The following is a 72,089-nucleotide window of genomic DNA, read 5'->3' on the forward strand; positions in this document are numbered from 1 at the left end:
GAAGTAAGTTATCTGCTAAGTATAAATGTTTCAGTAGTTTGATTGGTAAACTACTTAGGTACTGGGTGCCGGACGAAATCCCGAAAGCCGAAATCCCGAATACCGAAATCCCGAACGCTGAAATCCCGAAGGCCGAAATCCCGAAAATTAAAAAAAATACAAACATCAATAATTGCGCAATTTTTGCAAGAGACACTAAACCCATTTTTTGTGGAAATATAAAAAAAATGTAAATTACAAACATCAATAATTGCGCATTCGTGAATTGCGCAGTTTTTGCGAGAGACACAAAATTCATTCGTTCTACAAAATGGTCTCTCCTGTCAAAAATTGCGCAATCGGAAAAACCCATTTTCCGCAAAAATGGGATTTGTCTCTCTTACAAAAATTGCGCACACGATTGCGCAATTATTGATGGTTTTATTTTACATTTTTTTATATTTCCACAAAAAATGGGTTTTTGTTTGTATTTTTTTATTTTTCGGGATTTCGGCCATTCTGGATTTTAGCATTTGGGATTTCGGCCTTTGGGATTTCGTCCGGCACCCAGTAACTAAGTAGTTTATCAATCAAACTACTGAAACATTTATACTTAGCAGATAACTTACCTAATATTTTGTTTGTAATTTCATACTATCTTAAAATAAGCATTTATGCATAATAATATACATGTTTAAGCTTTATTATAATATTAAGTTGATAAAACGCTGAAATATAATGTAATTTTCATTCTAACATCTAACATTATTTTTAATATTTGTTGTAAATATAAATAAGTACCCATGTATAGACAATAAATTAATTGATTATGCACATCTTTAAGTTTTAGCGAGGCAAGAATTATTTTATTTTAATAAACATCATAATTCATAATAATTATTCTTAATCTATATTAAAAATGTGTCAAGCGCAAAATGTATAAGGTACAACTACTGAGAAGATAGAAGCATATTAAACTGACTTGCTTATTTACTCCAACAAATCGTAACGTACGTCTATTCCTTTGCGCATTTAATTCAACTGTGCGGCGTTCAATCCTCCCGGAAGCCAATTGGGTCGGCGTCGAATTGGGTCGGCGTCCAATTGGGCCGGCGTCCGATTGTACCGGCGGCCAATTACCGGAGGCCAATCGGCGGAGGCCAGTTCGCGGTGCCAAATCGTCCCATTCCCTATATATTATTATAATATAATACACAAATATTTACTTATCTACAAATCTCTACGTAGATAGTATAATATATAAGATACCTATGTAATGTATTTATCAACACCATCCCTATTATGAGTAAAAGTCACCGAACGTCACTGTTATTATAGTTAGATGATGAAACAAGATTAAAAACATCTTTAAGATACTATGTATTTTATATTTTTAAATTTTGTCTGGAGTCAGGTATGGACCTAATAGGTTGAGCAATTGGCTAACATCCATTTCTCGTACAGAACAAAAATATGTTACTACAAACCTCTACTCCATTGAAAACCATTTAATCCTATTAGGATCGTACATGGACAAAAGCAAAAAATATAACAAATACGTGTTAAAATGTTCAAGAATCCGTAAAAATACTATTAAAAACTAAAGCATTTTTATCAAAAATATTTTTTTAATACAAGTCTATTTACTGAAAGTCATGCGGGCACAGTGGCAATTTTCATTGTCGATTTTGGTGAGATTAATTAACTTAAGAATGATAACCTAACCTAATAAATAATCCAGTACTTATATAAGCTGTTTTCAAAATGTGTTTGCCACTGGCTTCCATTAAATAGACAAAAACTATTTTTTCAATATATTTGCGGCTTTTCGTAGTCCCATTATCAATCAATCGAAAATAATGTATACAATCATTTTTTGTTATTATTCCATTTTATTTTCAACGTATCACAGACAAAAATAAAATAAATAAATATAAAACACTTTTCACAGTAGGTAAGGTATGATAATTAATACATTATTGATACTAAGGTACTCAACTACCAATTTTTAATACTATGGTAGTAATTAATAGTATCATTAATTAGTATAAGTAATAAAAGTTGACTGCTATTAATTAAGGACCTAACTATCAGTAATAAATAATTCATTGCGAGATTGCAAAATCTATCCCAGTTTGACGATGCCCTTGGCTTCTGCCTCCAAGAACATTACGATAATGGAGTCCATTACTTCCAAAGCGTTAGGGATGATCTGGCTTGGTGGAAGGATGAATCCATAGGCACCAGTATCTCTCAGTTCATAGACGTATACGAGTGGAGTCTTGAACATCTTCTTCACCCAATCGAGGCTTCCGCCGCTAGCGGGGTCTATGAAAAAAATATAATTGTTTTTAATATATAACATAATAGCATTGCAAAGGAATGTCATGTTATGTGATATCGCTTACAACAGAGATATCGCTTATTAACAATTAAATAAGTTAGAGCAAGATGAAATTGACTGGATTTCATGATATACACTGTCAAAATAATATCAGTGATTGACTTATAAGTGATGAGGCAATCAGTGCATTGTGTTTTTTTTTTTAATTATTTCACGTAAATTCTGTGCTATTATAAATGTCTACATTTTATATAGACATTGCTATCGGATTAAAATATGTATATCGGACAGTTTACGACTTATGCGTCAATTACATTGAGCTACTTTACGAGCTGCTTGTTGGCGAATTTACAATCTGTCTATAAAGTCGCCTAGTGTCATCATCGAACAAGCTAACAAGCAGATTATAATCAATCTACCGAAAAAGTTGAAAGCCGGTCAACTTTACACTCTACAAGCCGGCGTGTGGGCCTACTGTGTCTGCGCAGTAGAGCGTAGTAGCGACCTCCCAGTAAAAAACGAAATACGTTCTGTCAAAATAGTCACCAGCTTGTTGGCTTCTCAGCGAATGGAAAGCGTTGTGTGTCATCACCACAATCGCAGTAGCTGAATCGCCCGCTTTTAAATTCGCCAACAAACATCTCGTAAAGTAGCTCAATGTAATTGACGCATTAGAGCGAAGCCACACAGACGCTGCGTCGCGAGACCGCTGTATTCCGACTGCGAGTGGGAGTGAGGACGCATCAAACGCATCGCCCGTGTGGCTTCCTTCGCTCTTGCATCATACTAATTCGTGGGCTTTATTCAAAAAAATATTCTAGAGAATACTACTACTTACGAAAAACTTTACAACTTGTACCCAATAATTGACATGACATGTTAAATTCATTTATAATGCTAAGTATGAGTGTTCCATGACAAAATAAATAAAATTGGCTGGTAATTAGATATTTTATTTACTCACAAATCGTTTCAGCAATATTTCCAACCGTGTATCTGGTTCCGTATCTCTTGGCGAGGGCGGTAACCATTTTTTTACCAATAGCGAACTAAAAAATAAAATAAAAGGTTGTCAAAAAATTGTCAGGTCAGCAAAAAAGAAAATAAACAAAATTAATTTCTTCTATATAGTGCGAATTGCAAACCACAGTATAAAATAAAAATATATTTTTCAATACACATGCCTACATGACGATAGTGGATAAAATTGAAGCAAGGATAATTAATTATAATGAAAATTGAATGAAATCAAATTTTTCATAAACGACATTGTTAAAAATAAACTAATACGAACAGAAAACATAAAACTCGGGCTTTAAACCGGAACTGAACCTAAAACAGGTATAAGTAACCGTTATTTTTGTCGGAAAGAAAATAGGAACGGAACCGGAAAAAATATCGGTTTATTTCGGTTCAGTACATGTTTAAACACGTATGTTACCGTGCAATTACAATTGCGCTGCTAGTTGATGTTAGTCATTCACGGAAACACCAATTCGATAAGCTTAATATTATGTAGGTATACGAAATAAATATGCTCTTGTTTTTCATTTGAAATATTAAATTTGTGTCAAATTCAAGGCGCAAAGAAATCGTTCACGATCGTGTGACGCATCTCGACATAATTTTCATAATTTATAATCTATAATTTATAATCAAAAACGACATTGTTAAAAAGAAACTAATATGACATAAAACATAAAAACCAGGGCTTCAAACTGAAACTAAACCGGAAACTGGAAAAACCGTTATTTTTGACGGAACGAATACTGGAATTTTATTATTGTATTATTTACTCATATTAATTACCCTGTATTTTTATTTGAAAATTGTTAACACTTACTTTATGTCATGTCGTGAACGTGGTGAATTTATAATTTGCCATGTTCATTATATGTAAAATAAATAAATTTGATTTGATTTTGAAATTTGATTTTTAAAGTTGTTGATTATGTGCAGAGAAAAATGGTGAAAAATCCATCGGTAGATTATGTTAGTAAAAACACAAAGAAATTAAATAAATTACCGTGTCATCATAGTTTTCCAAATGCTGTGTGGTATATCCATATGGAATCATCAACATCTGTCCATAGCTATGGAAGTCAAGGTATACATCAAGGGTTGATCCGATGGTGCTTATGTAGTCGGCTAAAGTGGACGTGCATTTTTCGGAGAAAACTTTTGGGCCACAATAATTTTCTGCGCATTGGTTGTTGCTTGTTCCTTGTTCTGATAAAGAAAAATATAAATTTAATAATATAGTTAGAATTTTAAAAAGTGTGTAGTGCATCTAGAAATTAATTTTATTTTTAAATCTTACTTACTAGGGATACTTACAATATAATGGAATAAAATAAAATGCAATACCTATAATAATGATTTCAAAAATTTTGTTTAGACAGATCATAATGAATTTTAAAAAACTAACCAACATAATCTGTAATAATATGTATTCTTAATTCAACGACAACAAAAAGTTTGACTGAAAAAATGTACACTATTTTTGTTGGATCGTCCATAGTATACCTAAACTATTCTGGTTTGGTTTAGGCAGGGTTAAATTTAATTTGAAAACTAACCAAAATTGTATTCGTAGTTCAATGAAAACAAATGAGTATAACAAACTGACAAAGTATAGTGTGCACTATTTATATCGAATCTTACTAGCCTACCTTAACCCTTCGCCACGGTATGTTTATAATATTTAACAAGGAAATTTATTATTCGATCATCCAAAACAAAACAACCACAAGTGCCGAAATCGCGATTTTTTTGTTTTAAATGTTAAAATGGAGCGATTTTTAATGATTGTACTGTAACAATATCACATCTATAAGTCGTAAAATGCAATCTCCATGTTAGATAAGTTGGTTTGTTTTTTTAATTAATTCAAAATATTTTAAAATATAAAATCAACATACGTCCTAGTGCACTTGCAGCGATAGTGCACAATAATCACATTTTCCGAGGTGTTACTTATAACGTCTCTGAATGTATTCTGCCTGATGTACACAATGCTACAAATTTTATTGCTTCAAATCTAACACTTCAGGTACCTAATTAATAAGATTCTTATCCTCTACAGTTTCCACTCTACACCACATCTGAACTAATGTGTATCAAGATCATAATTATTGTTTGTGTGTTTTATTGTAATATAAAAATGATAATCATTATTAATTCGTGTTATAGTTTGACGATTCTGAAATGAATCACGGAGTCACTGGAGATTTCTCACCAGATGCTACTGATGATGAATATGTTTATAACGAGGAATCTGACGAAACTGAGACCGAGTCGGAAATGGAATTGATACAACTGCAACATCCATTGATACAACGGAATCGGAATATACTCCCCAATGCTATGCTTGAACCATGGCCCCCACATTCTGAAGCGGGCCTCCAGGCCAGGACATTTGTCGGCCCCTCTACCTACTGCTAGGGTTAAAAGGAGTGTGACACTCTACAAAAATGTTTGCCGAATCGTATTCCAGGTAAAATTATGAGTATTCAGTGTATTTTTAGCGATTTTTTTGTATTTTACCACGTTTTTATTAGCTAGTATTCTTGTTTGTCCATGATTTTTAACTAACTTCTCGACTAGATAGAGATTTGAAACTTTTAGAATATATCAGAACACAATGAAAATGGATTATTTTAATACTTTTGGCCATCTTTAAGCAGAATTGAATTCATTTTCAGTTAATTGTGTTTTGTATATTTTGGAAAAAATCGTTAAAAGTAGTTAAAACTCACTATTATTGGTTGCTAAGTGGGTCCTAGAAACTAAATTATTAATAAATACGTGCGTTACTATGAAAATCAATATCAATGTCAAAATGACATTTCTGTATTCTATAATATTTATTCAGTATTTCTATCAAGTACAATAAAAAGTCTTTATTAATACATAGAAGGCCCCATCCCCCCCCCACCCCCTGTGGGGGCCGTGGCTTGAACCTACTGAATTAACACGAAAGAAGCTTAGGAAACCGCAACAGTGGAAGAGGAATCTTTCTTAAAAGAAAGTAAATTATGGCGAGGAGTATCTTACCCTTTCGAACAGAATAATTCCTGCCAAATCAGTCAAAAATTAAAGTGCAAAACTAAGTTAAGTCGTCAATGTAAACTTATAATGCATAATGAAAATGGGAGACAATGCCAGGCAGTGAAATTTTTTATTGGGCCATGTCTCTGAGGTGTTGCTTAAATACCGAAGGGTAAAGGTGGGCGAAACCAAACGCCAAACAAATTTAGCATTCAATAATTTAACTAAGGAAGGTCAAATGATAAAAGTATGTAAATTGTTATTTATGAACACTTTAGATGTTGAAGATATATTTATCGGAAACTCGCGTAGTAAGCTTAAGGGCCAAATTGGTGCCAAACTCCAAAATCACATTAGATTGCCTTCAGGTGTGAAGTGTATCATAAGAGACCGAAATATTAATTCATTTCACCCTAGGTATTCATTCACAAAAGAGGCAATACATCAAAACAATTCTTAAATGGCGGATGCAATTTTAATCATGCAAATAAATAAACCACATGCTAAAATGAGGTTCAGAACCCATATTTATCGAAATTTTTATTGAGAATAATTTGAAATGATTTATTTTTATTCGGAAAACAAAAAAAATATATCGTATTGGCAGTATTTTCTTTTTAATTAACACTTGAAAAAACTTCAAACGCGATTTTCTCGTAACTATAAAAATGCAGATGTGATTGTTTTTTAATTGGATGATTGAATGTTGGCTTACCGCTCCAGTGAGAATCCCAGTTCCTATTGGGGTCAGCTCCGAAGCAGGCTCCGTAGTGGGTCCTTGTTTTGCGCCACATTCGGCTCTATAAAAATAAAATAAAATATTGTAAGTACATCATTTTTTTTTTAAATATATTTTTTTTTACTTTTATTCACAGTCTATGATACAATTTTGATTGACCTGTTGCCATTATAATGGAAAGCATGATTTAAGGCTTACACGAGCTATGAGTAACCTAGTCTGGAAGGTATGATGGTAAACACACATATTTTAACAAACTAACTTCCCACATTGCTTTTCTGCAAACATTACAGATTACAACGTGAAATTCAGATATAAAAGTATACGCGTAAAGTATAGAAAGGTAATAGAATAAATATATACAGACAATATTTAATTTTATTTTTTTTAAATAAAATACTTAGATTCCTCTATCCACACCTCACCTCACTACTCCATCGCTGCTTTCTGACTACTTTACCTACCCGTTGTGAATTATTGCAAATTCGTTATTTTCGGGAGGTTTTATCATTACATACTTCGGATTTATCGAAATGAAAGTTAAATAAGTTTTTGCTAATAATAAATTCTGTAAGGTGTGCATTAATATTTGAATTAAAACGAAACAAATAAAAACATTCTTAATATATATTTTTAAATGTGCTATATTGTATGCCAGGTATTATGGAAAAGGTCAAAATGCTGATATTACCTAGTTAAATATTACTAAATTACAGACAAAACCAAAATTATTTTATCATTAATATAAATAGACTGTTAATATCAGTCGAGTATGTTATTTCAGAATTAAGTGTCTTGCTTGTACTAAGGAATTCCTAGTAATTCTACGTAGAAACCTCAACTTGTTTCTCTGATATAAAATTAAATTATGAAGATTTTATTTATAGGAGCATTAATAGAGTTAATCAGCAGAAAATCAAATATTTTAGAGGTGGATATAATAGATTATAAACAAATACTTACGTTGGAGTGAGTATAAGCAAATCCATCAGGGTTAGTAACTGGGAAGATATACCAGTCAAAGCTCTCAGCGATCTTCCTGAATATCGGATCAGTGCTGGTCAACAGCTCATTAGCCAGGTAAGTGACAGTAGCTGGTGAGATCCATTCACGAGCGTGGATTCCTCCTTCAATGAAAACTCCCCTCTTTCCGGTGTTGAAAGAGATCTTGATACCCTTGATGCTTCTCTTCTCGTATGTCGATCCTCCGATGACAACGGACACTTTATCGGGGTTATTGTTGGCCAAGTCTTCCAACCATGCGTTGATATCATTGAGGTTGTAATACGTATTCCAGTTCATACCAGCGCGAGCGTAGCTTCCAACGAGTTCAGCATCAATTTTTCTATTAAACAATAAAATTACATATATTCTTCAGACATTCTTTCTTATTAGGTACTTTCGATTGAATGATAGAATAACCTACCAGTACTTAGAAAACTGAGGGTGAATAATATTGTTATAATATTCTTTATGAAGATAACTAAAGATTAATACAACGGAATTTCTTAAAACCAATCAACCTATTACCACTGTAATAAGAATGTCGGTAAGACTTTGTGAACCGATGTATGATTTTAATCACGATTTATAGACCCAGTTTTATTTTTGTTAGGAATTCGCTACCTTTAGCGCACCATGTGGTTCATCACAACACAATTAGGACACAACTGTCTTAGAACTTTTTATACATGATAAACTATAGAGGATCAGTTGTCATTTGACCGTATTAGCAAGCATCTGATTCAAAATGTAATTTCCCGTAGGTTGTTTTTGGAGCATGGTATAGTGTTGTAATATCGAGCACCTTTTAATACGTAAGTTAAAAATCAATATCATAATTGTGTACCTATAACTATCATATTAAAAATGTGCTTTTTTGAATATGTAAATTAAATTGGGTTCGCAGTCGTCTATGGTGACTGGCTTTCACATTAATGATCTATTTTGTGACAGGATCACTATAGATATAATATTGGCGAGCACATCCTACTAAAATGACACATTTTTTGCTCTGCATTCTCAGATAAGCTGTAATCCACTTAATGCAGTGGTTCTCGGGAGTTCTTAGCTATGTTTTCTTTCGCCATATTCATTCAATCGTTTTATGGCTGATTTCGCCATAATTGATTTGGCGTCTAGATTTTACAACAGCACTCGGGCGTTTCACTAAAACCATGGCACTAGATTACGATTTCTGACAGTAGTGCTAGTCATTGTTCAAATTTAAATGCAATGCGGTATGTAACGTGTTTATATTAATTAATGTATTACCATTTTTTGCACTACGAAATAAGCATCAATTTCTACAAACAGTTTAGCATAATATTGCATTAGAAGTAAATAATTATAATCAATAACTAGCAAATCGATCAAAATTTACAGTTTCGTGCCTCAGCCTGACTATATAGAGAGCCTTGGATTCACAAAGCAGCACATAAAAAAGTTTTATCACTAAAACTAAATTATCTTAAACTTCATTACAGTCTATGTAGTACTTTAAGTCAAAAATAAACAATCACAAAATCTTAACTTACTCTTGAACATTTTCGATGTGAACCTTGGCTTCCATGCTGGCGGCTTCCATGGCTGCGACAAAAGCCTCCTGCTCCTGAGGCTGAACCATCACATCGACAGGATTGCCGACTGTGTTGACTCCGGCCCAGAAGTCCAGATGTTCAACAGTCTCTAGCTGCCTGAGAAGCTCATGCTGCTTCGGGGTTGTGGGGTTCATGCGGTACACTTTGAACCCATCGAACCGCTCTTTGTCGGCGGCTACTGCCGCGACGAGTAACGCCGCGATCAGAAAGAACTTCATCTGTTAGAAGAAGGTTTTTTTTAAAACAATAGTGATGCAATTAAAGGTCAAGATGGGACATAATATCAACCAGAATACTATGAAAGGTATATGAAAAGAATTTTTCGCATATTTGTATGTAAGTTACAAAAAAAAAACAGTATGCGATAGGAAAATGGGAATATGTTTCAATTAACTACTTCTCAGGATAACATGAAGAAGTTTAATTTGTTGTCAACTTTCTAATTAAACTCTTATCTACCTTTATTAATTTGCATTTTACTAATTTACTCATTCTTTTTATTATTTACTTATAAAAACATAATATATTCATTATGGTCAATATTGGACATTAAACTAATTTAAAAAAAATTGAGACTACACTAACACGAAATCTTACATTTTGATGTAAAGCATAAGCAGTTGTTTACTTCTGGGAATATCTCAGGAGCAGATATCCAAAACTAAGGTCACCACGCACCCAAGCGTGCTTTGATTGAGTTTACAGTGACTTAATTTATTAAAAAAATATTCACGGGAGAGAAGAGCATGGATAAATAACAATATAATTGACTGAATGAGTTTATTTATGTATACATAGAAAACAAAGCTAAAAAAATACGGACATACATTTATTATTTGCCTTTCTTATCGCACAACATAATTATTATATACTAAACATACTTTTACTAGTACATTCCTGATAACTATTGACGCCGCGAACAGCAAAGTTTCCCACACATTCAGATTCATAAGCTTATTAAAAATTACATACACTTTATTTTACAATATACTATAGATATCTAATACATTTGTGAATTAAATTAATTACGTCACTGAATGTTTTTTTAATCTCTTAGCAACCTTCAAATTGTACCTAGACAAATGAATGGTAAAAAATCCTGCAATTAAGATAATGAACTTTACCAACCGTCAATAATTGTTGTCGGTGGTGATCAATTTTCAATCAAGAAATCCAGGTCGCAAAAAACGACTTAAATGAAATAGTAGAAAACTTAAATCCATTAGAATTTAAATTCAAATTTCATCAAGTACTCGTACCTATTAATATTATATTTTTATAAAATTAAAGGATGAATGAAACTTTTTTATGTTACCATTATTGATTTGAATTTGTTGAGTTCATTTATCTATGCAATTAATGGTAAGTATTTAAAAATATATATATAATAATTATTATGAGTTTGTGATCCGCACACACAAAAGAAAAATTGAAGAGAACATTGCTAGTACGTACATTTTTTTGATATTAATAATTAACTTAACCGATTTTATTAAAATCGTTTTTTAAAACTATGCATGTTAAATTAAATTTTAAATTAAAGTTAGATTCATTAATTATAATAATATGAGGTCTTCTTACCTTGCCAGTGACTCCTGTTCTATTGAATAATTGCAATCTACGTACTATTTATATGTTTTTAGATTTTAGAGATAAGAACCTGTAATCGATAAAAATTATTAACATTTTATATCTCTACTAAAAATAGCATATGACGTATGGATGGGTTAAAACATTCATCATATTAATATTGACCAGGGTCCGGAATGTGTATTGAAACACTAAAGTAGATTCCGGGTAGTTAAATCAGTATTACAATAGATTTTTGAAATAACAAACGCTTTATAAATGTGTCATTGAATTAAAAACTTATTACAAAGGTACCTAACAATTGTTAATTAGCTGATATTATGACTTACAATCTTGTAAACTATGATAGATGTTTTTACTTTTCTTAACCATTGTATTTCCCTGACAACTTGTACTACTTGAATTTTTAAAACTAGCGGACACTATCTACAGTAGGTAAATCGGTTACATGTAAGTTGTACGTATGCAGTTAATCGTGGAACACTTATTCGTGCGCTGCAGTACGTAAAACATGAGTACGTATAACATTTTATCAAATGATGAGTTCTTCGTTGAGCATTTCACCGTGGAATACATTTGTACGTAAATGCGGCGATAGTTTGCAAATAGTACTGTTCCAATTAGATTAACCCTAAACTAATCTAACCAAACCTAACCTAACCTAGTCAAGACATCTCCACATACGAACAAATATACTCCACGGTGAAATTTTCAACGAAGAACTCGTTATTTGATTAAATGTTACACGAACTCATGTTTCACGTACTGCGGCGTACGAATGCGGTGAACTGTTTACGTACAAATATCCGGATACGAGGTAGGTACATTATTGTCTTAGTTTACTAAAAATTAGTTCAATGAAGATTGGTGTACACTATTTATTCGGATATTAACAGAGTACCTTCGCCCTTCACCACTGGTATTTATTACGTTTAATACGTTGCCCCTCATTTAATCACTAATCAAAACTGTCATCAAAGTCTTGGTAGGTATAGTGTGAATAATTACTTTCGCATTTATATCTTATTAATCTGATATGTGACTAAACAGTAAATTATGTGTAAATGCACTCATATTATGTAACAAGCGTTGATTCTCTTATACTTCGAAATGCAGCTTGTACATACCCAAGGTATTCATATTATGTGATATTAACGTATTTTCCGACTGATTTATTCTATATTTTTATGTAAACGTAATGCATAGTAGGTACATAGTATAAAATAATAATTTACATTATTAGTGATGGTAAAAATATAAATTTTATTGAGTATTTATATTGAACAAACAAAATTGTTCTAAATCACTTGCCATCTCATTATTTAATCATATGATATCAAAAATAAATTATTTTATTATTAGGAATTTTGACTATTCCATGAGGATGGTAATGTGTGAACTACGTGGATCGTCAATCACAGTGTATATTTAAGTCATCATCAAAGTTTGTTTAAGTACCGTAGAACATAATATGTTACTTTGTAACAAAGCTAGTTGTTAGGTATGTCTTTTAATATTAGTTACAAATCATTGTCAACAGCACGCTCTGCTGTCAGTAAACCCAGTAAGCAGATCGCCTTGACGATGATTTCATAATAACATACAACATTTTTCTTGCTAATTCAACTGTTTATAATAATTCGGAATGCGAACATGATAATATCAAATCATTGTTATTGCACGAAAAATACTTGTCCGATCGTAGTAGAATGCATTTCTTGAAACTTTGTATAATAAAATGTATTATTAATTATTTTATAAACGCGATTTCGAATTGCAAAAAGAGTCGTTTTCCATGAATTGTTTACCAGGGCATAAACTCTGCATCGGTCATACAGTAAACAATGACATGCATCTTCAGGTTGTTCGCCTCAAGCTAACATAGCATTTTCTTTGTCCAAAATCGGTGTTAAACCTCAGAAAGCGAGAGACCTAATAACACAAGTCGTCAAATCATTATAACATCCAGTTGAATCTACGATCTAACGATTAGTAATTTTCTCACAACGCATATCCGTAATTATTAACTGTCAAAATCACTTAAATATTATAGTACGTGTCTGTATTAAAATTGTATCATTTATTGTTAAAGGAAATCTTTAATCACGCAGAATCTTTCTATTCATTGGAATCAACCTACCCATCATCCATCCCTTAGGATAGTAATATAGAAAATTCTTTTTGTGTTTTCAGTATTATTGATAAATAAGAATAAAAATAGCATCTTGTGTTGATGGCTTGCTCTGGATACTCTCATTAAGTGGTATTTATGATAATAATGAATTGTGAATTTTATTGTAACTCGTTTCAGGACTAGTGCAAGACGTTTTATACGAAGCCTGGCAAATAAACTTCAAAGCATGAATGTAAATTTAACAACAAATAAATCTGCGACACAAATTGTTTAAATTTACTTTACCTAATCTCTGAGTATATTTTCATGCAAGAAGATTTGTAAGATTTTGATAGGATTAACTATAAAAATATTATTTTAATTCAATATGGCAGCGCCTGAATTGTCAGCATATTAAACTTCACAGTTGAATTGAGCTTTAGTGAATTCTACAAGGAATTAAATAAAATGTAATTACGTCAGAAAATTTTGAATAATTGAATAATGGTATAATAGGAATTTTTTCATAATATATCGTCAGATTTTCTTTTTGTAGCTTTTTTTAAACACAAAAATCTCTCTTTATATCGATGAAAACACTTAACGTCCCGATTATGGCTCAACCACGATCCGGAATAGGGACTTATATTCCGTAAGGATTCTTTCACGTGCCAGCAAAATTTTCGCGTATGTCATGCCATAGCTTCGCCATCGCTGAAATAGGTTATCGCTATTTACACCTCCATAACTTATCACGTGCGTCGATTGCATGTATTGTACGCAATTGTTAAATCCCGACTTTATAATTATTACGATTATATTGATTAAAAGTTAGATTGAACAGTCAGCTAATCCGTATTATAATTCAAGGTTTCCACCGTGATTATAATATACCTACTTGTTAAGATAGTTAGATACTACGTATTATCATAATATTATATCAAATCTTTGATCATGTTATTATTTTGGTACAAACCAAAACTCTATTGCGTATTTATTGTATGTAGGTAGTTAAATCAAGCCACAAATTTTTTTTACAAAATTGTGTTCTATTCAGTCAATTTTTACTTAGTGCAAATTATTTATTAATTGTGGTTATTTATTATACATATACAGTACCATTGTCGATAGCTCTCCGGCATTGTCGACATTAAAATTAGACACTTCGATGTCGATTTATGTGCCATAAAAATACCAAGTAATAAATAAATTATTTTATAAATACTCATAAATTATCAATAAATGTTTGAAATATTTGAAAAGATAACAATATTGTTGTGTTTGAAATACTTAATTTTTCTCGTGCATAATTAAAATAAATTCACAGTGAATACAGTGTGACTTGAGACAGTGAGTATATTAATTGAATGCTTTATTTCGAAAACTTTACAAGTCACAATAATTGTGTTTTAGTCAAAATAGTGAAAATAATCGTATATAAAAATAAATAGTTAAAAGCTTTTAAGTAACGTATATTATTTTATAACTGTTGTCTTAAAACAATTACAAAAAAAAATCGGTGTGTGTGCTTATGTACGCGCGTTAGAAGTTATACTTCTTAGGCGTAACAAAACAAAAACAAAACATGTGATAAACTTTGATTCTTTGACTAGCTCTTAATTATCTTGTTAAATTACTCACTCAAGAAAAAGGACCGCTTATTGGAACGCCGTTGGTTTATTTCTATACACTTTAACTTAAATAATATAATGGTTTCTCGTTGTTTTTTATGTTTAAAGTACCAACTGTCACTCTGGCGTTTATTCGTTTGTTAACGTAAGGAATTGCAAATGGCTGACAATAATAAATTCGCTGCCTAGGCAACGGAACAATTCTAAACTATTTTTAGTTCTAAATATTTCCAGGGATATCTCGCATCTACATAATATGTATTCTATAGAACGTACGCCACTGGTATTTTGAAGAGGAAATTTCTTACGATCAATTTGATGAAATTCTTTAATGTCAATAGTTTATAATCAAATAGACCAGATTGGGCAAAGCATCCTCAAAATACTTAAATATCTAAAGAAATAAATAAGTATATGACTTTTTTTATCGATATGCAGGTATTGTTGTTTAATTTAATAAAACGCATTTTTTTGTAGTACTTATTCCATTTTTAATCAATAAATTAGGATCGGTTTCGTCCGCCTCAGAGGGACATTTTCAACTGAAGGCATAAAGGCTGAACTCATTTCCCTCTGAGGCGGACGAAACCGGTCCTAATTTATTGATTAAAAGTGGTATAAGTACTACAAAAAAATTGCGTTTTATTAAATTAAACAACAATACAATGCAGTTCCATAACAAAATAAAAGATATGTAAGTACTTTTGCGATATCGGTATTGTCACTTGGTAATACTAATAGGTATCAATATGATAGTTTTAGAGCATAAAACGGGTCAGCGGACAAAATCTTTCAATATTTGTATGTATAGTTGTGTTAGGTACGCAAAAGCAATTCGATATTTAATTATGAAAAAATATATTCTACACGTATTTTATGAAAATGGTTCACCATTTGAAGACACCACCAGATGAAGAAAACCATTACTTTGGTAACATAACACTTTTAATTGCGATATGCGAATTCGAATTCTTTTATGCAACTGATTACGAACCGCACATCGCATTATAATATCGGCAAGATGATTATTTTAATTACAATAATTACCATCGCACCTAAACTGACAGCAAACAGAACTCAAATATTGCAAAAATGTCTTACCAAGGTCCAAAATTACTGAGGATATCTGATTCGTCCACCAATTTAATGTGTTTTTTTTATGGGTTGAAGGTTAAAAACGTCAACAGGCCGGTGTTTACAGTAATAATAATCTAGTACCTATATCAGCTATTTTCAAAATATGTTTACCGCTGGCTTCCATTAAACAGACAAGACCTATTTTTCAATATATTTGGGACGTTTCGTAGTTCCATTATCAATCAATCGAAAATAATGTGTACAATCATTTTTTGTTATTATTCCATTTTATTTTCAACGTATCACAGACAAAAATTAAATAAAAACATATAAAACACTTTTCACAGTAGGTAAGGTATAATAATTAATACATTATTGATACTAAGGTACTCAACTACCAATTTTTAATACTATGATAGTAATTAATGGTATCATTAATTAGTATAAGTAATAAAAGTTGACTGCTATTAATTAAAGACCGAACTATCAGTAATTAATAATTCATTGCGAGATTGCAAAATCTATCCCAGTTTGACGATGCCCTTGGCTTCTGCCTCCAAGAACATTACGATGATGGAGTCCATTACTTCCAAAGCGTTAGGGATGATCTGGCTTGGTGGAAGAATGAATCCATAGGAACCAGTATCTCTCAGTTCATAGACGTATACGAGTGGAGTCTTGAACATCTTCTTCACCCAATCGAGGCTTCCGCCGCTAGCGGGGTCTATGACAAAAATAATATTGTTTTTATTATAACAACATAATGGCAGTGCAAAAGAATGCACATAACATGACATAATATTTGAGTGCATCAGAGATATCGCTTATTAAAATTAAATGAGTTAGAGCAAGATGAAATTGACTGGAGTGTATGCATAATAAATACACTGTCAGAATATCAGTATTTGACTTATAGGTGATGAGGCAAACAGTGCATTGTGTTTTTTTTAAACATCATTTTATTGCCTTAAAATAAAATAATCATTAAAAATTATTACATATAAACACTGTGCTAATAAAAATGTCTACATTTATATAGACATTGCAATCAGGTTAAATGTAGTTCTGGCATTTTACGACTTACGTCATACCAATTTGCGGGTTTTATTAAAACATATATTAAAACTACCACTACTAACAAAAAACTTCACACCTACACCCAACAGTTGTCATTAAATATTGTATTTTTTTGTTATTCTATGTATGAGTGTTTCATGATAAAATAAATAAAATTGATTGGTAATTAGATATTATATAATATACTCACAAATCGTTTCAGCAATGTTTCCAACCTTGTATCTGGTTCCGTATCTCTTGGCGAGGGCAGTAACCATTTTTTTACCAATAGCGAACTGAAAATAGCAAAAAATAAAATGAAAGGTTGTTCAAAAATTTGGCAGGTCATCAAGGAAGAAAATAAATAAAATTAATCTCTTTTCTAGCGGATTGCAAACCACAGTATAAAATAAAAATAGAGTTTAGAGTACACATGTGGTGATGAATATAATCAGTTATAATGAAAATTAAAGAAATTTTAGGTTATAAGGAAGATTAAAAAGAAATTAATATGACAAAAAATATAAAAACCAAGGGTTCGAACCGTAACTGAACCGAAAACCGGAAAAATCCCTGTTTTTATCGGAACTAAAACTGGAACGTCATAATATATCGGTTTTTTCGGTTCGGTACATGTTCAAATACATGCGATTAAAAAATTAACGGTTCGAAGCCCTGCTTAAAACAATAGTGCACCTATGCTAAATTATAGTATTTACTACAATATTAAAATAAATTATGATACAGTTAAAACAAAATTTAATGATTAACGCATCAAAAATACATCATCGTTATGGATGAGTATTAATTGTTTGATTACCGTGTCATTTTCGACATATTAATCTATGATTTTTTTTATTTAATTCAATCTTTTATCAAGAATGACGGACCAGTTTTCGAGTTGTTGATTATGTATATAGTAAGTAGCTGAAAAATCCGTTAGCAGATTATGTTGGTAAAATTACCGTATCATCATAGTTTTCCAAATGCTGTGTGGTATATCCATATGGAATCATCAACATCTGTCCATAGCTGTGGAAGTCAAGGTATACATCAAGGGTTGATCCGATGGTACTTATGTAGTCGGCTAAAGTGGATGTACATTTTTCGGAGAAAACCTTTGGGCCACAATAATCCTCTGCGCATTGGTTGTTGCTGGTTCCTTGTTCTGATATAGAAAAAATATTTTGATTTAGTTAGATTTAAAAAAAATATGTGTTATGCATCCAGAGTTTAATTATTATTTTTAAAGCGTACCAATAAGGGATGGTAGCAATAATATAATGAATAAAATAAATTGTAATCACTATAATAATGATTTCAAAAATATTATGTTTGAAATGAAAGAAACATGTTCTTATCACTGGCCAAAAATTATCTGACAGACATATCCTATTTTCCATTTGACCATGTCCGATCCTAACAGAAATAAAATAATATTATGGGCTCCACAGAGTGGAGGTTTGTATTAACACATTTATTTTTACGAGAATTAAATGGTGGCCACTTACTCAATCTATTAGGTCCATACTCTGTGACTCCAAACACAAAATGAAAATTGTAATATAACAATTATCATCATTATTAATTCGTGTTCTAGTTTGACGATTCTGAAATGAATCACGGAGTCACTGGAGACTTCTCACCAGATGCTACTGATAATGAATATGTCTATGAAGAGGAATCTGAAGAAACTGAGACTGGGTCGGAAATGGAATTGATACTACTGCAACATTTATTGATACAACGGAATCGGAATATACCCCCCAATGCTATGCTTGAACCACGGCCCCCACATTCTGAAGCAGGCCTCCAGGCCAGGATATTTGTCGGCCCCCCTACCCATTGCTAGGGTTAAAAGGAGTTTGATGCTCTACAGAATCGTTTTCCAAATGGTATTACAGGTAAAATTGTGGGTATTTAGTGTATTTTTTAGCGATTTTCTGTATTTTTCAATAAATGCACTATGAAGTTTTTGAATATCGACACACAATCACATATATTAAAATGTTAATATTTTAAAAGAAAAATAGCGCCACAGGCGATTTTTTTAACATTAGAACAAATTTCTGATGTGTGTTTATCTCACTTATAAGGTAGTCGCGCCACGCGGGGCTCCAGGCTAGAGGCCTGTCAGCCCACCTTGTGGGGGCCGTGGCTTGAACCTACTGAATTAACACGAAATCAGCTTAGGAAACCGCAACAGTGAAAAAGGAATCTTTCTAAAAAGATAGTATATTATGGCGAGGAGTATCTTACCTTATTCGTGCCAAATCAGTCAATGGTACATGTGCAAACACTTTTAAATGAAAGTGCAAAACTAAGTTAAGTCATCAATGTCAACTTATAATTAATAATGAAAATGGGAGACAATGCCAGGCAGTGAAATTTTTTATTGGGCAATCTCTCTGAAGTGTTGCCTAAATACCGAAGTGTAAAGGTGGGCGAATCCAAACGCCAAACCAATTTAGCATACAATAATTTAACTTAGGAAGGTCAAGTGATAAAGGTACTCGTATGTAAATTGTTCCATATGATGATAGATTTAGATGTTGAAGATATATTTATTAGAAACTTGCGTAGTAATCTTTTGAGCCAGTTAGATGAATAAAACGAGATAAACACCAAAATCACATTAGATTGACTACATATGTGAAGTATAATATAAGAGACTATAATCTTAATTCATTTCCCTGTATTGATTCACACTTCACAAGAGGCAATACATCAAAGCAACTCTTAGATGGCGGATGCAATCTTAGTAATGCAAAAAGATCACATATGCTAAAATAAGGCTCTAAATCATATTTATCGAACTTTTTATTGAGAATAATTTAAAATAATTTATTTTTATACTGAGAACAAAAAAATGGTAACGTAATGCAGTATTTTCTTTTTAATTAATACTTGAAAAAACTGTAAAAATCCAGATGTGGTTATTTTTTAATTGGATTATTGAATGTTGGCTTACCGCTCCAGTGAGAATCCCAGTTCCTGTTGGGGTCAGCTCCGAAGCAGGCTCCGTAGTGGGTCCTTGTTTTGCGCCACATTCGGCTCTATAAAAATGAAAAAAAGCATTGTTATATAATTATCTGTTAAATATATATCACTTTAATTCGCCGTCTATGGTAAAATTTTGATCGACCTGTTACCACAATGATGGAAAAAAACAGATTATTTCATCACAACTTAAGGCTTACACAAACTATGAGTTACCTAGTCTTGAAGCTACATATTTCAACTAACGAACTTCCCACTTTGTTTTTCTGCAAACATTCAACGTGAAAACCCGATATAAAAGTATACGCGTAAAGTATAGAAAGGTAATGGAATAAATATATACAGACAAGATTTTATTTTAATTTTTTTTTTTATAAAATACTTAGATCCCTCTACCCATACCTCACCTCACCAATCCATCGCTGCTTTCTGACTACTTAACCTACTCGTTGTGATTTTTTGCAAATTTGTTATTTTTGGTAGGTTATATTATTACATACTTCGGATTTATCGAAATGAAAGTTAAATAAGTTTTTGCTAATAATAAAGAGTGTAAGGTGTGCATTAATATTTGAATTAAAACGAAACAAATAAATATACCTAATATATATTTTTTAAAAGTGCTATATTATATGCCAGGTATCATGAAAAAGGTCAAAATGCTGATAGTACCTTAAAAAAAAACTTAAAAATTATTTTATCATTATTATTGAAAGATTGATAATATCAGTCGAGTATGTTCTTTCAGAATTAAGTGTCTTGATTGTACTAAGGAATTCCTAATAATTCTACGTAGAAACCTCAACTTGTTTCTCTGATATAAAATTAACTTTTGAAGATTTTATTTATAGGAGCATTAATAGAGTTAATCAGCGGTAAATCAAATATTTTAGAGGTGGATATAATAGATTATAAACAAATACTTACGTTGGAGTGAGTGTAAGCAAATCCATCAGGGTTGGTAACTGGGAAGATATACCAGTCAAAGCTTTCAGCGATCTTCCTGAATATCGGATCAGTGCTGGTCAACAGCTCATTAGCCAGGTAAGTGACAGTAGCTGGTGAGATCCATTCACGAGCGTGGATTCCTCCTTCGATGAAAACTCCCCTCTTTCCGGTGTTGAAAGAGATCTTGATACCCTTGATGCTTCTCTTCTCGTATGTCGATCCTCCGATGACAACGGACACTTTATCCGGGTTGTTGTTGGCCAAGTCTTCCAACCATGCGTTGATATCATTGAGGTTGTAATACGTATTCCAGTTCATACCAGCGCGAGCGTAGCTTCCAACGAGTTCAGCATCGATTTTTCTGTTAAACAATAAAATTAAATATAGTCTTCAGACATTCTTTCGTATTAGATAATTTCGATTGAATGATAGAATAACCAACCAGTACTTAGAAAACTGAGAGCAAATAATTTTATTATAATATTCTTTGCGAAGCAATATAAAACATAATCAATCTATTACAACTGCAATAAGTATGTCGGTAAGACGAGTGAATTGATATATTATTTTAATCACGATTAATTGACCCAGTTTGATTTTTATTTAAAATTCGCGACTTTTAGTGCACCTCGTGGACCACAATTGCTTACGTCTTTTTAAACATGATATACTAATAGAGGATCAGTTATCGTTTCACCGTATTAGCAAGAATCCGATTTAAAATGTAACTTCCGGGGGTTTGTTTTTGGGACACAGTAGAGTATTGTAATATCGAGCCTCTTTTAATATACAAGTTAAAAATCAATACCATAAATTATTTATAAATATCATATTTAATATAAAAGTGCTTTGTTAAATAATATGTAAATTAAACTGGCTTCATAGCCTTGGTCTATGTATGATCTGTTTTGTGATAAGGATCATTACAGATATATTATTATTGGCGAGCACACTAACTAAAATGACATCTTTTCTCAAACAAGCGTCATCCATTTTAAGAAGTCGTTATCGGAAGTTGATAGTATGAGTATAAGAATGGTTTATTCATTCAATCGTTGTATGGCTGATTTCGCCATAATTGATTTGGCGTCTAGATTTTACAACAGCACTCGGGAGTTGTTTGTTTTAAGTACTTTTAATTTTTGTATGTTGCTATAACGGGGTTCACTAAAACCATGGCACTAAATTACGATTTCTGACAGTAGTGCTAGTCATTGTTCAAATTTAAATGCAATGCGGTATGTAACGTGTTTATATTAATTAATGTATTACCATTTTTCGCACTACGAAATAAGCATCAATTTCTACAAACAGTTTAGCATAATATTGAATTAAAAGTAAATTATTATAATCAATAACTAGCAAAACGATCGAAATTTATAGTTTCGTGCCACAGCCTGACTGTATTATAGAGAGCCTTGAATTCACAAAACAGCGCATAAAAAAGTTTTATCACTAAAACTAAATTATCTTAAACTTTATTACAGTATATATAGTACTTTAAGTCAAAAATAAACAATCACAAAATCATAACTTACTCTTGAACATTTTCGATGTGAACCTTGGCTTCCATGCTGGCGGCTTCCATGGCTGCGACGAAAGCTTCCTGCTCCTGGGGCTGAACCATCACATCGACGGGATTGCCGACTGAGTTGACTCCGGCCCAGAAGTCCAGATGTTCAACAGTCTCCAGCTGCCTGAGAAGCTCATGCTGCTTCGGGGTTGTGGGGTTCATGCGGTACACTTTGAACCCATCGAACCGCTCCTTGTCGGCGGCTACTGCCGCGACGATTAACGCCGCGATCAGAAAGAACTTCATCTGTTGGAAGAAGGTTTTTTTTTAAAACAATAGTGATGCAGTTAAAGGTCAAGATGGGACATAACATCAACCAGCATAGTATGAAGGTACATGGCAAGACTTTTTAAGCATATTTTTACTTATATAAGTTACAAAAACAAAACAGTATGCGATAATAGAATAGAAATAAGTCTCAATTTACTAGGAACTTCTCAGGATAACTTGAAGACTTTTAATTTGTTGTCAATTTTATTGTATGTGTACAATTATATTATTTTATTATATTATTACTACTCTTATAATATTTTTATTTTACAAATTTACTCATAAGTACATTATATTATATTCATTATGACATATTGGACATATAAAAATTGAGACTAACTACCTAATAGATCTTTTCAAACCTAACCGCCTCACACCGTAGGCTCCCTTAACACGAATCCTACGTTTAGATGTAAAGCATAAGCATTTGTTTACGCATGGGAATGCATCAGGAGCAGATAACCAAGGCTGAGGTCGTCACGCACTCAGTTGTGGTTTGACTTAAGTTTACAGTGACTTAAATTAGGTATTAAAAAAGTACTCGTGGGAAAGACGAGTACAAATAATTAACAATATAATTGATTGAATGAGTTTATTTATGTTTTAATAGAAAACAAAGCTAAAACAATACAGACATACATACCTATCTCCCTTTTTCTAACGCACAAAAATATTTACTTACTTTTACTAACATACATTTAAAATTTCTGATAACTATTGACCACCGTGGACAGTTTAGTTTCATAGACAGATTCACAAGCTTATAAAAAAACTATTAGATACACTTTCTTTCACAATAAATATTATACGTATGGTAGCTAATACGGATTATAATCTTTTTATACGTTAATTAAATTAGTCACGTCACTGGATTTTTAAAAATCTATTTTTGAATAATTTAACAACCATCAAGTAAACAAATTAATGGTATAAATCTTGAAAATACGATAATGAACTTCGTTTTTTGCCAACGGTCAATTGTCGATGGCGATCAATTTTATGTATTTTTGTAGATAGATAGGTATTTTGAAAAAATATTAAAATTAACAGCAAGAATCAATATTTTTTATGTTAGGTACCAATATTTATTTGCATAATATTTTCTCGATATCATTTATCTACGCAAAAAATGCTGAATGTTTTTTATGTGCAGCATTTACTGCTTACACGAGTTTGTGATCCGCACACACAATATATATTAACAGCCGCTGACAGTACGTTGCCAGCATAGACATATTCACGAGGTTATTGAAAAAACCATTAACTATTCGCTTCAAAATATTGAAGAAAAATAATGGGTCATCACTGTGACATGAAGAATTATAGAAAAAAATATTTCATCTTCATTTTATTTCAGAATTAATAACTTTAAGTGAATCTTTTTTAATTTATATTTTTATTCTAATCGATTTAAGTTTTGTACTATTCCATTTGAGTAGTTTTTTGCGACCCGGGATTCCCATTTTACTCATCTTCAGGCACTATGTATACTCACCAAAAGGTAAATGTACACTGATAATGCATACAGTTAACTCTAACTTATATAACAAATCAATACACTAAAGTAGGTAAAAATTTTATCACCTACCAATTAAGTCAATAAAAAAATGTATAACAAACAATTTGTGAATATTGAAATGTTTGTAAAAACCCCTTATCACTTATACAATCAATAGATGTGTACATCGTCAAAACCTTCATAATAGATTATTGTATTAATATAATAATAGATAATTTTTAATTTAATTAAAAATTTTAATTTAAAAAATTTATTGTATTCGTTGTAAGTACATTTGCCTTTTGGGGAGTGTACATAGTGCCTGAAGATGCCGAAAGGCGAAATCCAGGTCGCAAAAAACGACTCAAATGGAGTAGTACAAAACTTAAATCGATTAGAATTTAAATTCAAATTTCATCAAGTACTCGTACCTTCGGTCGATAGTATTAATATAATATTTTTATAAAATTAAAGAATCAATGAAACTTTTTTTTTGTTACCATTATTGATTTGAAAAATAATTTGTTGAGTTCATTGATCTATGAATATTTAAAAAATATATACCTATATAATATTTACTTCTCATATTATGAGTTTGTGATCCACACACACAATAGAAAAATTGAAGAAAACATTGCTAGTACCTACAATTTTTTGATATTAATAAATAACTTAACTGATTTTATTAAAATGGTTTTTTAAAACGACTATGCATGTTTAATTAAATTTTAAATTAAAGTTAGTTTCACTAATTATAATAATATGAGGTCTTCTTACCTTGCCAGTGACTCCTGTTCTATTGAATAATTGCAATCTACGTACTATTTATATGTTTTTAGATTTTAGAGATAAGAACCTGTAATCAATAAAATTTATGAACATTTTATATCTGTACTAAAAATAGCATGTGACGTGTGGATGGGTTAAAACATTCATCATATTAATTTTGACCAGGGTCCGGAATGTCTATTAAAACACTAAAGTAGATTTCGGGTAGTTAAATCAGTATTACAATAGATTTTTAAAATAACAAACGCTTTATAAATGTGTCATTAAATTAAAAAACATATTACGTAGGTAGCTAACAATTATAAATCAACTGTTATTATGACTTACAATCTTGTTAACTATGATAGATGTTTCTACTTTTCTTAACCAGTGTCTTTCCCTGAAAACTTGTACTAATAGTGTATACGGTTGCAGTCAAAAATAATCAAAACAGATTAACAACAATACTAGTCGGAACCAGGTATTGTAAAAAGATATATTCCTCGAGTGTGGTAAACATGTAATACAATGATGCTTTGGTGCTATGGTATGCGTTTTAGGATTTTCTAGTGTAAACGCAACGCGCATTCAATATTATATTATTATATATCTTGATTTATATATCTGCCTGTCATTCTGTCTGTAGCGCATAAACTCTCTCTCTCTCTCCGTGAACCACGTACGATTCAATATGAAATAATATGCGTCTTTGTTGCGCGATTGCATAAATATAACACCCACGTTGCATCACTCTCATGCGCGCTGCACTCATTCGTTTAATCATGCACAATGTACATGCATTTGGCTCACACGCACCTTAAGGGGGGACATGCTCGTCGAAGGTCAAAATTGAGTTTTTATTGTATTTTCAAACCATGATCCTGGACACTCCTTAAACGTTGTAGATGATCTATTTATATAATTTTGAAGCCTTATTATCCTTTATAGTTATTTTAAACATTTGATGACTGCATGAAGTATTTTTGTTACATAAAATAGTATTCTTTTAAACCTCTCGCTCTAATGTTTTAGAATATAGTCATATTTAGGTACATAACTGTGCAGTGGTGTTAAGATTTTTTACATTTATTAATTTTTAAATGCATTTATAAAACCATTAGTATAATTTATTACGAGATAATTTTTGTAAAATATTCACGATAAAAAATTATTTTGATAATCTCTGTGATCCCAAATTTGACAAGAATTAGGCATTTTATTATTCAAAAAATCGGCAAGATTAACACATTTGAAGATGATTCTAAAGATATTTATTATAAACTATGTCTTTGACCATTCAAGTGTGATAAACATCTTATGAATAATGATTGCTTTATAATAATTATTGACCTAAGAATAAGGTAGTGTTTTTTTGAAATACGCCATTTCTTTTGTCACTCCCTAGTGGTTAAGCTACAACATACGGGCGTAGCCATAAAATGACAAACTATAATTAAAGTAGGGAGTAAAATTATGTTAACGCGCGTGTTTGAACATGTACCTAACCGAATTTTTTTTAATTTTTTTTTAAACGGTACATGTTCAAACACGCGCGTTAATATCATTTTACTCCCTACTTCAATTATAGTTTGTCAATTTATGGCCACGGCCGTATGTTGTAGCTTAACTACTGGGGAATGACAAAAGAAATGGCGTATTTCAAAAAAACACTACCTTATTCTTAGGTCAATAATTATTATAAAGCAATCATTATTCATAAGATGTTTATCACACTTGAATGGTCAAAGACATAGCTTATAATAAGTATCTTTAGAATTATCTTCAAATGTGTTAATCTTGCCGATTTTTTGAATAATAAAATGCCTAATTCTTGTCAAATTTGGGATCACAGAGATTATCAATATAATTTTTTATCGTGAATATTTTACAAAAATTATCTCGTAATAAATTATGCTAATGGTTTTATAAATGCGTTTAAAAATTAATAAATGTAAAAAATCTTAACACCACTGCACAGTTATGTACCGAAATATGACTATATTCTAAAACATTAGAGCGAGAGGTTTAAAAGAATACTATTTTATGTAACAAAAATACTTCATGCAGTCATCAAATGTTTAAAATAACTATAAAGGATAATAAGGCTTCAAAATTATATAAATAGATCATCTACAACGTTTAAGGAGTGTCCAGGATCATGGTTTGAAAATACAATAAAAACTCAATTTTGACCTTCGACGAGCATGTCCCCCCTTAACACATTGACTCATGAAATACACCGGTAATATTGAATTTGATGTCTACCATTTTGTATTGGTATTCAGATTAATGCGTTTTTTATCCATGAATACTGTCACCCTATATTGCTTTGTGTATGATATTATCGGTAGCTAAATAGCATTATTTGACGCCCACGGTGCCTGAGCGGCTTACGCCTTGCACTGCCACCTTGTAATTTGTTGTAGTTTGTAATATTTGAGTACATTCAGGGGGTTCTGCATTTATCAGTGGCAAGGGGTGGAGGTAGGCTCTTAAGATTGTGCATAATAAGTGCACACTAAGTTTTGTCAGTCATACTTATTTGTTTTCATTGAACTAAGAAAACAATTTTCAGATGGTGCTGGTAAGTTTTTAAAATAACAAAACATAATAGTTTAGGTATGTTATGGACGATCCGACAAAAATAGTGCTCACTTAAATTAAGAAATTAAGAATACATATTACAAATGGTTTTGGTTCTTAGTTCAATGAAAACAATTTTCAGATGGTGCTGGTAAGTTTTTAAAATAACAAAACATAATAGTTTAGGTATGTTATGGACGATCCGACAAAAATAGTGCTCACTTAAATTAAGAAATTAAGAATACATATTACAAATGGTTTTGGTTAGTTTTTTTTAATTCATTTAGCAATGCTACTCCAAATTATAATCGATAAATATTCTTGCATACTAACAATAAAATTATTAATGGTTTAATAGGATACTTTTAGATATTTTATACATAAACGAATATTTTTTTGAATATGTTTTATTGTGACGTGGATTAGCCAGGGTTTAATTGATTTTTAAAAACTAGCATACACCATCTACATTATAGTATTGGTTCAATGAAAAACAAAAACGTTTGACTAAGAAAGTTAGTGTACACTATTTATGTCGGATCTTAACAACCTACCTCCACCCTTCGCCACTCGTATTTATTACGTTTAATACGAGTACGTTGCCCCTCATTAAATCACTAATCAAAACTGCCGTCAAAGTCTGGGTATATGGTAAATGAATTTATATCTTATTAATCTGATATATGAACAATTATGTGTAAATGCACTCATATTATGTAACAAGCGTTGATTTTCTTATACTTCGAAATGCAGCGTATACACACCCAAGGTTTTCACATTATATGATATTAACGTATTTTCCGATTGATTTATTTTTATGTATTATAATGTCAACGTAAGGCATATTAATAATAATATAAGTTATTGAAAATTTATATTGAACAAACAAATCGTCCCAAATCATTTGCTATCTCATTATTATAATAAATAATAGGTGCAGGTGACGACTTTTTATGTGCTTAAATTGGTCTGTTAATTTGAAACGGTTTCTATGATTTTCAGGTATAAATTATTTATTTAAATAACGTTTTCCGCGGTCAAATTTTTGTTCTGATTTCCTACGGAGTATCTACATTGGTACGCAACATTATCGGCCGAATATGCAAACATTTAAGAAACTTTGTATTACCTACCTATATAATATGAGGTATTTTACTTTGCAATCTTGTGCATTTAGCTGATAAAAATGTTTAAAAAATAGTCTATTAAACATAATAATTTTATTGTTTGATTTCAATAATAAATTATTATTCTAATATTTAAGAATTTTAACTATACCAAGGGACTTACGTAGAAAATTAATACTTCTTGTGTTTTCAGTATGATTGATAAATAAGAATAAAAATAGCGTCTTGTGTTTAACGGCTTGCTCTGGATACTCTCATGAAGTAATATTTATGATAATAATGAAAATTGTGAATTTTATTGTTACTCGTTTCAGCACTAATGCAAGACGTTTATACGAAGCCTGGCAAATAAACTTCAAAGCATGAATGTGAATTTTACAACAAATAAATCTGCAGCACAAATTGCTTAAATTTACTTTACCTAATCTCTGAGAATATTTTCATGGAAGAAGATTTGGGAGATTTTGATACGATTAACTATAAAAATATTATTTTAATTCAATATAGCAGCGCCTGAATTGTCAGCTTATTAAAATTCACAATTGAATTGAGCTTTAGTGAATTCTACAAGGAATTAAATAAAATGTAATTACGTCAGAAAATTTTGAATATTTTAATAATGGTATAATAGGAATTTTTTCACAATATAATATGTCGTCAGATTTTCTTTTTGTAGCTTTTCTTATAAATATAAAAATCTCTATTGAATTCAATGACATTATTTTACGTCCCAATTATGGCTCAACCACGATCCGGGATAGGGACTTATATTCCGTTAGGATTCTTTCACGTGCCAGCAGAATTTTCGCGTATGCCCTGCCATAGCTTCGCAACAGCTGAAATATATTATCGCTATTTACACCTCTTTAACTTATCACGTGCGTTGATTGCATGTATTGTACGCAATAGTGAAATCCCGACTTTATAATTAATACGATTATATTGATTAAAAATTAGATTGAACAGTCAGCTAATCCGTATTATAATTCAAGGTTTCCACCGTGATTATAATATACTTGTTAAGATAGTTAGATACTACGTATTATCAATTATTATATTATTATTTTGGTGCAAACTAAAACACTATTGCGTATTTATTGTATGTAGTTAAACTAAGTCATGATTTTTTTTACAAAATTGTGTTCTATTCAGTCAATGTTTACTTAGTGCAAATTATTTATTAATTGTGGTTATTTATTATACATACCTATAAAGTACCATTGTCGATAGCTCTCCGGCATTGTCGACATTAAAATAAGACACTTCGATGTCGATTTATGTGCCATAAAAATACCAAGTATTAAATAAACTAAATTACAATTAAAATTAAACTAATACTCATAAATTATCAATAAATGTTTGAAATATTTGAAAAGATAACAATATTGTTGTGTTTGAAATACTTAATTTTTCTCGTGCATAATTAAAATAAATTCACAGTGAATACAGTGTGACTTAAGACAGTGAGTATATTAATTGAATGCTGTATTTCAAAAATTTTACAAGTCACAATAATTGTGTTTTAGTCAAAATAGTGAAAATATCAAATATAAAAATAAATAGTTACAAGTTTTTAAGTAACGTATATTATTTTATAACTGTTGTCTCAAAATAATTTCAAAAAAAAATCGGTGTGTGTACTTATGTACGCGCGTTAGAAGTAATACTTCTTTGGCGTAACAAAACAAAAACAAATCTTGTGATAAACTTTGACTCTTTGACTAGCTCTTAATTATCTTGTTAAATTACACACTCAAGAAAAAGGACCGCTTATTGGAATGCCGTTGGTTTATTTCTATGCACTTTAACTTATATTACTAAATCATATAATGTTTTCTCGTTGTTTTTATTTTTAAAGTACCAACTGTCACTCTGGCGTTTAATCGTTTAAATCGTTTTAGACCATGCCTCAACTGAGGTATAGTCTTAACCAAATATGAGAAAATAGAGCAACAACGAAGACTAAAAAGAATTCTTGATTGAAGACATTTCAGTGGTTCGACCAATATGAGTGCCTTTTTTAGAGCAGCACTGAATTATACAGACAGTAAAATAATGGTGTAATATTAGCGTCGTGGGTCCCAGGTTCGAATCTTGAGTATGATAAGTACACGTCATATTGTTCTTCAATTTGTGTATGAGTCAGAGTATGGATCTAATAGGTTGAGCAAATGGCTGACATCCATTTCTCGTAAAAACAAAATCTGTCAATACAAACCTCCACTCTGTGGAGGCCCATGTGATCTTATTAGGATTGACGATGATAATATTAAATTCTTGCACTATTTAGTGTTGAATATATGAATTATGGAGTTACCAAGTAAACTAGAGGCAGCCTTCATTCCGCCCTGAGAGAAGCAGAAGATTGAGAAGAATTTAGAGTCTTGGTAGTTCAGAATATGACTGAATTTCATGGTGATCATGTTCCTAAGACATACGGTCTGGTCCAGATGGCGTGATTTGACTCGAGTGTAAAACTCGCACGCATTCCAGGTACATGTGTCCTCATTGAACCGTCCACATCTACTCGTGGCGTGACGTCTGTCGCGCGACAAGCGCAAACAATCGTTGGACTCTCGATAATACGGCGTTTTTATGGCCATTCTAAAATGAATTACGTTACTTAAGTTGTACAATGGCAAGAATATACACTGTCAGTTATCACGACATATAAAATCTCAAAGAAACATGTGTCATGATCGTTTTGTTGGCCCTTTCTTCTTGCACTTAGCTTGGTTTTTATGCCGATTTAAAAATGAAATACGTCACCTAGCTTGTTCACTGCTAAATGAAACGCATCATATGGGCGCAGCACACATTTGGTACCTACACGAGTGTAAAGCTCGGTGAGATACCATTGTCTGGACAATATCTAATGGAATGACCGCGAAGAAAGATGCGAATTATAAACACGTGTAAAAATGTAGTGAGTCGGGAGTCGGAAAGTGTCGTATCGGAAAAGGACGACTCGTACTCTGTTGTTCTGTTCTAGTATTTATCGATGTGGAAATTAAATCTTCCCGACTCGCCACAGTAAGTTCTTATATTTTTTCCATACTAAAATTACTTCAAACTTGAAGAATGAAAATATAATATATTTATATAGAGCTCACTTCTTGATAAACATCTTATTGATCGATAAAAATGCAACTTGACCCTGGTCCTAAAATATTCCATTTAGTAATTTAGGAATTACCCATTTTTATCTGGGCACTTCTAAAAAATTGAACTGAAAGTGTAATCAATAACATGTTATCATTTTACATAATAATTACTACAGATATTTAAAAAAAAACCTGATACATATTGGGTTTTTATTGATATTTTCATGAAGATAAGACAACAGTTAGTACTAGTAATGTACTTGGGTTAAATCAGATTAATACTTTTGAATCAAATATCAGTAATTAACGTAAAGCATATTAATAACATTCGTTATTATCGCGTGCTACTGAAATGGGATATGAAAAATGTATTTAATATCAGATTATTCTTAAGTATTAGCTTCAGATTATAATTACTTAGATTAGTAGTTATTGCTTTATAATTAATTGATTAAATAATTGTTATCGTATACATACTTTTTCCTCCACATCCACATCGCCACACCCATTATGCCGACATATATATCGTATCGTGACGAAAGTTAGACGCCCTTCAACGTTATGTTTAGAGCAGTGTCGAAAGGTGACTTTTGGAAAGGGGTACGCTGTATAGATCTGATCTTGTCAGGTATACTTACGAGAATAGTACGATATTTACAACTAATGAATAGGTACACACTAATGATAACGTCACACTAATTCAATGAAACTTCAAAAACTCATTAACGACATAAAAATGAGTGATGTGTTTAAATTACGTATTTTTCAAAACATTTATACCCATTAAAATTCATTAGATAAAATTTATTTTTATTTTTAAAAACAATCTATCCTTATTTATTTATTAATATTCGATTAAATGCCGTTGAAACTATTTTTTTAATTATCTAATTACAAAGTGCGCAGTCGTGACAACAATATTATGCGTGAATGTAAGGCTCTGTGATAGGAGCTTACCTTATTTCATATAAATCAACAGACTTGCTGAGGTTACGAGACATAAAGTCCATACGAAAAAAATAAGAATTATTTCACACATAATCGGAATTTTATTTACGTCAAGATAGATGGCGCGCTGTGATATATTTTTTAATACCTTTGCAGATTGTTTTTTAAGCTGTGTAATACTGTAATATATTCCTACATAAATATGACATCTCTCGTTGGCAAAATAAATTATTTTTATAGAACATAAAATAATGAAGTGATTAAGTATATAAATATGTAAATTCGCCATTAAAAATATTTTTCTTAAGAAGGAAGGCTTTAAATAATCGCCTAGTATGGAGTCTTCGCCACTGGTTTAGAGTAGGTATCCTATGAGCACCTTCTAAGGATCTTAGTTGGCGCGCACTATAGTGTGCGTGATTCCTGTTTCGATAAAAATATATCACGGTCAATCTTCGATAAGCAAAGACTTTCTCGCACGCCATAAAATGGCGCAAACTTTTTGAAGGCTAAGAGATTTTATTTATATCTTTAAGAAAACAAAACATTGTAGACATATCAAATCAAATTTAAGGACGTTCACATGAGATTTACATGAAAACAAATATTACCCTCACAAGAGAAAATAGTTTTATAGAATAAAATAAAGTTTCAAAAATAAAATGCACAGCACATGATTGAAAATGTCTATATCTTTAGGCAGTGCATTGACTAGACCTGCACTCCTCACTGGCGGTATTGGACTTGAGGAAACAGTTCTGATCAATGAATAGGTCATGGCTTTGACCACGTATGTAATTGACAGGCGTATATAAATTTTAATTATTTAGAACGCCATAATTTGAATCCCTCGTGAAAGCAGGCAAAAATGTGTCAAGAGCAGATTATCGGTTTTATAATATCTCTGCAGGTGGTGCGGGGTCGACTACGACACCGAAATCCATATCCCTTCCCAGCCATGTGAAGGGCCTATTCGTTATAACGTCGTTATTGTAGTCACCATTGGGGATTCCAATCCCGGGATCCCGAGCTATTTTCGATAGCTATGAATCCCGGGATTGATAAACATAATCCCGAAACTTTAGGGATTGATGTTTTATCAATTTTTATGGAAAATAAAATAAAAACGAAAATACAACAGAAAAATACTTTTAATAACAAATAACTACATTAGAAATAAACTGAGTTTGAATGAAGTTTGATGTATACCCATGTGTAAGTTTCCGATTTATTTTATTTTTTCACATAAATTAATAAAAATGAGAAATATTGGAAAAAAACAATGCTTCGCATTATTAACAAAGTAATTCCACCATGATCTCGTACGTTTTACAGTAGTTTCATTTATGGCTGACTAATTAGATTTATGAAGCGGAAAGGCCATAAGTATGTACACCATGATTTGCTTTACTATTTTAAATCTCGCTAACCCATTCATTAAGTCTTTACTATCAGAAACAGCAATCTCATATTAAATTCACGTTATTATTTATATTACAATATTATTTACTCCATTAAACTTATGTATTTCCCAGATTTGACGTATACAATATTAACAATAAATGTCTTAAATAATATGTAGTATACATTATACTAGATTTATTTTTGACCGATTTTATCAATGTTATTTGTAAATATGAAAGTTTTATATTAACATTGGAAAAATTGCCAATCCCGGGATTGTCAAATTGTAATCCCAAAATCCCGGGATAAGAATTTTGGCTCGGGATTGGATTCCCTAATTGTGACTGAATAGTAAGTTATGTGTAAGTGCACTCATATTATGTAACAAGCGTTGATTTTCTTATACTTCGAAATGCAGCTTGTACATACAATGATATTCACGTATTTTCCGATTGATTTATTTTATATTTTCATGTAAACGTAATGCATAGTACCTACCTAGTATAAAATAATAATTTACATTGTAAGTGATGGAAAAATTTAAATGTTATTGAGAATTTATATTGAACAAACAAAATTTTTCTAAATCACTTGACATCCCATTATTTAATCATATGATATCAAAAATAAATCGTTTTATTATTAAGAATTTTGACTATTCTATGACGATGGTAATAAAAAAAAATATTTATTTTTGTGTTTTCAGTATTATTGATAAATAAGAATAAATTACAAGATAAAAAGATTTTTTTATAAATTACGTTTTTAAATTTTCTGTTGAATCATATAAACTTGACTTGACTAGCTAAAACGATAAAAAAAATGTACTTGATAGAAATAATACTGAAATGTCATTTTACTTCATATTGATTTCCATAGTAACGCACGTATATATTAATAATTTAGTTGCTAGGATCCCAGACCCCTAGTAATCAATAATAGTGGATTGGTTTACGGATTTCTTCCGAAATAACTTTTGAAAATGAATTCAATTCTACTTAAAGATGGCCAAACGTATTAAAAAAATGCATTCGCGTCTTTCAAATGTCTAGCTAGTCGGGAAGTTAGTTAAAAATCGATTGCAAGATTTATACCGGACAAAGAACCACCGGACGAATAAGAATACTAGCTTAGAAAAACGTTGTAAAATAAAATAGCGTCTTGTGTTGACGGCTTGCTCTGGACACTCTCATTAAGCGGTATTTATGATAATAATGAATTGTGAATTTAATTTAACTCGTTTCAGCACTAGTGCAAGACGTTTTATACGAAGCCTGGCAAATAAACTTCACAGCATGAATGTGAATTATACATCAAATAAATCTGCAACACAAATTTATTTTAAAATATTATTTAAATTCAATATGGCAGCGCCTGAATTGTCAGCTCATTAAACTTCACAATTGAATTGAGCTTTAGTGAATTCTACAAGGAATTAAATAAAATGTAATTACGTCACAAAATTTTGAATTGAATAATGGTATAATAGGATTTTTTTTTACAATATTATAATATATCGTCAGATTTTCTTTTTGTAGCTTTTCTTATAAATATAAAAATCTCTATTGAATTCAATGATATTATGTTACGTCCCGATTATGGCTCAACCACGATCCGGGATAGGGACTTATATTCCGTAAGGATTCTTTCACGTGCCAGCAAAATTTTCGCGTATGCCCTGCCTTAGCTTCGCAACAGTTGAAATATATTATCGCTATTTACACGTCTATAACTTATCACATGCGTTGATTGCATGTATTGTACGCAATAGTGAAATCCCGACTTTATAATTATTACGATTATATTGATTAAAAGTTAGATTGAACAGTCAGCTAATCCATATTATAATTCAAGGTTTCCACTGTGATTATAATATACTTGTTAAGATAGTTAGATACTACGTATTATAAATTATTATATTATTACTAGCTGACCCGGCAAACGTTGTTCTGCCATATAAATTATTTCTAGTGAATATTTTGGTTGTTAAATAAAAAATATCGAATGTATCGTAAGTGTGTGGGGATGGGATCTATGACAGAAAGAGGAATGGAGCGATGTAGACGATGACCGCCGATAAAAACAAAAAAACACCAACCATTTTTTTTATCAATTCAAAATGAGTAATGATGTTCATAATGAATGAATTACCTGTGACAGGATCTCGTTATTTAATGTTTATGCAATATCCGTTATGTCCTTTCCAGAAAATTAGCAGATATTGAAGAGCGTCGTATGACTGGTGTGTGTCAGCGATGAACTCCAGATTATTGTCTCTTCTTCGAATCACGATTTCTCGCGTCGATGTGCCGTCGCCAACCATGATTCCAGCAATGTCGTCAACAACAGGCGCATTGAATGGACGCACGTGCTCCAGCTGGTGTTTTATCAGGAATGATCACAATAGCGTAATTGTCACTTTGCAATTCGTGCATGTGTGCTTTGAAGAATTTCAATAATTCATTGTGCTCATTCAATAGGGCGTCCAGTTTGCTGACGATGCGCCTGGCATTAGGCAAATTGAGGTTATTGTAGCCGCAACGTGCATCCACACGATTGATGTCCTCACCGCCCACGAAGTAGATTTGTAAAAATGTATGTGGTTCGTTTGGCATTGGCAGCAATGAGCCTACTTTGTGGTATACTTGGCCTTTGATTTTGAACGTAGAATGGAATTGTTGACCATTTGCCGCAGTATTGTAAACTATTTCTGTTGCTCCGAACGAAGTCATTTGGAAGCATGAATTGAATGTGCAAATGGACTTCAGGAACAGGTTTGAATCTGGAACCGTGCCGATGAGCAAGCCGTTCAATGGTTCTGGTGGTATCTCAATTTCTGGTAGTTGCACTTTTCCTGATGCGCAACACATCCCGGCTGACTCATGTTTGAATTTGAGCGCATGACAATGGGGACATCCTTTGTCCATAGCACCAATCAGCACTTTCGGATGAGCGGAATATTCAATATCTGGCTCGTACTCGAATGCGAGACGAAGGAACGAAGTGGATGTAAAAATGCTCGATGTACTTGTTGGCGTTGTCAGTCATTTGCTCTGCGTGTGTTAACTACGAACCGGCGCGCTTGGCTCCGTTCCAATTATCTTTGTTGATTTCGTTCAGCTCGTGCCTCTTGTGATTGAGATGCACGGAATTGCGACATTTTCACACGCACGTTTTTGTTATCTTGTTGGATTTGTTCGTCTGTTCTTTCTGCTCTACTATTTCGCATGTCTGTTGCTTTATTCGTTCGACGGCCCAAATGGCCCCCCTTGCGTCTCGCTGGCATTGTGCATAGTAATACACGCACACAAAAATAGATAAATTAAAATAAATCGTACAAAATTTTGCACGCACTGCGTTGTGATATGCCGAATGAAATGTCAAAATGACGTGACGCTTCTCTTGAATTCTTCTCGGACGTAGCGCCATCTGTCATTCAACAACATAAATAATTTCGTTCTGTTTGAAATACGAACGACAGTTAAATTTGTTCATACAAAAATAATAAAATCAAGATTATAAAATGGGAGGATAAGGGTAGGAGAGTGAAAATTTGGGGTTATATGTATATTTTGATGCCAAATAATAAAAAAAATACAAAAAAAAAATTGTCAAAAAAATAAAAGAATATTTTTCTGGATAGAGATATTCTAATCACCTAGCGGTATGAAATATACTTGTTGACCTATTCTTATACTTAAAAAATATACATAAAAAAATTCATAAAAATCGGTCGAGCCATTTCGGAGGAGTTCGACCACAAACATCGTGACACGAGATTTTTATATATATAGAGATTTTGGTGAAAACTAAAACACTATTGAGTATTTATTGCATGTAGTTAAACTAAGTCATGATTTTTTTTACAAAAATGTGTTCTATTCAGTCAATGTTTACTTAGTGCAAATTATTTATTAATTGTGGTTATTTATTATACATACCTATAAAGTACCATTGTCGATAGCTCTCCGGCATTGTCGACATTAAAATAAGACACTTCGATGTCGATTTATGTGCCATAAAAATACCAAGTATTAAATAAACTATTTTATAAATACTCATAAATTATCAATAAATGTTTGAAATATTTGAAAAGATAACAATATTGTTGTGTTTAAAATACTTAATTTTTCTCGTGCATAATTAAAATAAATTCACAGTGAATACAGTGTGACTTAAGACAGTGAGTATATTAATTGAATGCTGTATTTCAAAAATTTTACAAGTCACAATAATTGTGTTTTAGTCAAAATAGTGAAAATATCATATATAAAAATAAATAGTTACAAGTTTTTAAGTAACGTATATTATTTTATAACTGTTGTCTCAAAATAATTACAAAAAAAAATCGGTGTGTGTACTTATGTACGCGCGTTAGAAGTTATACTTCTTAGGCTATGCATATGACTTAGAATATGACTGAATTTCAGGGTGATCATGTTCCTAAGACATACGGTCTGGTCCAGATGGCGTGATTTGACTCGAGTGTAAAACTCGCACGCATTCTAGGTACATGTGTCCTCATTGAACCGTCCACATCTACTCGTGGCGTGACCTCTGTCGCACGACAAGCGCAAACAATCGTTGGACTCTTGATAATGCGGCGTTTTTATGGCCATTCTAAAATGAATTACGTTACTTAAGTTGTACAATGGCAAGAATATACACTGTCAGTTATCACGACATATAAAATCTCAAAGGAACATGTGTCATGATCGTTTTGTTGGCCTTTCTTCTTGCACTTAGCTTGGTTTTTATGCCGATTTAAAAATGAAATACATCACCTAGCTTGTTCACTGCCAAATGAAACGCGCCATATGGGCGCAACACACATTTGGTATACGAGTGTAAAGCTAGGTGACAATATCTACGGGAATGACCGAGAAGACATATGCGAATTATAAACACGTGTAAAAATGTAGCGAGTCGGGAGTCGGAAAGTGTCGTATCGGAAAAGGACGAATTGTACTCTGTTGTTCTGTTCTAGTATTTATCGATGTGGAAATTAAATCTTCCCGACTCGCCACAGTAAGTTCTTATATTTTTCCCATACTAAAATTACTTTAAACTTGAAGAATGAAAATATAATATATTTATATAGAGCTCACTTCTTGATAAACATCTTAATGATCGATAAAAATGCAACTTGACCCTGGTCCTAAAAATATTTTATTTAGTAATTTAGGAATTACCCATTTTTATCTGGGCACTTCTAAAAAATTGAACTGAAAGTGTAATCAATAACATGTTATCATTTTACATAATAATTACTACAGATATTTAAAAAAAAACCTGATACATATTGGGTTTTTATTGATATTTTCATGAAGATAAGACAACAGTTAGTACTAGTAATGTACTTGGGTTAAATCAGATTAATACTTTTGAATCAAATATCAGTAATTAACGTAAAGCATATTAATAACATTCGCTATTATCGCGTGCTACTGAAATGGGATATGAAAAATGTATTTAATATCAGATTATTCTTAAGTATTAGCTTCAGATTATAATTACTTAGATTAGTAGTTATTGCTTTATAATTAATTGATTAAATAATTGTTATCGTATACATACTTTTTCCTCCACATCCACATCGCCACACCCATTATGCCGACATATATATCGTATCGTGACGAAAGTTAGACGCCCTTCAACGTTATGTTTAGAGTAGTGTCGAAAGGTGACTTTTGGAAAGGGGTACGCTGTATAGATCTGATCTTGTCAGGTATACTTACGAGAATAGTACGATATTTACTACTAATGAATAGGTACACACTAATAATAATGATAACGTCACACTAATTCAATGAAACTTCAAAAACTCATTAACGACATAAAAATGAGTGATGTGTTTAAATTACGTATTTTTCAAAACATTTATACCCATTAAAATTCATTAGATAAAATTTATTTTTATTTTTAAAAACAATCTATCCTTATTTATTTATTAATATTCGATTAAATGCCGTTGAAATTATTTTTTTAATTATCTAATTACAAAGTGCGCAGTCGTGACAACAATATTATGCGTGAATGTTTAAGGCTCTGTGATAGGAGCTTACCTTATTTCATATAAATCAACAGACTTGCTGAGGTTACGAGACGTAAAGTCCATACGAAAAAAATAAGAATTATTTCACACATAATCGGAATTTTATTTACGTCAAGATAGATGGCGCGCTGTGATATATTTTTTAATACCTTTGCAGATTGTTTTTTAAGCTGTGTAATACTGTAATATATTCCTACATAAATATGACATCTCTCGTTGGCAAAATAAATTATTTTTATAGAACATAAAATAATGAAGTGATTAAGTATATAAATATGTCAATATGCCATTAAAAATATTTTTCTTAAGAAGGAAGGCTTTAAATAATCGCCTAGTATGGAGTCTTCGCCACTGGTTTAGAGTAAGTATCCTATGAGCACCTTCTCAGGATTTTAGTTGGCGCGCACTATAGTGTGCGTGATTCCTGTTTCGATAAAAATATATCACGGTCAATCTTCGATAAGCAAAGACTTTCTTGCACGCCATAAAATGTCGCAAACTTTTTGAAGGCTAAGAGATTTTATTTATTTCTTTAAGAAAACAAAACATTGTAGACATATTAAATCAAATTTAAGGACGTTCACATGAGATTTACATAAAAACAAATATTACCCTCACAAGAGAGAATAGTTTTATAGAGTAAAATAAAGTTTCAAAAACAAAATGCACAGCACATCATTGAAAATGTCTATATATTTAGGGAGTGCATTGACTAGACCTGCACTCCTCACTGACGGTGTTGGACTTGAGGGAACAGTTCTGATCAATGAATAGGTCATGGCTTCGACCACGTATGTAATTGACAGGCGTATATAAATTTTAATTATTTAGAACGCCATAATTGGAATCCCTCATGAAAGCAGGCAAAAATGTGTCAAGAGCATATTATCGGTTTTATAATATCTCAGCAAGGTGGTGCGGGGTCGGCCACGACACCGATATCCATATCCCGTCCCAGCCATGTGAAACGCCTATTCGTTGTAACGTCGTTATTCTAGTCACCATTAGGGATTCCAATCTCGGGATCCCGAGCTATTTTTGATACTAATGAATCCCGGGATTGATAAACTTAATCCCGAAACATTCGGGATTAATTTTTTTTATCAATTTTTATGGAAAATAAAATAAAAACGAAAATACAACAGAAAAATACTTTTAATAACAAATAACTACATTAAAAATAAACTGAGTTTGAATGAAGTTTGATTTATACCCATGTGTAAGTTTCCGATTCATTTTATTTTTTCACATAAATTAATAAAAATGAGAAAGATTGGAAAAAAACAATGCTTCGCATTATTAACAAAGTAATTCTACCATGATCTCGTACGTTTTACAGTAGTTTCATATCTGGCTGACTAATTAGATTTATGAAGCGGAAAAGCCATAAGTACACCACGATTTGCTTTACTATTTTAAATCTCGCTAACCCATTCATTAACTCTTTACTATCAGAAACAGCAATCTCATATTATTAAATTCACATTATTATTTATATTACAATATTATTTACTCCATTAAACTTATGTATTTTAAAGATTTAACGTATACAATATTAACAATATAATATGTCTTAAATAGTATACATTAAACTATATTTATTTTCGACCGATTTTATCAATGTTATTTGTAAATATGAAAATTTTATATTAACAATGGAAAAATTGCCAATCCCGAGATTGTCAAATTGTAATCCCGAAATCCCGGGATCAGAATTTTGGCTTGGGATTGGATTCCCTAGTCACCATGTACCTACCGATGTTGATGGGCTACAGTGCATGTGATGCGGTCGTACAGGTGTACCCCTAATGTTTAACATTTCACTAATTCTATAATTCTCAAAAGTAGGTACGTTTTTTTGTTGTTGTTACGAATGTATTACGAAGTATAATAATAATATTTATAATGAGTTTTTGTTGGAATGAAATTAATCAATTATATATTTTTTCAATGGATTCAACGATTATTTAACTGTAACAAATTCATTATCCCATCACGATTACTTACTCACTCAGCTTATAATTTAGACGTTTCTACACCCTTCCAAAAGAATCCCATATTTTTTTAACAATCAAATATTCCGTTATTTGTCTCTTTTCCCATTGTAAGCCTTAATATTTAAAAATATAATAAACTATTTCTTTTATTCAACGAATAAGACACAAGCTTTGATAATGTAACATTCTATATAACTATTGAACATACATAATTAAAAAACATCTCATAGTGTACAATATATCACTAGAAGAAATCTTTTTGTAGAACAAAATACAACACCCGACGGGACTTTGACCTGGGTCTGCTGGATATGCGCCAGTGTGCATTTCCAATTAAGCTACGGCCATCCTACGTAATAATGACGATTTTAACTAGTAGGTAAATGCTTATCGAATTTATTATTATTATTCAACTCAAACACATTGTAATTGTTGATATTTATACTTGATTATATACAAATTAAGCGAAATGTGTGTCTTCGTGTCACTGTTCTTGTAAACAGGATTTTCCAAAATTCAAGCGATAAGCTGATACGTTGTTATCTGTATATTTTATCACAAATAACCTATGGAATATTTTGATTAAGATAGATAGATAATTGAGAAACCTGCATATATTGGATTCCGGCCAATGTGATTTACCATTTTGGCCACTTGAATCATACATAACTTCGTTAAAATATGAAAACCTCGTTTCTTCAAATTTTCCAATATTGGGATTTTACTAATTTTATAAAGAACTCGTATGTGGTATTTATTTACAGTTACTGAGATATTGGCAAAAATCACAAACTCGTATATCAAAATTCTATTTTTTTTTTTTTTTAATATTGGTAATACTCGTATCTCAAACAATCTTACTTAATATAAGTTATTAAAATTTGAATTATTATTTTATTGTTATTTTTTTTTTCATCTCCTTTTAAAAGATAATTAAATAAATCAAATGTCCAAAATGTTTTTTCTTTTCAAAGATAATAAAATATATATATATTTATTATAAACATTGAAACCTCGTAACTCAATAAAAATCTTACACTGGAATAACAAAAACTCGTAACACATTTTCTAAGTTAAATACTACCAAATCTATAAGCCACAAGCCAAATCCAAACTGTACAAAATGCTTCACTTAATTAAATAATCATTTTCTAAAAAAACTTTTATCATGTTCTTAAAAAAAATTTGAGTAAAACTTGAGTAAAACATTTTAACTTTTTTCGATACGAGGTTTTCATATCTTAACGACGAAATTACCTTGATTTCTCTTCTCTTTTACTATTCTTCTTGCGTCCGTTAGGACCTCTCTAAATTTTATTCCCAACGTACTTAACTTTCAATATCTAATAATTAAAAAAAAAACTATATTTTTATTCACGTTATATTGAAAAAATCTTGTGCCGAAATGGACTCGAACATCCATCAGATTACAGATTAAGCCACCTGCATCCTCTTATTAAATTAACTTATCTACAATATAATTTAGATTGTTAACGGTGAAAGTAATTCGGAAGCTACCGTAATATCTATAGATAAAACTGAAGGCTAATCATGTACATATTATTAAAATTAATCTTGTAATTTTGTTATTATATTATTTGATCGATTTGTATATTCAAATACTTGTTTACAATAAAAACATTTCATAAACATGATATCTAACATAAATTGACAAATCTCGATTTTAGAGATCAAATGATTACTAGAAACTGTTATTGCGTGTTATTTATCTACTAAACATTTTTTTTGCTGAAAAATAGGCATAAGTAGTATGTAAGATATAAATTATTCTTTATTCGTGTTCATTTATGATGTGCATAATTCATGGGTTTGCTGCGAAAAGTTGGTAAGTCGATAATTTATGTATCTAGAGCAGTGGTGCTTAACCTGGGTTCGATCGAACTCCAGGGGTTCGATGAGTCAGTCTCAGGGGTTCGGCGGAGGTCAAGACACACACCCGACTCCCGAAGAGCCAGTTTCAACAGCAACTCTTCAGAACAACAACGCTCTTGGTGGTGTCAGCAAATGGTAACGTATCCTGTTAATGCTAAGAAAGCTCTGGAGATTTTCATACCGTTTGTTACAACATATCTTTGCGAGCAATCCTTTTCGAGGATGCTGGACATTAAAACGAAGAAAAGGAACAGACTTTGTTGCGAAAATGACATGAGAGTGGCACTTGCCAAGGTGAAGCCGCGCATTTCTTAACTGGTCTCTGAAAGGCAACAGCAGAAGTCACACTGATTTACAGTAACTATTCATTATTATGTTTTTGTTTTTGTGTGAAAATCATGTTTTAATGGTTTTGTTCTTTGAACACAGTGATGTTGATGCACGGTTCATTTTGTGCACCAGTAAAATATATACCTACCTATGTTTTGAATTTGAAAAAAATCATATTTTCTTTCCAATTAAGAAGGGTTCGGTGAATGCGCATATGAAACTGGTGGGGGTCAGTACCTCCAACAAGGTTAAGAACCACTGATCATGAGTTAACAGCGGATTATTTGTTTACATATAAATACGTATGTTAGATAGGTCATCCGATAATATATTATAGAAAATACACAAAGAAATATAGAGGGCATATAAAAATATGATTTCGAGCCTTACCAATTTTTGACAGTAACCCCTACGATACTTGAACAAATGAATGAAAATTATGGGAAAACTGTTTATAAACATTTTTTTATATTTCGCCGTTGAAGGAAAACATGCGCAAACATAATATGTTATTGTTAGCGAGTTTAGGCATATTTGGGGGATGTATTTCATCGGAAGTAGTGACGCGTTTCCTCGTAGAATGTTGTTTTTATTAAAATGCGCAATGCTATACGACGTAAAATGATATTTAAATTGACGACAATGTTTACAGGTATGTAGTGTGGCACTTCCGTATGGACCCCATTTGGGGATGTCTCTGTGTATCTGGAGAGGCCTGAATCGGTATCAAACCCAACAAATAGTAAAGCGCTGATTACGAAAATAAATAATAATAACAGAGCCGAGCCGGCAATGCCGTAGAGTAGATTATAACCGTTGAAGATTTGCAACGTTACTTTTTTTCGACGACGGCTTTCGTTGGAAAAAACACAAGATGGCGCGCAGAACGCTACAAACAGCTAAATCGCGAACACGCCAATTTCGTCCTCCGTAAAATTAAATTATTAAAAATGTAACTATTATATAATATAAACGTAAATATACCTTGCCGTTTCCAAAACAATTTCGGTGTGTTATCTGTTCACCTCCACATCCCGAATCCAGACGAAAAACCAGACAACAAAATAAAAGTGACAGTTTGTTTTCACTTTTATCTTTAGTCTGGTTTTTCGTCTGGATTTTAGGATTTGGAGGTGGACAAATAACACACCGGAATTGTTTCGGACACGGCGAGGTATATTTAAGTTAGTATTATATAATAGTTACATTTTTTTATAATTTATTTTACGGATGACGAAATGTACGCGCTTGCGATTTGGCTGTTTTCAGAATACTGCCCGCCATCTTGTATTCCGTTTTCAACGGCTTTCAAGGCGACGTTGCAATATCTTCAACGGTCAAAATTTACGGCATTTTATCATTATTTTTATTTCGGAATCAGCGCTTTAAATTGTTTACATTTATTTTGTACAGCGCACTTACGCGTTATTACAACGTAGTGTCCGTACTGCGGAATTTTTATACATCTTAATTTTACATATTTTACGATCTAGTTATGACGTAATACTCGTTTTCTTCTCCTAGCACTACCTAACATTCTTCTCTTTCATTCACAATACAAGTTATTACAATTTATTGGCGTTTTGTCTACACATTCTACTGACATGTTTTACTCATTTGTTTGCTTATGTTTAATTAGCAAACGCCCAATACCATTCGTCGTCTCGCATACCTTCTGATGTGTTTACCCTGCAGCCCGATTTCCTAACTATCGTCTCGTGTGGCACCAGACGACATGACGTAATTGTGACGTCAGCCAATATACGCTCGAGCGGGCGGCATGTATTGGCTGACGTCACAATTACGTCATGTCGTCTGGTGCCACACGAGACGATAGTTAGGAAATCGGGCCCCTGGTCTTCCACGGACCATGTCCTTAGCCTCAAGGATATGGTTTGTGGGACTTATTCCTGAAAGGGAAGCGTCCCTCTGGGTGATCAAGGTTGCGGCTAGGTGCTGTTTTATTTGACTACAGGGCCAAGGGTGTGCTCGGGCCACTCTACATTCCCAAAAGGTACTCCAGGTATATGACCTGAAGTCCGAAGACGTAACAGTAGGTACCTACGTACGTTGGATTTTAAAACACCCAACAGTGGACTTTGCATAGACATTTATACTGGAACAGAATATGTTTACAGAACATTTGTATATTTTTTCACCTGCATGTGTATTTAGCGGAGTAACCTGTGGTATCCAATTTCAATATTTGTTACTACGGTCTAACATTAAATGTATTTTAATTAATGATTTGTATTGAAGTGTTTTTGAACAATATTCTGATATTGGAATCAATTAACAAAAATCATATTAATAAAAGACAGTGTCATGAATCAGTGATGCCAACCGTACTATAATTATTATAGTACAGTACTATAATTTTAATTCCGTGAAAAATGTAGAATATTATAATTTTATGCAAAAAATACCAAAATACTATAATTTTAAAGGATGCAAGATAAAAAATGTTTCTGTACTATATATTTTTTAGAAATACTATAATTTTTACGCCTTTGTACTATAATCAGCATAGAAAAATATGGCAACACTGTCATGAATGCACAATTAAACTATGCATTCACGACACTGTATGTCCAACTTGGTCACAGAATGGATTATTAAGATGGAAATGTGATAGCCAGTCTCCACAGACCAATACTTTGATGGCAGTTTCAGTTTGTGACTTAATAAGGGGCTAGCCAGCCAATAAACGCAACAAAGACAGCACCCTCTTAGTGTCCTCAAATATTACAAATATTCAATGCCCGGTATGTTTATGTGATACACTGTAATGTATATTATTATAAATCACACATCAAATATTTAAAATAACATTTTTATGCAACAGGTAAATAAACTAATAAGACGAAATTTGGTGAAAATGAGGGATTAGTAGTGGCGATTTTCAACGTATTGAGAATTAAAATTCTAATGGATTTAGATTTTATTGAGAATTGTTTTTACTACCACATCCTGAAGGTAATATTTTTTTTTCCGGCCATGCCCAATCCACGAAGTAGAGGTTTGAATTAACAGATTTTTTTTCTACGAGAAAATGGATGTCAGCCACTTGATCAACCTATTAGGTCCATACTCTGACAGACACAAATTAAAAAAAACAATATGTGTACTTGCCGGACCCACGGCATTATAGTCCAACGCTTAAGCCGCGCGGCCACCGTGGGTGTCGTAGGTAATATACTTCCCATTATTTTGTGTTCCCAGAATTTAGTTAACTGACTGCTTATGGCGGGTGGGCTAGTTGTCCTTTTTGCCAATACTTTATATCTCTATCAGTGTACCTATAATATACAAGTTTTTGTTCTCAAAACTATATTAATAAACACATTTACAATTATCCGTATTGTCATAAAACCATTTACATTTTAAATTCTTATCTTTATTTAACATAATATTATAACCCTATCATATCTCTAACATTGAAAAGGATCCACGGTATTTTTTTCTGACACCGCCTAAATTATTTAGAAACATCAATTCGTACCTTTTTTACAATGACTCTAACTTAACCCGTTCCTTTAAATTATTTAAATTTGTTTTAAAACATCACCTGCTAACAAAATGGATCACAGCGTGATGCCACATAAAGGCGTATCAAATACAAAGAAAACATTGAATATAAATGCGCGAAGCCATTGTTGTGGGTTGATTTTTATAACGCGATAATTGATACTGCATGTTATGAACCGAGAGCGTGAATCAACAGTTTTCGATCTCAATAGATAATAATATTAATAATAATAATATACCAGACCTGCTTATACGAGTATTATAGAAGAAAAATGTCATATACCTAGTATAATTTATTATTTACAATCGTTTTTTGACCACTACAGTCATTATAAATATACCGCGCCATGAGTACTTTAGTGTATTAAGTCAAAAATTATCATTTTTTAGTGTGTGTTATTTATTGCTTTAACGTTGTAACATTTTTTTTTTAATTTCTCTATTTAAGAACATACGGGTTCTTTCCTTATGATAACGATAATAAAATGAATTTCCCGACTCATTTTCTTCTGGGTATGCTATCAATGCAATCCCTGTCTACCCGAAGAGTGATTGTTCTTTTAAAGCATTTCTTATTACTTCTTCGTGGGTTCATTTACAATCCGTATATACTGGCAAATATTAATTTTCATGTTCCCACCAATATCACTCGTAGCTCTACGGTCTTCAAGATACCTTGTCACAGGACAGATGTTATGTTTCGTGATGCTGTGTATCGTGCAATTAACTTATTTGATGGCAACATAAAGGTTGATCTATTTTTTATTAACTATATAATATTTGTGGACGGTTAAATAGGCTAAATTTATAATTGTATATATTATCATGTTTCTTTAATATTTACATAAACACATGGTGTCTTTTCTACTTTCTTGTTATATTAGTTGTTATTTGTAATTAAGATATTTTTATAATTTTGTATTTATTATGTATTATGGCGCATTGGCCAATTGCTGTAATGCCGTAATACTCTTTTTCTATATAAATAAATTAATAAATAATTATTGTGATAACTTAAAATGTGAAACGCGTTGTAATTGAGTTACTTCACCAAAGTATTTTTTAAATATTTTAAGAAGTTGGCTGCATTACTAAATTATTAAGATACAATCGGGCCGTCTGATTTGGTTACTACTAAGGTCAAATATCTTGCATTTAAAAAAAATACGGCGTCTTACTGCGGGCGTGAAGATCTATTCACATAATCTTTGCTGGCCGTATGATTAGCTTCATTTTCATTGTTTTATATATATTAAATTCATTTTCTTTTTCGTAATTTTCATGTGCTTTTCTCTCCCTGGCACCTCGCATTAGGGTAAATTCTTTAAACTCAGTCAGAGCTCACTTTGAGCGTAGCAACCTCAGTATTTGGTATTTTGTCCCAGGGTATTCCCAGACAAAATTGAAATAGATGCTTCACATCGCCACTGTATGGTCCCGTAATACGCTCGATTAAGACCAAGTGTGGTGCGGGGCGGGTTTTGGTTTTGAAGGATTAACTTCAATGTTTCGCTCCTGGGGTGGGTCTCCCCCTCATGTGTGCCCACGTATAACATGATTTACAGAATGTTGTATATTATGTAAAAATTATAATCACATAAGTATATTTTAATTTTTAAATCGAATTAATCGATTTAGATAATTTAGACAACTTTAATCCTCAATTCCTAATAATAATATGTGATATCATTCATAACTACCCACTGTTACCTTCCCTCAAATGTACTCCTTGAAAAGGGTGAGAAGATCACTTTGCCGAAACGACAGGCAGATGAGAGAAACATCAGAAAGATATGGATTATTAGCAACTTGAAAAATGGTTGCACAGCTCACGTTTATTTCGTACCATGAGTATTTAATGTGTATGTACTTAGTATTAGGTCAAAAATTATATTTTTTTAGTGAATAATGCAGTTTTATTCAGAATTTTTCGCTTTAACGTAGTAACTCAAACAAAATGTGAAACGCGTTGTAATTGAGTTATTTCATTAAAATATTTAAGAAGTTCACTGCTTTACTATGTTATTACGATATTCTATGGTAATTCATCAATTCGATCTATAATGTTGGTGCATTAGTGTATAATTTTGATTTGATATACTAAAGTATTAAGCTCATACTAAGTTCTTAAACTTACCGCAATATTACAGTACGAAATTGATTTGTAACTTCAAACGCTGATATCTCAAAATTATACTTTTAGAGTTAATACACTAAAGTACTCATAGTGCGATTTGAACAAATCAATTGTGTTGCCTAGAGTCATAACTCACATATTCCAAAAATTTAGTTTTGAGATAAACGCAAAAAAACCACTAGATCACTGGTTTTTGTAATTAGAAGAAAAGTATTGAACTCCCATGAATGTGAGTGAGTAGATTCACATTTTTTTAAAATTATATTACTCCTAACGCTACAGACACACAGCAAATTATGATAAATAGAGCTCCCTGATTGGTTAGAAAGGCCTTGGTGACAGAACTCATATTATTCATTGAAACATGTGAGTTATGACACCAACAGTAAACTTTGTCAAATTTTTATATAGTTTAAAATGACTTTTCTTTATATAGATTAATGCCTTTAGGATCACTTGGTATATTTAACTCAAAAATAACAAAATTGCAAAATGTGACTTATGACTCTAGGTCCCTCAATTATTCTAAATTACAAAAACTAAAAAGCTAAACAGTTTATATGGCATCAAGTTATTTATGGATCTCCGCAGCCTGAAACATATTATCTCTCGCTCGTTACAAGAATGCGTCTGAATGCTAAAACGAAAGAAAGTACAAAATAAATGCAATAGAAATTGGGTCTTCGGTGAGATAAGGATGGGTTATTATAGAAAAAAGTGATGACACGGCAAGGCTTCAAGTTTTAGGTAAGGTTTGTTTATTTAGTTCAGGGGTGGCACTCTAATCTAATCATCGGGTGATACTATTTATGTATGACTATGATTGTGTAATTTAGACAGATCAATGAAAAAAGTAAAACAAATGAATTTATTCATGCAATTGATCCAACACCCAATCCATATATGCACTGACATCAACATACATCCCTGGAAGACCATTGCCACAACTTGCAGGTCCTATGCTGGTGATCCCGATCGCGAAATACTTTGGTAATCCATCGTCATATTGAACCTGAAAATTAAATAAATAATTACAAGATAAAAAGAACTTTTTATATACCATGTTTTTAAATTTTCTGTTGAATCATATAAACTTGACAATTCTATGTATTAATAAAAACTTTTTATTGTACTTGATAGAAATACTGAATAAATATTATAGAATACTGAAATGTCATTTTGACATTTCATATTGATTTCCATAGTAACACACGTATATATTAATAATTAAGTTGCTAGGACCCCCTTAGCAACCAACATAAATAACTTTCCATACAATACAGAATTGACTGAAAATGAATTCAATTCTGCTTAAAAAGGCTAAAAGCATTAAAAGAATGCATTTTCGTCGTGTTCTGATATATTCTAAGAGTTTCAAATGTCTAGCTAGTCGGGAAGTTAGTTAAAAATTTTCAATAGTCCAATACAAATCTTGGACAAACAAGAAAAAATTTATACTGGACATACAAGAAAAAATCTGTACCGGACAAACAAGAATACAAGCTAATAAAAACGTGGTAAAATAGTTTAAATGATATTATTACATCCTCTTCTTCGTCGTGTCGGGTCTTCAATAGCTACAATGTGTCACTCCAGAAGTAGGCGAAGGCAACACAATTTTCCTCGGCTTGTAGAATCTCATCGAAATTGCATCTTACTGGGCAAGCCTTGCATGAAAAAGGGTGGTCCATGCTTTGCATTTCACCGCATCCGCAGGTTTGGTCGTCGGAGAACCCCCACTTCACCATGTTATCTCGAGTGAGGCCTACCATGGTTCTCAGCCTGTTTAGGGTTTTCCATGTATGGTACCCGAGACTGGCTCCGGGTGGTAGATGATCTGCTGGCTTTACACAATCTTCGAGACCCTCAGAGGCTAGGTTCGCCTACCATGAGGATAATCTATCTTCTTCGGATGGGACGTTCAGAGGTATGGTTGTCGCCATAAAGCTTCTATCTATTTTCATTCTATTCATAGCAATTGGCTATATACCTCTTTACATATTGAATGAAGATTGTTTTAAAAAGAGGAAAAGTTGTAAACGGTTTCCTAAATTATATATATATATTTGTTTTTTACTATTTATACATTATGCCTATTTTCTTTTTTCATATCTTGTTATGAACCTAGCGGAGGTTGGCCACCATCAAGGCGATCTTATCTTTGTCATCTGCTACCCGGAACAGTTCAGTGGAGCTGCACTCGTACCAATCACGGAGGTTCTTAAGCCACGAAATGTGGCGCCGTCGTCTGCTACGCTTCCCATTGATCTTTCCTTGAATGACAAGTTGGGGAATGCTGTATTTTTGTCCTCTCATAATGTGGCCGAGGTACTGTAGTTTCCTGGTTTTGATACTACGTAGAACTTCTCGGTCCTTCCCCATTCGATTGAGAACTTCAACATTTGTCACCGGTCATTCCAAGTAATTTTGAGGATGCGTCTATATAGCCACATCTTGAAAAGTTCAAGTCTCCGTGACATCTCTTGGTTTAGCGTCCATACTTTCATACCATAGAAAAGAATTTAGAGAACATAACAACGTACCATACGCAGTCTCAGATCTAGGTTAAGATCTCGATTGCCAAGGAGGCGTCTCATTTTGAGAAAGGCGCTCCTACGATCTCAATTCTAGTTTTTATTTCTTGAGACTGGTCCTTTTCTCATTGACCCATGTACCTAAATATTTATAATGGGTCACACGTTCGATTGGTTCACTGTTAATGACAAAAATTGTGTTGGTGTCTGGTGTCGCTATTTTTGATACTAGTAATATTTTTGTAAAGTTCACTATATACTATTATTATATAAGTAAAAAAATCTGAATTTGAATAAAGTATCTATATGCTTTGTATGTATGTACCTAGAACCACATTTTAAAAATATAGAGTTTTTAATAATTCCCGGGACTCACTATCATCGGCTTTAGAAATGCGACCCTGCATAAGTAGAAATAAGTACCTACCTATGGAGACAAATATACATAGATCTCTTCTGACTTCCAGAATACAGTATGTGAGCCAGGGCTCTAAATGGATCGTAGGCGTCGGTGCGTCGTTCCGGTTCATAAAATTCACAAAATTATCGCTGTCTCGATGAAACATTAATTTGACTATAATAATTATAACAAAGTAATCTAACACACTTATTTTTATAAAATACATATAAATCTGGATAACTACGTATTTATTTATCTATGTAAATATTTTTGTAAAGTTATCTAGCGTTCCGGTTCGTATAATTTTCTATTTCAAGCGCTGATGTGAGCATACCTAAGAGAAAGTCAGTCAGATAAAGTGACGGATAGTATCAATTATATTCTAAAATAAACGACTCTAAAGAATTTATTCTCTAGCCTCTCCGCCATAAGGCCGTATGACAACTGATGCGGAGCCCAAATAATAGAGCCACTCTATAGCCTGCTTCATACGAAGGAATCATAAAAATAATTATATCGTAACATCCGAAAAGACCCGGGACAAGATGATGCCCAACATTCTTTGTTCTTATTTCAGAAATTCATGAAAAAAACTAGTATCATTTTAAACATATAATTATGTACTTATAAATAAAATAAATAAAATTTTCATCTGCATAATATTATAAAATAAACTATAGCGAATTTTCTAAATTATAATTCATTTCCTGTTTTTTCATATGGCACATACCTACTGTTACACCCCCGTATGGTCCCCGTTTGGGGATGTCTCTGTGTATCTGAAGAGGCCCGAGTCGGTATCAAATCCAGCAAATAGTAAGCGCTGATTACAAAAATAAATAATAATAATAATAGAGCTGGCAATGCCGTAGATTATGACCGTTGAAAAATATTTGCAACGTCGCCGTTTTTCGACAACGCTCTCGTTGAAAGCGAAACACAAGATGGCGGATAATACGCTGTAAACAGCCAAACAGTGAACACGCACATTTCGTCCTCCGTAAAATAAATTATTCAAAATGTAACTATTATATAATATTAACTAAATAAAACTCGTCGTTTCCATTATAATTCTGGTGTGTTAATTATCCACCTTCAAGTCCTAAAATCCAGACAAAAATAAAAGTGACAGCTTGCTATTCACTTTCGAAAATGGAGGGAAGTGATACTACCTACCACTCATAAAATATGGTGCCTTTACCTGAGACCGTGAGTATCTGATCAACATTCAAACACTAAACACCGAACTCATATGCAAACACAGTACGTTTCAAAGCTACCAGGAATCGAATTGTGGAATCTAAATAAACCGTAAGTACCTACCGAAAACTTAAGGTGAGCGCCCGGATTCCTACCATCCTTCAAATCAAACCAAATATACGCCATTAAATTATCACCACATATTCATTACCTGTAGAATAGCACCTCCAGAATCGCCTCCGCACGAATCAAATCCTCTCTCTCCACCAGCGCAAAATACATTTATTGTCAAATTGAAATCTGATAGGTTTTTACATGCATCATTCGTCATAAGTGGAACATCCAATGTTTGGAGAATAGGTGTAGCAGATAATGTTGAATATCCATTTCCCAAATAATCCTCGTCTGATACAAATCCCCAGCCGATGACTTGGGCTGAACCACTCTTCGTGATTTTTGTTCCAGGCTTTGGGAGACACGCTGGACTTACCCAACCTATAATATGTTCATAATAGTATGTATATATTATATAGAAAATTATTTTATTATTTATATATAAATGACTAATATAAACTGTAGGTACACTTAATGGGTATTAAGAATAACGTGTCAACCGGTATCAATGCCACTCTGTCATCAGTTGTTAGAATAAATATACACGGTCACAATATAAACGTATAATAATTATTGACGTACAATTTATTGGACATGGCAGAGAAAAAAATCAATGGTAAAAAACCACATAATTCGAACGTTTTTAATATGATTAAATCAGGGAACTCAGAAATAATGGGAACTGAAATACCTAACCAGGTAACCGATCTCGAGTAAGGAAGAATCTGGGATAAACATAAACACGTATCAAGAATACGTCATACGTCGAATATACGACAACTTTACTGCTTTCGGTTTATGCATCGACGCTCATTTAATATTGGTGTATTTCACACAGTAGGTATAGCACGTGTATAATGCGTGTTTCATATTCGTATGATACTCGCACATTCGAAACCCTGCATCAAAATGTAGCGTATTGAATATAGGCTATCGGAATTTTATTTATTATCTGTTCTGTGGATTAAACACTAGCTGTCCGGAACTAATGCCTGTATGAGCAAATGTGGTGTGATGTGAGATTTACAATTTGGTAGTGAAAATTGAATTGGTATAGTGGAAATTTTTAAAATTTGGTTTTAATATCACATAAAAGTGAAATAATGTACCTATATTTATTTATTAAAAAACAATTTGTATGGGGCCAAATGACGGAAGTGTAATGAAATAGTAGTGTAGTTTGTAATATAAGTGAAACAATCACAAACACTCAGACTGTGAGAAAATCCCCCCGGAATTTAACCCGGAACCACCGGATGAAAGACCAGTGCCTTGCGCACTGAACTACGAGGCCCGCTAATACACGTATAGAATGCCCACCCCACCCCGCAATTCTGTTATATGAGCAATAATACTTATATTTATTATACTTGACAAAAAACTGATCATTAGTCGTCAGCGACTAATTTTCCATTTGTAATTGGTTGGCAGTGTAAATTTTAAATTTTGGTTTTAATAACACATTAAAGTGTAATATTATAATCGTTACATAATATTCATTATTATATTTTTAATTTTTGTAATCAAACTGTAACTGTTTCCTTAATAAATAAAATAAAAATAAAATAATAATATGATAAAATATATCACTATTAATAATGTATTTGTAAATATTTAAATATTTTTTACCTTTCCCACTCTACACGTAATTTTGTTAGATGAGCATTTTATAATTTATTTATCATAAGTCGACAGAGAAAATACATTTTAAAAGTTTTGAAGTCGTTATCCTGATCCAAAAATACCATTACATGCCTGAAGGTAAGTTCGATAGGTTTTTAAATCCAAAGTTATCAACAAACAAGATATTAGAGAATAATTTTTCACATAAAAGTACATTGTATCTTGGTGACCACAGACGGAATGTTATATTCTTTTTTTTTTTAATCTTGTATAAAATGAGTGGATAGTATCTATAAGTGACAGTAGATGGAACGTTCTATTGTTTTTTAAAGCTTGCATAAAAAATGAGTTTCGGATTTTCAGAATAACAAATTTTCAAATTTGGAATAACGGAAACGGAAGTGGTTAGATACATATAAATATCATAAAATACCCCTTATGTTTTAAATATATTATGATGCACGTCACGTACTGTCATGCTGTCAAGGCGACAAATTTAGTCTATGGTTTCATCATTTTGCAGAATATTTTGAATGATCACTATCTCTGTAAACTCTCTGAGTGCCAACGCTAATGTATTAGTATTATTAATTATTATTCATTATTCATGCTAATTATCATTAATATTAACAGTTTCGACGTGTGTGTACTTTAAGGCACTAAACTAGAAGACTCCAACCTTCGCACTGGATTAGCCAGTTCCTCACCGGCCATGGCAACTTCGCCGCCAGACTCCACGAGTTTGGCGTGATAGTAGATGGGCCGGGTTGTACCTACCTGCGGGCATGACCACCAAGATGTTGAACATTATCCTCTGAGATTGCCCGCTTATGGAACTCAAACGAGCGGAGCTGTTTGCCAGGGTCCGTCCTCACACAGCATCAATTGGTCATGGAGATCTGATAGCAACCGAGGCCAACTTTGTGGCATTCGAGAAATTTGCAGCATCGTATGGGGAGCGAGATAGTCCCGACTCTTCTATAGACTCATCCATTTCAATTCGTGGCACTCAGTATGCGGATACACAAAGCGCTTAACGTCAGCGGACAACAGAGCCAGTCGAAAAAATAAAAAAAAAAAAATCTTTCTTAACTTTCTTCTTTAAGCACTACGGTGCATGGTTGTAGCATCAGTCCCATGCGGCTCCGTCTCGGGACGGAATGAGCACTTAAAATCACTTCTTTCAGACACGTTTAAAGCGTCATGGAAAGCGGCCGTGCATATCCACGGCTTTGCATATATGACAGGTGGTGGTGAGAACTTTAACGTATTTTACACCCATATATAATATTTTTAACAGAACCCAACCTGCAAACCATATTTATAATAGAAAACATTATTATAGAAAATACGTAGTGCCAACCGCTAAAAACAAAAAACACGTGATTTTGACGTGCGTCGAAAATGTTTAGGCATATAGAAAATGATAAAACAACGTACATTGAGTCATGTGCGTGTCGATGCAGTGCGGTACGCGTGAGGTGACCTCATTGTTGTTCTGATGATTTCGGCAGATTTTAAGATTCGTTTAAAGGTTCAAAACGTGCTATGGGATGGGAGCATCAGTCTGATAACAATAATTATTTAAACACCTATAAAAACGACATTGCACACTTTTTCCCGTAGCGGAAGTTTACTGTGACGTCACCTGATAGTACGCGACGTCCACCATTATAATAATATATTCTAATCAAATGCAGGTACGATAAAATTTAAGGGTGTATAAATTTAATAGTCAACGTATTTTCGTATTTTTAGGAAATACATATTAAGTTGTGAAAAAGAATTAAACAAGTGACATTTTTTTGTGCCATAATACTATGCTAAGTACAGAAGTTAACGAAATACATCCATCATACGTACCGTTATACATAACGTCTCGATCCAATCGTATAAGGCCGATGTCGTGAATATTACTGACGGTTTCATATTCTGGATGAGTGATCAACTCCTCAGGTGTAAAATCCTGATGGGGCTCAGCGCAAAGGCTACCTGTACAGTCTTCAACTGTTCTGGTGTCATATTCTCCTAGTCGTACGACGGTACTAAAATAAAAAAGAATAAAAAAAACTGTCATCTAAAAATACAATATGACAGATGGGCATTGCTTGATAAATGCGGTAACGATGACCGATCGCTGTGTGCGCCTATTACTATGATAGATTTAGATACTTACCAGTTTTTGTTTTTATCGAGAGCTTGTTACTCTTATTTGAAGTTCAGTTCTCTGATATTGAGATCGATTATATCATGTTATATATATATGTACCTATATTATATTTTTATACTAATGAACAAGTTGTCAAGTCACTTTGAAAACTACTAGTAGATTTCAAAAAGTTTTCCAAAAACTAAATATCAAGATATATTATAAAATAACCAAATAGTTTCAACGATAAGAGAAATCTTTTCATAAGTATTGAATCAGTATCATGTTTACAATCTCAGAAAGTTAAATCAATATACGAAGACGTGACAAGCGGTAAGTACTGGGCAGTGGCAAAGGGTAGAGATAGGCTGTTTTTTTTAGAATTATTAATATCCATGTCCTTGCTTTTTCGTACAAAGGAGGTATGCTATTAGGATCCTATATAAATAGTACACACTAATGTTTGTCAATCAACCGTATTCGTCTTTATTGAACTAAAACGACAATCTGTAGATAGTGCTTGTTAGTTTAATTCAATTAAACCCTGCCTAATCCAAGCCATAGTGGATAATAGTCAAAATATATTTTATAGATAGAAGAATATTTTTTATCGATTATAGTTTGGTTAGGCAGGGCTTAATGAATTTAAATAAAACTAACCAACACCATCTGTAATATCTATTCTTAATTCAACGAAAACAGATGTATAAACGAAAGTATAAAGTGTGGACTATTTTTGTCGGATCGCTCTAAGTATACCTAAACTATTATAGTTTGGTTTAGGCAAGATTTAATTAAATTTTAAGAACTTACCTGCACCATCTGCAAAATGTATTATTAGTTCAATGAAAACAAATAAGTACGATTGATAAAGTTTAGTATTCACTATTTATATCGAATCTTAACAGCCAATCTCCACGCCTCACCACTGGTACTTGGGGTGTAAAGCACCCGGGCGGCAGGGTTCAAGTAAAATGGACTGAAAATACATTATTTATAATACCTGATATTCATTTTTAAAAATATAATATATGCAATTCAATTACGTAAACTAAGTGCAATGTTGAAATATATGATTTACATAATATTATTGTGTATTGTATAACGTATACTACTAAAGGGTGAGACTTATCAAAGATATGATATTTAAACAAAATATGCATAACATAATCATTCAACTTATGAGCTAAAAATCTCCGATTTATGACTAATGACATGCATCACAAATATATAAAAATATTCTCAAAAGTATTCTCTTGAAGTCTTCATAGAATGATTCAGTTCCCTATCATAATAAACATAAAATATTATGGCAAAATTTAATTGTTCATATTATCCACAATAATAATCGAGTCATTAAGCAATGTCTGAGATGCATTCTGCAGATTTTTGGACATATTGTCCGGCGCGGAACGGACAACCTGGAGAAACTAGTAGTTTTGGGTGGCCTCCAGGGAGGGCAAAGCAAAGGAAGAGTATCTGCACGCTGGAGCGACTAAGCGAAGAAAGTGACTGGGGGCACCATTCATTCTGCCGATTGACATTAAGAGAAGTGGAAGATTGAGAAGGATGAAAAGTCTTGGTCACTCTCAAAGGATGGCAAAATTAAAAAGTGCTCACGTTTCTTAGCCATTAGTGTACGACCAAGAAGAAGAGAGAAGCAATAATAATAGAGTGCATTATTATTAATGCATTAATTTGCAGAACTAAACTAAATAATTAGTCAACCCATCGAAGTCCACGTATATGACGTTTTGTATATCTTAAATACAAAGTGGATATCTAGATTAGTCCAGTAATTATCTCATCTTCGAGCAATGTGTCAAATTTTAAAGTTTATATTTATTTTCCCTTTGACAGCTTCTCAAACGAGTATTTTCCGACTAACTTTCTTTATGGCATGCACGCCTTTCATTCTCTTGAAGCTCGTAGGTCACTTCTGCTCCTAAAGTATTTTTCCCTGCGCTCACGTGGTATAGTTGTCAATCTCGATATTCTAGAAAATTTGAATTTTTATGCACCCGTCAATTACATGCGTGGTCGCAGCCATGACCTATTTTAGGTGAAGGCTGTTTTCTCGTGGTAGGCTCACCAGGCACCAATAGCAAGGGCTGTGCGGCTGGTCAATGCACTCCCTAGATATGGAAATTTTTAGCGATGCATTTTGTATTCCGTTTTTTAAATTCTATTTTATTGTTTAATTTGTATTTTTTTTAGTTATTGTTATTTTATTTCTTTTCTATTAAATTATTTTTTGCCTTGTTTTTTTCTTTAATTGTTTTACTTACTTGTTGTAGTTTTTATTCTAAATGTCATATTATGAACGTCGTAAATTAATAATTTGTTTTATGCTCAACGTGTCTTTTTTTAAATAAATAAATAAATACATTTACATTTCAGGATTTTAGTTAACGCTACAAAATATTTTACAATCAAATACTTAATTAAACATACATAATTTGAAAACATGGCATACATAATATTATTATACACACCAGAAAAAATCATTTTGTAGAAGAAAAAAATTCGACACCCGACGGGACTTGAACCTGCATCTGCTGGATTCGCGCCAGTATCCTTTTCCAATTAAGCTGCGGGCATCTTAATAAATTACGACGATTTAAGTTAATAGTTTTTACTTGAAATGCTTATCGAATTGCGTTATAATGAACGCTATAACGTTATAATGACGCGAATCCAGCAGATATAGGTTCAAGTCGTAGAACAAGTAGTAGTAAGAGACAGAATTTAAATAAAATAAGGTTATGAACATATTAACTAATTTGCTTGCGTTATAAATATATTATTTTTCGTTATAAATAAACGTTAAAAACCAAGATGTTAATAGTAATATGTTAAATATAAATATAAAAAAACCTTACACGGGCGTTTCCAAGCAATGGGCCGCAGTCATGACATATCTTTTATTAATTAAAAATCCACCACATCTGAATAATTTCCTTTTAAATGCTGAAAAATTACAAAAAATCTCTAGATATTATAACTTATTGTTAAATGACGTCTAATTTTTGATATACATAGAGGGGTAGAGACTTTTGCATTATCTACTGGTTGGGCCAATTATGGTCGCTTTCATCCTTATTTTTCCACCTACCTCAAATCCCCAGATATTGTCGCAAATCAGGGCAAAGCGATCAACAGTTACGGGTCATCAATCAACCGTGATTAAATAACGCAAGTTATCTCAAGTTACCTCAAGACAGCAGATGCGCCCAGGCTTGTTACGCTAAGCTATTAATTCGATTATACAGACTGATTCAGAAGTTATTCGGGTCAGCTTGATATAGTGTGACCGTCGTCCAAGCGATACTTCTAAATACCCGTGATAGCGGCTTTTATTATTCATCGACCTCATTTACCATTCATCAAAAGTATATCGTCAAGTGCCGCGCACCGGGTACCCCAACAAACAATACCGCGAGTGATAGTGCAATCAAACCACGGAACCAGCCTCAACAGCAATAAGGTTAGTGCCTGGCCACCATCACAATCATTCCGTCACAAAATTACAGTCCACTATGAAAAGCGCAAATACCTATACTGTGTTTGTTTGACGGGCTCCATACCAAGTTTGACTAGTGTATTAATCAATATATCATATTAAATAGAATGCATATTTCTACAAGATAAATAATAATATTTTGAGAATGATCAAAAATAGCAGTCAATTTGGAGTTCAGTTTTTTCTATAATCTCGACGTTGTTTTAGAGTCAATGAGTAATACATTTTCATTTATGAATGCAATATTTTTATACAACATCCATAAGTTGTAACAATCTCCTATCCTAGAAATCCAATAAAACATGCGACTTGAACCCACACACATTGCATGAATATCAGTGGTGAGGAGTGGAGGTAGGCTGTTAAAATTCGACATAAATAGTGCACACTCAACTATGTCATTCATATTTATATGCTTTTATTGAACTAAAAATACAATTGGCAGATGATGATGATTAATTTTTATTAAATAATATAATTAAACCCTGCCTAAACCAAACTAGTTTAGGTATGCTATGGGTGATCCGAAAAAAATAGTGCACATTTTTTCTGTCATACTTATTGGTTTTCGTTGAATGAACAATGAATATTAGAGATGGTTTTGGTTAGTTTTGTTAAAATTCATTAAGCCTTAGGTAGGGCTACCAAACCATAATCGACAAAAATATTCTTCTATCTAAGTAAAAACAATGTTAAGTATATGTATGGTTTAATAATGGCATAATTTTAGATATTTTATATGTTAACGCATTTGACTGCAGCGCTCAAAATGGAAAATTTTACGAACCGGAACATTAAATAATTTTCCGAAAATATGAACATACCTAGTTATCAATTTTATGTTATATATATATTTTTTTTCTTTCCACGAGACAGCGATCATTTTGGGGATTCATGGACCGGAACGGCGCTCCGGTACGCCCCGGTCACACTCAAGTCCTGATTTGACTATTATATACTATGGCTTGGATTAGGCTGGATTTAATTGAATTTTAAAAAGTCTTAGCTGTAGTCTTAGTTCAATAAAAACAAATACGTTCGACTGGCAAAGTCTAGTGTGCGCTATTTATGTCAGATTTTAGCAGCCTACCTCCACCCTTCGCCACTGATTAATATACATATAGTTCCAAGTTTTATACAGTATCAAATAAGAAAATAGGCGATATTATTATAAATACTAATGTTTGTTTGATGTTTTTACTGGTAGAGATTTAACGAGACTCAGTTCATGACATAGATAGTGAATTGAAAGCAATTATTATTACTCGCGTATACTAGGGGTATGCGATAACATGACTCACTTTTACAAGGTGAAAAATAATGGAAAACTGCTGATAACGAAAAATTAATTATACAGTTTTATAGCTTTTACGCATTTTAGGGCAACGCAAGTAAGTGTTGGATGAATTATTTCATACAGAAAATCGATACACGCATAATGTTATCAAGACGTGAAAAATGAGTGGTATGTCATACAAGAAGGAAAATACGGTACTTTTAGAATTCCTCAAAAAAGTCACGTGTGGAATCGATAATTGTGTGATTTTGCATCAGGATTTACAGATGTATTTGTAAATGCTGTGTTCATTTCACTTAAGCAATGCCTATTGCCTAAATCAAGTATGTTTTAAGTCTTCGACAATTAATAGACGACGTCATTTAAGGTTGTACCTCAGTTGAGGCACGGTCTAAAAAGATCGTGGCTAGGCGATGCGCGGGTGCAAATAACGCATGCCAAACGAAATATAATTTGTCATATAAATCCAACATGCGTCCATTTTATGTTATGTTTATTATTCTATTAGTAACAATAATAATATATTCATTGACATGTTTTCTTTTTAAAGTAAATGGGTAACGTTTTTAGTCATCTTTACACGATTTAAGAATTAACACGCCCGTCGCCATCACGAAACAAAGTGGCGTGTTTCCAGCTCGACGTTCTCTCTCAGAATGCGAGCGAGTCCAAAATTTCGTCGCGCCTATAGTTGAAAATTATTTTCCGTTTCACTGATGTACCACCTTAACATTCAGTTTTTCAAAACCTCCCCCTTCTCACATTTGTTAAAAACAAAGTCTTTGTAAATTGTTGATATCCTACCCTTGATACTTAAAAGAGAAAAAATGGTACCTATGGAATTTACCAAAAACTACTGATAAATGTTCCGTCTGCTCGAAGGTTTATGCCCCGTTTAGGCCTACCGTGCTGATCTTCTCCCATTCTTCTCAAGTTTGGAGGATGCTGTATAAAAAACCAATGGTAGACGTCGTAGTGGGCGGACTACGTACACTTCAGGAGCCTGTGTTTTTTAGTATATTGACATTTAAAAAACATTAATGAAAACTTACTAGTACGTGCATATCCCAAAAGAGCAGCCCATGGATATTGCCCCATTGCCGCTTCTTTCCCACCGACAATCCTATCAGCAGCGCTTTCTCCACAACCCTCGTCTTCATCTATCAGGAGTTTCCAAGATGGATGAGAAACGACTGTGGAATTGGCCGCACCATCACTAAAAGCAACTTCGTATAACGATATTATTCAAGAAATACTGTAATACTTGCGTCCACCATAATTCGCTAACGTAAATCAAAAGAAGGCAGCAGAAATGACTATGTTCAGTCAAATGTTTAGTAACATTATTTTATACATGATAGTAGCTAAAGAAATAGCATGTAATGGTACGATGGACTATGCCAGAGATGGGTATACATGAGGGCAACGAGAGCCACATTCTGGATTTTCATATACATAAAGAACCACTCCATAGTCGTTCTCACGTAGTATTAAACACACATATTCTAATTTAATTAAGGGTGGATATGCTCGTCGTAGGCCAAAATTGAGTTTTTATTGTATTTTCAAACCATGATCCTGGACACTCCTTAAACTTTGAAGATAATCTATTTATATAATTTTGAAGCCTTGTTATCTTTTATATTTATTTTAAACATTTGATGACTGCATAAAGTATTTTTGTTACATAAAATAGTATTCTTTTAAACCTCTCGCTCTGTCTCTCACCTCTCGAAGCAATTTCACTTGACCCCATTTTGGTATGAATTGAGCATTTCACTTTCTGTGACACGTCGTGTAAACAAAAAGTATATACCTACATTCAATTCCAATCTCGTCTAAATGAGCCTTTAGATCAGGGTAGTCAACTTTTTTATACCTAGCGCCCACATTTGTGTCTCTGTTAGTAGTAAAATTTTCTAACCGCCCACCGGTTCCACAGTAGTGGTGATTTATAAAGTAGGGAAGTAATTTTACTTTATAAAATTTATAAAGCAGAGTTACAGCAAGTTAAAGCATATTATAATACTTACTTTCAAAATACTTTATGTCAGACTTTCGCTAAGTTTGGCAGAATAAATCTTTATATAACAACTTACTGTAGTTAAATCTATCTTTTTATTTACACTTTTTATACATAGTAGCATGAAGTCTGATGAAATTACATTGAATTAATTAAATATTTTGATATAAGACAGGCATTTTTTTTATTTTGCCTTAGGTTTTCCAAACACCTACCGCCCACCATGAAAACTGGAACGCCCACTAGTGGGCGGTAAGGACCAGGTTGACTACCCCTTTATCTATCTAAATCTAAAGTTTATCTAAAGTTTAGATAGTGGCCAGGTCTTTGGAAAATAATTGCAAATGTTACTAAATATCTCCAAGAAAAACACTTAAATCGGTAGTTTAGTTGGTAGAAGAGAGATTCTTTTTATAAAAAAAATCTAATATTATGCATGAATCTGAAGCTGTCTTAAGCTATGCATCTTCACTATATTTCAAATAAATTATATATTACAAAATCTTGTTTACATGCCTAATATGTGAAGATTTTGTATATTGTTATGATTTAAATATAAGCAATAATTATTGTCCTTTGCTTGACCAATACAATATTAGTTGCCTTATGAAAACTAAACGTTTAAGGCTGAAAAACCTCAAGGTTGCGATGGGTATTAAATATGGTTGTTCTGTAAGCAATATTAATGGCTTTGAAAATTATTAACCAAAGCCGTCCCCAGGTGTCGACATTCATTTTCATTTCGATGCCGTGAATGGTTTATGGGGACGCGGGATTAAGTTATTATTGTTACAACATTGTCTACGAATATTGAGAGCCTATGTTCAAAAGTTTATAAAATTGGTTATATACCATAGGAAAGTGTAGATAATTTATAAGCTGGAATGTTGGATTACTTTAGAAATTAATGTTTTGAAGAAGAAGGAGACTGTAAATTAGGGCAATATAAAAAAAACTATTCTACATATTATTGTACAATACATTCACGCAGCGTTCAAATGGCTGGAGAGCACCGGATTGCAGCCAGCTATGGTTTGTGAAATTGTGAATTATTAAAAAGTAATTAAATTCACTGAATTAATACCCCGTTTACACGTGTATGTATTTACTATTGACAGAAGTATTATCGCGGCCATAACAATAAAATGTATTGGTAAACATGTATTATCCTGCAGTTGCAAGCTTGCATGCACGAATCAAAAAAGTTTGGAAGCTTCTGAGTTTTCCTGCGATAGTAGGAATTTTTTCGATCTGGGTCTGCACAGTAGAACGATAGTGGCGCACCTTCCGGTACTCATTTTGAGGTTAACCGAATACCACTACATAACCGATTTTCACTACCTGTCAAATAGTATCATACAATGACAACATCGTGTCTCGCTTACTCTTGAAGAATGAGATTGGAGAGACAGTCAGCACTTTTATGTGTAAACAGTTATTGTCACGATAGTTTAAAAAACGCACTATTACTGCCAGTAAATCCATGTTGTACATGTACAGGTGCTTTAATATATTTTTAATGTTTTATACAAAACTTGTCATTGTATTTACGATGTGTCGTAAACCTTTTTTTTCGCATTCGGCGCTGACATTATTTGCGTGCTACAAATTTTAAGACTGATAATTCATTTGACTGTCTGAGCTAGGTAGGTATATAAAAAAATCTTACACACTTATTTGTATATGATATAGGTACTTATATAAAATTAGAGAAATGTGTTAATATTTTCAGAAAATTATTCGATACAACTTATACTATATCGTCTATCAAAAAAATATGTTTAAAAAATAATCGTTCAATAAGAGGCGAGCTTTAAGCTGTTTAGAGTTTATGGGGAAGAGAGGGTTGGATATTTCTGGAAGCCGAAGAAAGCAGAGAAAAAGAATTGAGAACGCCGTGGCTAGATTTGAGTCATTGCACAATAATTGCAAGAAGAAGAATTTCTATTGATTCTAAGGGTTAAGACACACGACGCTGTAGTGAAAAATATGAATTGCATTGTCCATTCTCGCTGCTTTGATGCATAGACAAGGCAATTTATACCTTAAGTAACAGATTGTAGAGTGTGGTGTCTTAACCCTAAAACTTATTGGAAAATATGTGAAAATTCAAACAAATCTGTTTCTTGTTTAAATAAAATAAAGTAAAAAACGAATTATGACAGTATATCAATTTTGAACTTAAAACTTCGCTGTTTCCAATTTTTTGCATGTTACAAAATTAGGGAAAAGGGAATAAATTGATCAAGAATCAGATTTATAAAAAAATGTTATATTAAATTAATATATTGTTACTTTCTTTGTAAAACCTGATAAAGTCGTCTAAATTTTGTTTATGTAGCATAAACGAAGGGCCTATTAATATTACGCCGTATTTATTATATTTATTGGTACTGTTCGGTTATGAGGAATACAGCGGAAAACACATTGTTAAAATAGCCGATATACTGGATTATTTGTTAGGTTAACCTAACCAAACCTAACCTAACCTAACCCAACTTAACCTAACCTAAACTAACCCAAACTAACAAATATTCTAGTATATCGGGTATTTTCAAAATGTGTTTTCCGCTGTATTCCTCATAACCGAACAGTACCTATTTATTCAATACCTAAGCCTAATACCGTATATATATATTTTTAGCAGGTGTGTAGGCAAAATGTAGGCAATAATTAAATTTAACCAACCTATAAGAATATAGTAGATATATATATTGTACCAAATGTGACATAAATCAACAATCATCGCAATCTGTATGGTAAGTTTTACCAATATTATAGACAATATCTATTATCTTCAGATATAATTAACACTTAGGCGGATTTTTTTTTAGTTAATATTGTAATTGAGGTGTTATTTCAAATTTAATAAATATTAACAAGAATCATTTGTAGTTAGTAACAAATATTTTTTTTAAATTGTATCATGCCTTATTAATATTTATTAATATTTTTTTGATGACAATATTTATTCACTCTCTGAATAATGCAGAAGATTTAAGAAAGTAATATTATTTTTTTTTAATAAATATACATTATTTTGAAACAGCCACAGATAAATATTATAGTAAGAATTCTAAAATAAAATGGTGCACCCACCCCTGACAAATCGGGGTTAGCTATATTCTATTAAATATTATTTAGGCAAATAAACATAATATGTAACAAGATAGACAAGTAGTACTCACTGTTTATTAAAATAATGCACCAAAATATATCGAAATTTTTTATGCCACCTTTGTGGAGCATTGTTAGAAAATTATTAATCATGTAAACATATTTTTTTTGCACAATTTGATACGACGATTCAAATATTACATAATAAACTAATTAGTTATACCAAATCAATCTTTTATTACTTATAACAAATTCATTATTTCATGTTACAAAGACATTGTTTAAAACCCTTTATAAAAATATAAATTGCGATTAATCATTAATTATCGGAAACATTACACTACTATTTCCCGCAATGTCAAAAATTGCAAACACTTCAAAACAACTTTAGATTCGGTTGATTACATAAATTATTACACATGCATAATAAATGCTGAAACTAATTTTGGTATGAATCATTAGTTTTAATCAATTATTACTACATAAATACTTGAAATTTTAAAACAAACCGGAAAATATCGCTGCTGGAAACAAGATTTTTCAATAGTGTTTCAATGCGCTTACGTACGATTTTTTTTCTATAGCTACCAATTAAATCGTACTATCAAAGGTATATGATATACCGGCCAAGCGGAGTATGTACGCAACCCCCGTTGGCAAGAGAAGACCTCGACGGCCGAAATTGAGATGCTGGACTGCGCCACGGGAGATTTAAAAATGCTCGGTTTAAGCAACTGGAGAGTATCAGCGCTGGATCATCCAGGATGGAGGAAATTTTTGAAGGAGGTCGAGAGCCCCAAGGGTTGTAGTAGGGAACACAAAATCAATGGGAACTGGCTTACCCTACTGCGTGTAGTATATATAGCAGGCTAAATATCGCGAGTGTGGAAAAATATGGGATAAACTTAAATACGTGTAAAAGAATATGCTATTTTCTATAGTTAATAATACGTATTTTACTTCGTCAAGATAATGCAAAGTGCTTTGAATCTTTGGTAACAGTCGACGTGGTTTATTTTTACTTGAGTTTTACGGCAGCCAGGCCATAAACTACCCTGCTTCAGAACTTTGGTCCATGGCGATGGCTTTTACATTTCTATTATAAATCTGTTTTGTGGATTGTAGTGGCATAAATTAATGATGATGATAATCAAAGGTGTTATAGGTAGAGACCGACAAGTTTAACGTGACGCTCCGTGACCGCGCCGCCGCGGAGTCTTACGTTAAACTTGTCGGTCTTTATGAACCTATTATAAATATTAGCGAGACTCCCCGTACTGCTAGTTATAATTTTAAACTATTTAATAATGACTTTACACTTGGCAGGACGTAAAATAATACGACTTTGTACTTGCCATATTTACAATGGTTGGCTAATAAAAACATTATTTGATCGTGACTATTGTTATAATCTGATAATTATTGCTATTTTGTAAAAGTGATAAAAATAAGCTTGGTACTCGTATTAGTCGTATTATGCAGGCAGTTAATTATTCCGGGAACTTACTGCCTGGTGTTATATTTTTAACACGGCCGCCCATGACCGCTAATGGCGTGTTGTCGAATACGGTTGAGTAACACAGTTAACACGTCTTACTTGATTCCAAGCACATCCCCATAGAATCAAGTAAAACCTATTGCTAACAATGATTGTAGTTAACAGCCTTGTCTATAAAATTTTGGAGGAACACAGTTAACTACTATATAATAGAACACTCTTTCAGGAGTGCACTAATGTCCTGCAATCATAATGGTTAAAATTTATAAGGAGTTTCTTTTAAGGTGCGTGCTAAGTAGCTTTTAGATTTTTCGTTGAATACCTATAGTTTAAAATCTTTCCTGTCAATAAATAAATAACGTTATTGCTCAGTAAAATTTATCTGTAAAATACCGGTATTGGTGATTTTTCAAAGAATTTAATAATAATTACAATCATCAAATTTATATCTGTTATTAGTAATATCCGGTAGGTACTGAAATGCATATTTTTATGTAATATTTTTAAAGTCACATACAATGGTAAAAGGATGAAAATGGTATATACTATATCAATTGAATAATTATAAATTAATAATAATAATACAAACATTAAATCTAAAAATAGAAGTTTTATCAAAGGTTTAATTAAATAAATGCACACCATCGATACCGTCTCTCTTGCATTTGAACTAACACTATTAACACCTTGTCAGACCACTACCGTTTGGAGATTTTTTACTATATACCTATAGCATTTATAATGAAAAATTTCAAAATGCATGAAAATTATTTCAAATACTATTTTTTTTTTTGGTATTTTCCTAGCATGAATTTTTTTTTCAATTATTGTTTTTTTTGTTGGTATTTACCTAGCTTATGTTTATTGATATAGTTTTAATTCTTTGTAAACGATTAAATGAAATTCACTGCTATATTTACTCAATGTCTGTTTACGAAACATATTTAGTTTGATAGCTGTCACTTCTGTATCAAAATGTCACTATTAATTAATTGTTCAGGGAAGCAGTAGGCATGCACTATGGGACGGAATATCGGCCAAATAAGGCATAACGACAGTTATTTTCATAAATATAGCTAACTTCGTGGTAATATTTTTTTTAATATATGCAAGACATAGTTGTAATAAAATAATACATAATTGTTATTATTATTTATTGTGTCCATTTTATTATGTTAAAAACTATTGATATTTAAAATGTAAGTACAAATAAATCAACATAACGATTAAACAATTAAATTCAGTTAAAAAACTCTATTCTATAAGAATCATCCAAATATACAAATTGAATGATTTATTTATGAAAAATATTTTAATTTTATATGAAAATACATATTTTTTTAGAATTTAAATAAAACACTATCTTATGGATAATAAGAATCTCAAATGTTGAATAATATAATATTTTTCCTTATTAAACTATTCATTTTCAATTGGCATTGTTAGTTAAATTTGAAAATTAGAAAAAAAAAGATTTTTTAGTTAAATTTGAATAAATATTTCAAGCGCTTATTGGTGTTTTTTATGTAGTTTCGCCACGATCTATGATGTCAATTTATTTGTTTCCCAAATGTAGTTAAACCATAGCGAATGTAGAAAGGCAAAAGGCAACACTAAGTTTTTCAAAAATTGCTAACTATAACATTGTACGTTGTGTCCAAAAGATGTAAGCTGCAAATGCTAAATGCTAAATAAAGTAGGCACTTTCTAATTTTAGCTTGTGACTTCTAATAACGAAGGAAGTGGATTGGAAAAAAAGACCCAACCATCATTTTTATTGGGTTTTCTTTAAAAACTTCGTTTATGAATATCAGACTGGGAAAATAAAATACCAAATTAATAATCACCATGTATTCTATTCAATGATCATTTTACATCCCGACGTTGACCGAAAATCATAACGAAAACGTTTTTTGTGCTTCCTGTAAAATTTGATTTACATGATTTAAGTCTTTTTACCTTTTTTAATAGTTGCTATTTAAAGTGTAATTTAAATATAGCTACGTAATAATAAGCACAATTTATTTTTATTCACAAGTTTTATTAAGATAATTTAATCGACTTTCTTAATACTTATAACAGAAATATTTACATATATTCTTTTTTTTTTTTACAACATTCAACGATTTCGCACGATTCAAAGAGCAGGTGATTATCTCTCGCATTTTGTTTTGTGCACGCATTTTCCAGCGGAATTTCTCAAGTGGTTTGCCTTGCATACACAGGCTGTGTCGCACATATGTACGCATACTCCTACTTCAGGCTTCTC

The 72,089-nt window shown here is 32.2% G+C and overlaps 3 protein-coding genes across 3 annotated transcripts in view; all 3 read right to left on the minus strand.

The window, feature by feature from the left end:
- Positions 1-1,857: 1,857 nt before the first annotated feature.
- Positions 1,858-11,311, minus strand: LOC147071217 (zinc carboxypeptidase-like). Its single transcript, XM_085948040.1, has 7 exons — positions 11,294-11,311; positions 9,650-9,930; positions 8,076-8,457; positions 7,089-7,173; positions 4,350-4,552; positions 3,288-3,372; positions 1,858-2,307 (listed from the first exon to the last, which is right to left on the minus strand). Exons 2-7 carry the CDS (start codon positions 9,928-9,930, stop codon positions 2,105-2,107), a joined length of 1,239 nt encoding a protein of 412 aa, XP_085804166.1. The 5' UTR covers positions 11,294-11,311; the 3' UTR covers positions 1,858-2,104.
- A 5,074-nt stretch (positions 11,312-16,385) lies between these two features.
- On the minus strand, positions 16,386-25,263 carry LOC147071218 (zinc carboxypeptidase-like). The gene is made up of 7 exons (XM_085948039.1): positions 25,246-25,263; positions 22,666-22,946; positions 21,107-21,488; positions 20,151-20,235; positions 18,145-18,347; positions 17,391-17,475; positions 16,386-16,847 (listed from the first exon to the last, which is right to left on the minus strand). Exons 2-7 carry the CDS (start codon positions 22,944-22,946, stop codon positions 16,645-16,647), a joined length of 1,239 nt encoding a protein of 412 aa, XP_085804165.1. The 5' UTR covers positions 25,246-25,263; the 3' UTR covers positions 16,386-16,644.
- A 46,709-nt stretch (positions 25,264-71,972) lies between these two features.
- LOC147071219 (uncharacterized) overlaps positions 71,973-72,089 on the minus strand; it is a 7,009-nt gene continuing 6,892 nt past the window's right edge. The window contains exon 3 of the mRNA XM_085948549.1: positions 71,973-72,089. This exon is cut by the window's right edge and continues 65 nt beyond it. Coding sequence (XP_085804675.1) covers positions 71,973-72,089 — 117 coding nt within the window.

This window comes from Rhyacophila brunnea, unplaced genomic scaffold (genome assembly GCF_057557595.1).
Source record: "Rhyacophila brunnea isolate RB1 unplaced genomic scaffold, BYU_Rbru_1.0 scaffold_20, whole genome shotgun sequence".
Taxonomy (NCBI): domain Eukaryota; kingdom Metazoa; phylum Arthropoda; class Insecta; order Trichoptera; family Rhyacophilidae; genus Rhyacophila; species Rhyacophila brunnea.

What these genes read in the sequence shown, in the direction of transcription:
- LOC147071217 (XM_085948040.1), bottom strand. Translation starts at nt 9,930, where the DNA reads ATGAAGTTCTTTCTGATCGCGGCGTTACTCGTCGCGGCAGTAGCCGCC. An exon ending in CACATCGAAAATGTTCAAGA is followed by an intron (nt 8,458 to 9,649) that starts GTAAGTTAAGAT and finishes ATTGTTTAATAG; the next exon opens with AAAAATTGATGCTGAACTCG. An exon ending in TTGCTTATACTCACTCCAAC is followed by an intron (nt 7,174 to 8,075) that starts GTAAGTATTTGT and finishes TTATTTTTATAG; the next exon opens with AGCCGAATGTGGCGCAAAAC.
- LOC147071218 (XM_085948039.1), bottom strand. Translation starts at nt 22,946, where the DNA reads ATGAAGTTCTTTCTGATCGCGGCGTTAATCGTCGCGGCAGTAGCCGCC. An exon ending in TTGCTTACACTCACTCCAAC is followed by an intron (nt 20,236 to 21,106) that starts GTAAGTATTTGT and finishes TCATTTTTATAG; the next exon opens with AGCCGAATGTGGCGCAAAAC. An exon ending in AAACATTGCTGAAACGATTT is followed by an intron (nt 16,848 to 17,390) that starts GTGAGTATATTA and finishes TTTTTGTCATAG; the next exon opens with ACCCCGCTAGCGGCGGAAGC.